The sequence below is a fragment of the Acomys russatus genome, chromosome 25, assembly GCF_903995435.1.
Source record: "Acomys russatus chromosome 25, mAcoRus1.1, whole genome shotgun sequence".
Taxonomy (NCBI): Eukaryota; Metazoa; Chordata; class Mammalia; order Rodentia; family Muridae; genus Acomys; species Acomys russatus.
In genome coordinates this window covers 11,513,421-11,574,368 of record NC_067161.1, presented here as the reverse complement: position 1 = coordinate 11,574,368, position 60,948 = coordinate 11,513,421, and the positions used below count along the sequence as shown (strand labels likewise).

The 60,948-nt window shown below is 49.5% G+C and overlaps 1 protein-coding gene across 1 annotated transcript; it reads right to left on the bottom strand.

Moving 5' to 3' along the window:
• Positions 1-472: 472 nt before the first annotated feature.
• Positions 473-50,838, bottom strand: LOC127207848 (phospholipid-transporting ATPase ABCA3). Its single transcript, XM_051167221.1, has 31 exons — positions 50,759-50,838; positions 47,870-47,965; positions 47,512-47,776; positions 46,254-46,381; positions 44,507-44,672; positions 39,685-39,944; positions 37,852-37,968; positions 37,499-37,619; positions 36,444-36,617; positions 31,446-31,627; positions 28,480-28,623; positions 27,927-28,056; positions 26,976-27,130; positions 26,572-26,727; positions 26,169-26,379; positions 24,906-25,056; positions 16,227-16,325; positions 13,353-13,539; positions 11,949-12,252; positions 10,966-11,239; positions 9,324-9,528; positions 8,758-8,977; positions 8,418-8,576; positions 6,598-6,770; positions 6,238-6,366; positions 5,918-6,112; positions 3,191-3,378; positions 2,624-2,794; positions 2,220-2,410; positions 2,048-2,121; positions 473-1,606 (listed from the first exon to the last, which is right to left on the bottom strand). The coding sequence occupies exons 2-31, from the start codon at positions 47,921-47,923 to the stop codon at positions 1,475-1,477; spliced, it is 5,115 nt and encodes a 1,704-aa protein (XP_051023178.1). The 5' UTR covers positions 47,924-47,965; positions 50,759-50,838; the 3' UTR covers positions 473-1,474.
• Between the last annotated feature and the right edge of the window lie 10,110 nt (positions 50,839-60,948).

The window sequence follows — 60,948 nt, the reverse complement described above, 5'->3', positions numbered from 1 at the left end:
AATTTTGGTTTTTTTGGTTTTTTTTTTTTTTGAGGCAGGGTTTGTGTGTGTAAAATGTGGAAATGTTGATGCAGTGCTTTAGAAAACCGTAAGAAGCAATAGCTCATAAACATGGCACTCGTGTTGAAGAAATTTTGGAAATTTGTGCCTGTGGGCCATGTTGGAAGCAGAGGCATCTTGCACCAGCTTGTACTGTTGTCTTGGGTGTACAGGGGACCCACTTCTCATTTGCCTTTGGGTATTGTGATGGCTGATGATTACCAATGTGATGGGACTTGGACTCACCACAGGAACAAATGCTTGGGCATGTGAAGGAGTCTCTAGACTGTGCTGGGGTGAGCAGAGTGATATCACCTGTGATGTACCTTTCTCTTCCAGCCCCACTGCCTGCCCACTCCTTGGCAGACCGAGCTGCTAGAAATGTGGGTGGTGACATTCCATGGCCTAGGGTCCTGGACTGAAAAGAAGGAAGCAAAGTGACAGCACTGGCACTCCTGCCTCCAGATGCGGTCTAGCTGACCGTGCCATACTCCCAGAACCGTGAGCTCTTTTGACACATATTTTACCACAAGGAAAGTAACTAATGCATGACTCATCCTTAACCTCATAGCAGTGGATCCTTCAAGCTTCCTCTCTGTTATGAAAAGCTAAGTCCCGCTTGCGTGAAACTTGGTATGAGAGCCATGTTTGGATCTGGGATTGTGGGGTAGTGATCTAGTCCCAAGACCCCTCCTCATATCCTATGTATGACTCAAAGACTCATCGTGTCCCCTTAAGCCTTTATTTTCTATAGAGTCACAATATGCTTAAGTGTAGCCTCAGGAGACGGCACCGCTCAGCCCTGTGGTGGTCCCCGACTGTCCCACGGCCACTTACTAAGAAGGCACAGAGCGGGGACAGAGGACTGTGCTTCAGGTCTGGCCGCATCTCTCTTGTGCTGCAGGTGCTCTGTGGGACGGCAGCTGGCTCACGAGCGGCTCAGCTTGGTGCAGCGCCCATCCCTGACGAAGGAAGTAGGCCTCAGCACCTAGTCACAGCCGATACCTTCCCTTCATGGAGTTATTTGCAATTTTTCCTGTTTATTCAGGGCAGCCTGGAAGTCCTTGGCTGCTGCTCAACCCTGCTGGCTTTCTTCTTCCTCTCTAGGGGGACTTAATGTCATATGTAAACAAGGACAGGTCCCTGGGGGCTCTCTGGGTAAGCACTGGGAAGAAGTTCAACCCCCCAGGTAAGCTGCAGTGCCACATGGGACAGTTCTCCATGCAACGACCACAGCCTGTCTGTGTGCACTGTGGAGATCTGCATGCGGATTCCTGCCTGCAGCACTGACAGACACGCTCGGTCCATTTTGTGCATATCACCTTGGTTCTTGTTTCATGTCCATCATAGAAAAGAGTGATTAAAAATTAAAGAAAAGAGAAACTGGGAGGGAGGATGGACGGCTGGGCACCGACTCCCCTTCCACGCCTGCTCCTCATCGCCCGTCCTCAGTGGCAGGGGGCTGCAGGTGGGCGAAGCTCAGAAAGACTTGCTCCAGCGAGATCTGGCTCACAGAGTAATCATCCACTCCATACTTCTCCTTGGCCTTCTCCAAGATACCGAAAACCTTTTTGAAACAGAAAAGCTATTGGTAAGAGAGGCCAGGACTCAGTGAGTGAGGCCTCTGCAGCCCCCTCTGCCACTGCTCACTGTTGTCCTAGGGCGCCGGGAGAAGCCACTCCAGAGAGCTCAGCCGTGCCCCCGGGGAGAGGACGCTGGCTGTACAGGGGCAGCAAGGCGGAAGGCGAGGCTTTGCTTTCACCTCGAAGCATGACCTTGAGCAAACCGTGTCCCATCTCTGAACCAGCTTCCTTTCTCCAAACATTCCTCTTCTTCCACCTCCAGTATTTTACATATAAAAACTCAAACCCAGCTGATATTAGGGTGGGTGGCAGAGGGGAGTTAGAATGTCATTCTAGCCTGAAAAGAACCCGGCATCACTACAGAAGGAGTCCCAGACGGTCCTCAGTCTCTATCAGCACCCTGTGGGATTCTGGGGCCTGCTCACCTTGGCCCAGCTGAGGTCACAGCCAGGGAGATGGTAATGGACCATGTCCTGGTGCTCGTCCTCTAGGATGCTGCCTGCACAGAAGAGACCACAATCTCGCATGGGTCAGGCAGAGGGGGAAGCCCCGGGGTCTGGGCAGCAGCGAACAGGCCCCAGCCAGCGCCATACACACCTGGGAAGGTCAGGTCCACAAACGCCTTGAACTCCTCCAGGACTTCTTGCTTCCCTTCACTTCGGACCTTGGCCTGCAGGGAGTAGCCGCTGCCAAACTTGCTCTTGAGGTGTTGCGGGCTGCCCAGGCACTTGAACTGGCCCTGTACCATGATGGCCAGCCGGGTACATAAGGCTTCACACTCCTCCATGCTGGGGAAAAGGAGACCGCCTCAGACAGCGCCGGAGGAGGCTTGTGCTGACAGATGCTCCAGATTGCCCGTGCTGAGTGGAGCCACGCGCACAGCCTCCTGGGAGTGTCCTGGCGGACTCCGTATTGGGTGCCGCCATACCTTCTGCTCACCGGGTCCCACCCCAGCCACCCATTCTGGCTGTTCCACCGGCCCACAGATGCCCAAGCTCTACCTGTGGGAGGTGATGACAATGGCCTTGCCAGACTCACGGGCCCGGGCTACAGTGTCCCACAGCAGGCGCCGGGCCACGGGGTCCATGCCAGTGGACGGTTCATCCAGAAAGATGACTGCAGGCTCTCCAATGAGGGCGATGCCCGTGCTCAGCTTGCGCTTGTTCCCACCACTGGGGCAGGGTGGGGGGTGGGGGGAGGGGAGTGACAGGTGGGAGGCAAGAGTGGTAATTAGCATGAGTACCCTAGTTCCCAGCCAAGGCTACACCCAGTGACTCTAGAGCACCCCAGGTTGAGAGAAAGGAGGTGAGTAATACTGGAAAGCCCACTGCATAGGGCTGGAGGCCCTGGAGGGAGCTGTGCCCAGGGGTCCTTGACATGGCCAGTCAGCTTGCCGCAGCAGGAAATGTCAGGAAAGTCCCCTCATATGGTAATGTCTGAGTCCTGCTATCAAGTCCAGTCTGATTCTGGAGCCACTGACCTTGAGCCCTATGATAAGGAGACCCTAAACTATTTTGAGAATGCCCAGGGCTGGTCTCACAGGAACAGAGGGTGAGCACAGGTCGCACCTGTAAGTCTTGACTAGCTTGTTGGCATGTGGTTCCAGGAGCAGACCACGCAGAGTATTTTCCACACAGGCATTGATGAGGCGCTCTGGGATGCCTCGGAGCCGTGCATACATGACCAGCATCTCCCTGCCAGTCATGTGATCCAGCAGTGCATCAAACTGGGGGCAGTAGCCCATCCGCTGCCGTACCTAGGTTAGAATAGGGTACGAGAGGGAATGGGTTAGAAAGGTCATCTCCTCTCAGAGGACCACAATGACTCTCTGGCCATTATGTCTGCCTCTATGCCTGTCCCCAGTCTGTGTCCCAAAGTGTCTTTCCAGGGTTGTCTAAAGAGTAATTAGGCCCTGATGGCTGACCACAGCTGAGGCTCTCTGAGAAGCACCCAAGGAGGGAATAGGGAGGACTGGCTGTCTTAGGGAGGCTCCCAAAGGGACTAGATGGGGCTGGAGAGATGGCTCAGCGGTTAAGAGCACTATCTGCTCTTCCAAGAGGTCCCACGTTCAACTCTCAGCAATCACATGGTGGCTCACAACCATCTATACTGAGATCTGATGCCCTCTTCTGGCCTGCAGGTGTACATGCAGATAGAGCACTCATATACATAAAATAAGTCTTTAAAAACAAACAAACAAACAAACAAACAAAGAAACAAACAAACAAAAAAAAACCAGAACCCCAAACAGAACGGTTTCATTAGGTGTGGTGGCACAGACCTTTAATCCCAGCACTCAGGAGGCAGAGGCAGGCAAGGATCTATCTGAGTTCCAGGGTAGCCTGGTCTACAAAACAAATTCCAGGACAGCTAGGGACGTTACATAGAGAAACCCTGTCTCACAAAAACTAAAGGGGGGTGGGTAGGGAGAGGGAGGGAGGGAGAAAGAGAGAGAGGGAGAGGGATGGGGGTAAGGAGAAAATGGTTTTATTATTACACAAGTGGCCACCACATAAAACTTTATAGCTTCCATGTGGCCGCACACTCCCTCATTCATCAGGCATATAACAAACAATGTGCTGGGGTCTTTCTTCTCCTAATACGAGGCATTCATCCGCCATACTCTTCAAGCACCCAGATGCAAGCCTGGATGCACCAGAGCAGCCTTTCCTGGCTCTGGTAGGAACTGGGTGTCATTTGCCCTCCACCATCTGCTGGCTGCGGCACGTGTGCCTAGGTTCTAAAGCCTCCAGAGAGTCTCCTCCCTGGAGATCTGGGGTCTGCTTTGAATTGAATGGAACAATTCTTAGCCTTTGGCTTAGCTCCCCGTTAAATGTTCAGCACCACCTCTCACCCTTCCCTTCTTTTTCAGACCAGATGTGGATCACTGCAAGATCACTAGTACACACATTTCTTTTTCTTTCTTTCTTTCTTTCTCCCCCCCCCCCCCCCCCCCCCCCAATACAGGATTTCTCTGTGTAGTCTTGGCTGGTCTGGACTCTCTCTGTAGAGCAGGCTAGCCTTGAACTCTGCCTCCCAAGACCTGGGATTAAAAGTTTGTGCCACCATGCCTGGCCTGGTACACACATTTCTAATCATTTTTAATTTTTTTTTGGCTTTTTGAGATGGTCTCCTACATAGCTCTGGCTGGCCTGGAACTCACCTGCCTCTGCCTCCCGAGTGCTAAGATTAAAGGTGTGCACTACCATGTCTAGCCATTTTTAATCCTTAAATATATTAAGTTATTTTTATTTTTGGTTTTTCAAAATAGAGTTTCTCTGTGTAGCCTTGGCTGTCTTGGACTCAATTTGTAGACCAGGCTGGCCTCCAACTCGCAGCTATCTACCTGTCTCTGCCTCCCAAGTGCTGGTATTAAAGGCATGCGCTACCACGCCCGACAAGTTATTTTTATAATCTTGCCCAGATAACTGAAAAATCCTAAACCTGAGTTTGGGGCTGGAAAGATAGCTCAGTGGTTGAGAGCATTTGTTGGCTTTAGAGAGGACTGGATTTGGTTCTTGCACCCACATGGTGGTTCACAGTCATTTGTAACACCAGGGGGTCCAACACCGTCTTCTGACCTCATGGGGCCAGGGACAGAATATACATACAGATAAGCAAAGACACTCATACACATAAGTAAATCTAGAAGTCTGAGCTTGTTCATTACTTGAATGCTTTGTCTGAAAATTCTGGTCAAGGTGTTTGCCCAGCTGCTTACTCTGCTCACACAGCGGAACCCATGAGCCCAGCAGGAGCCCTTCCTCCAGAGGACTTCCTGGCATCCTGGTATCTCGGATGCCACAGTCCAGCACTCCCTGCCACCAGCTCTGGAGAGGAGTCCAGTGCCAGGCTTATATTCATTCCCTGTCCTCCGTCAGCTCTGCTTGGCACACAGGGGCCTCCTATACGTTCCCCATGAACTAGCTAGGGACACGTGGGCTGTACCTGGTCCACCCTTCCCGTGGTTTCGGCCCAATGCATGAGAAGCTGTGGATGGGCTCTGGGCCTTCCTTTCCTCCTTTTATCCTTCTAGGCCTTCAAATCCATATTTATGTGTCCAAGACACAGAATGGCACTGGGTGGATAAAGACCGCTGAGTTTTGTTTCTTTGGCCAGCATTTCTTTTTTTTTTCTTTTCTACCACCTGCTTAAGCCTGGTCCTGTCACTGCCTTGTCCTGATGTCCACAACTGTTGCTGTGTCTCCTGTGAGCCAGAGACAAGTCTGTCTGGCCTTCAGGGTAGCCCTGGTCTCGCCTGCTCCAGAGCAGCAGGGCACCTCTGTGGCACTCACCTTCCCGATCTCAGAGCTGATGCTATAACCACCGAGAAAGGCGTCCCCTGAGGTGACGGTCTCCTCTCCAGTCAGCATTTTGAACGTTGTGGTTTTTCCAGCTCCGTTGAAACCCAACAGGCCGAAGCACTCCCCTTTCTGGACTGTAAGGGAGATCCTGTCCACAGCAAGGAGGGGTGCTCGCTGGTCATATACCTGTAAGACGCCGGCCAGAAAGCCCCAGGTAAGGAGGCCTGAGGACAATCCAGGAACTCTGGCCTCTAGGAGCTTCTGGGGCTCCAGGGCCAGCGGGTGGCAGTGGAGGGCGGAGCTGGTGTTACCTTGGAAAGCTCACTGATGATCAGTGGGGTGTCAAGCATGGAGTCCAAGCTGGGGACCAGGACTCGGCTCCTCTCATCGGCAACATCCTGGTCCTCAGGAAGCACTGACGTCCGGTTCTGCAGTTCTGCCTGAGTAGTTAAGGTAAAGACTGCACGTGTGAGTTCCGGCCCCATGGAAGGAGGGGCAGGAGCCAACGTCGCATAGGACTTCTCAGCCTTCCTGTCCCTCACAAGAGGCAGGTGGCCTTAGGGGCGAGCTCAGTATCTAGGTACACGAGCTTCGAGGCTGGGCTTGTGGGGACACCATGTCGGATGTGGGGAGCACCCTCCAGTGGTCCTGAGTTTCCAGGAGCCACTCACCAGAGTCCATCTCCTCCGGAAGGCACAGATGAAGGTCCTCAGTCTCCACAGCAGGTTGGTCTCGATGAGGAAGAGCAGGGTGAGGTAGATGCACCCTGAGGCAGCCATGGAGGTCACAAACTTGCCAACACCTGGGCTGCTCCAGGCATAGAAGTTCTCCTGGTACTGGATGTCTGTGTGGGGCAAGGAGCAAGGCTGGGCACTGGCTGAGTGCCCTCTCCCTTCCCAGACCTTAGTGCTGCCTTTAGCTACCTAGATCACACTAATGCCTACACCCTCCACCAGGGGCCTATGCTCCAATTCTTTAAGGCATGCCTTGTGCTTGTCAATATCAAAGGAGAGTCTAGGTACTTTCCAGCTCTGGAAGAATCTCCCCATGTAAGGTGGCCCTTGCACACCTGTGGCAAGGTACTGATCACAAATTGTAACTTTGCTAGTCACACTGCCTTGAGTTGAGAATGTGGAAAGAGGTGAAGGTGCCCAAATCATGTCCCCTCTTCCAGGCGTTTAAGTTTAGAGAAGGGACAAGCACCCATAAGCTCTTTGCTAGGGCGATGTTCAACAATGTAGTGGAGAGACCACACTTCTGCCTGAGGGCATGCGGCCTCTGCTGACTTGACAGCTGAAGTGTAAAGGCTCCAGGTATAAGAAGCCCCCACCACCAACTAGGTCTAACCCTTAATCCGTGAATGTGACTTTGTGAAGAAATGAGACACACTGGGCGTGGTGGTGCACACCTGTAATCCCAGCACTCAGGAGGCAGAGGCAGGTGATCTCTGTGAGTTCAAGGCCAGCCTGGTCTACAAAGCAAGCTCAGGACAGCCAGGGCTACACAGAAGCCCTATCTTGAAAAACCAAAAGAGAAACAGAAAGAGAGAGAGGGAGGGAGGGAAGGGGGGGGAGAGAGACATTTGAAGAGGCCACTAGTTAATGACCTAAGGAGAGTAGTCTATTCTAGAAGCTGCAGGGTACCAGGACAGGTGGGAAAGTCAGATGCCCAGATGCAGGCCCAGAACATCTGCGCCAAGCAGGAGTAAGGGGCAGATGTGGGACTTTTAGGTCATGTGGACAAGGGTCTGATGACTCAGAACATGGAGCCCTGTTATGGAGCTGAAATGCAATCCCTGTTGTGAGGTATTAGGAAGGTGGGCATCTGGGGCAGGAGAGAAGGCACAGCAGTTAAGAGCACTGGTTTCTCTTTTAGAGAAAGATTCAATTCCAGGTTCAATTCCCAGGGCCCACATAGTGGCTCACAACCAACTGTAACTGCAGTTTCAGGGGCTCTGATCTTCTTTTCTGGCCGCTGGGCACCAAGCATGAAAGTGGTACAGGGTTTCTCTGTGTCGCCTTGGCTGTCCTGGACTCGCTTTGTAGACCAGGCTGGCCTCGAACTCACAGCGATCCACCTGCCTCTGGCTCCCAAGAACTGGGATTAAAGGTGTGTGTGTGTTTTTTTTAGGCTAAGTTTTTTTTTTTTTAAGGTAGAAATTTAATCCAACTGTGGTATTCAAAGGTGGGGCCCCTGAAAGGCTGTTGGCACTGAATACACTCTGCAGGGCACAGGCTCCTAACTGAGCCCTGACGTTATGTGAGGCTAGAGGACATAAGAGTCAACTCATCTCAAGTCACTTTGGGATTCTATGACAGGAGGCCCGCGGCCTGTAGCTGCCCTTTGCGCGCGTTGGTCTACAACTTAATCAGCCTCTGGTACTGTGTTACACAGAACAGAGAAGGCATTACTATGAGGCCCTTGGTGGGGAAAGGGGGCAGTTCAGCCTGTAGAGCCTGAGATCCGAGGAAGGCCCCATCTGGGCACTCACTGTACTTCTTGCAGTAGCGGGCGGCAATCCCTGAGGAAGTGCAGTACCGCCGAGCCTCGTAGTTCTCATAGAAGCTGCTGACCGCCCTGCCCAGGCAGTGGTTTGGCAGCACCAAGAACACGTGGTCCAAGGTTCTGGAGAGTTCTTCTAACTTCACAGCTGTGGTGACGTATAGACAGACCAGTTAGTGCTGGCAGACACGATACGCTGGATACAGATCCAGGCAGGGAAGGTCAGGTCCGGCCCCTGGGAGAATGCTGCGGACACCCTCCCACCACTGTGACTGGCTGAACAGGGGCTTCCTGGGACAACATGGTTAGGGTGGTGGTCAGTGACCCACCTGGGATGCGCATGATGGTGACCATGATGAAGGTGGCGATGCCCGACAGGATGTTGAATATGGTCAGCCTGGTGTAAGCCGTGGACGCAGCCAAGAAGAAGAAGCTCATGAGGTACATGAGAGGGATGATGGCCCAGCTGTACAGCATGAGGAGCAGCAGCAAGTCAGCCATGTGGCCATCCGTCGTGAAGGCCTGCACATCGAAGGCTTGGAATACCACCTGCGGTGGCGGCAGAGACGAGACAGGTCAGTGCGCAGGCTGTCAGAGGAAGGGGGTGTCAGGGGCATTCAGGAGTCCTTAGGCTCTGACTGGCCATGCCAGACCTAATGGCTGTCACCCTGGGGCCTCTCTGAGGAGTTGTCTGGCTATTGGAGCTAGAACCAGGACAGCTAGCCCAGTACTTGCCTTTCAAAGGGCAGGGAAGAAACCACCTGGCCTTTCCAACCGTGCTTCTGCATCAGGACCAAATCGCCTGCTACCTGGTCTGCCCTGCTGGTTGCAGTTTTGCAAGGTGACCCCAGGTGCTCCCTGGCTCTGCTGAGGAGGAGAGAGGTCCAGCACTCACCAGAAGTAGTAGACTGGGGACGAGGAAGGAGATGAGGTCCCACAGCAGAGCGGAAAGCCAGAAGGTAGCCACGTGGACACCGCTCACGAACTGAATGTGCTTGGCCTGGACGGCCCTCTCTCTGACAGCCAGGATGGAGAAGGTGCTGGCCAGAAACGCCATGGCGATGAGCAGATTGAGGGCAATGTCAAATCCCTTCCGGCCCCTGGGGAGGGCAGAGCACAGTGCGTCTGGGTAGTGGGAAAGATTGAGCCCTTGGTCACGACCACCCACATCCATGGTCAGTGGCCAAACCACTTAAGGGGGATAAGTGGGTACGGCTCCTCCTGGTGTCCTCCCTTAGGCTGCTTCTGTCCCTGTGTACCTCTGACTGTCATGGTGTCCTCTGGGAACTTCTGCCCTGCTCTGATCACCTCTAGTCACTGTTCTGTCCCTGGACCTCTGTGGTAGATAAACCCCCTTCCCATGGCATCTTGTGCTCCATGGCTGGTTGACAGCAACACCTTCTGGAGACAGGCACTGGAGGCTTTATTTACTCCAGGGCTTAACAGTCTTCAGATCATCCTAATAAATGGTATTGGCATAAAGGGTAGTATCAAGCTAGGTGTGGTGGCACACACTTTTGATCCCAACATGGGAGAGGTAGAAGCAGTGGACCTCTGAGTTCCAGGCCAGCCCGGTCTACGGACAGCCAAAAGTACATAGTAAGACCCTATCTCAAAAACCAAACTGATAAACAACCAAACCAAACCAAACCAAAAAACTAAAAGGTATTTGACAAGGAAAAGAAAGGGAAGGAGGGAGAAGCAAAGGCGGAACAGGGCCTGGAAATGCCGTGCTGAAAGGTCACGTGCCCTACAATTTTGTTTCTATGAACCAACCACAACAGGAAGCCCTACAAAGACAGAGCGGATGAACAGTTTCGAGGCCTGAGCTTCAGGAGGATGAGAGTGACTGCTAGAAGGTACAGAGCTGTTTTGAGGACCCTGAGGTGAAGGGGCCACGTCCAGCTACACAACAAGCACCTGACTGTATGCTGTATGCTGCACATGACATTTTCACAAATGACTGGTATGTTAGGTCGGCACCCTGCCTGGATGACTGTCCTTGTGGTGTCTGTGCCCCTTAGCCTGATCACTGGGCCTTCCAGCCTGAAGTCTACCGGATGTGATTGTCTTTCTCAAACTCAAAGCACAGACCTGCCCTACTGCTGAGGACCTTGCTCGGAAGAGAAGGCGAAGATGCCCACCAGGCCCTGGGACGGGCGTTAGGAACGGCCAGTGTGAGAGGCCGAGGGGCTGAGTGGTCAGTGTGAGAGGCCGAGGGGCTGAGTGGCCAGTGTGAGAGGCCGGGGGGCTGAGTGGTCAGTGTGAGAGGCCGAGGGGCTGAGTGGTCAGTGTGAGAGGCCGAGGGGCTGAGTGGCCAGTGTGAGAGGCCGGGGGGCTGAGTGGTCAGTGTGAGAGGCTGAGGGGCTGAGTGGTCAGTGTGAGAGGCTGAGGGGCTGGAGCGACCTTGACCAGAAAGCAGCAGCATCTGAGGGTGGACTCAGCACTCTGCCGTCTACAAAGCCTTAATTCCGGCACTGCGCCGACAGCCGGGCTGGCGAGGGACACCTGAACGGGTGTGGGGGCTGCACACGTACTCATTGAACTGGTCCTTGGCAACCTGCAGAGTGTTCCGGGGCTGGGGATAGTTGGAGATTTCAATGGAGGCCCGGGGACCACACAGCAGCTTGAACAGAAGATTGTCCACGAGGGCCAGGGCAGTGGCTGGGGAGTGGTACGCCTGGTTGTTGAACAAGGCAGTGACCTCTGTCCGTTCTCCTCTATCTTTGAAGGAAGTCGCTACCAGGCACCGCTCATTAAAGCCACCCCCTTCCACTGAGGCCCTGAAAACCAGGAACTCCTCTAGGTCACCTGTGGAGTAAGGCAGTGTCAGTGTACCAGGTGGGACAAACGCCACCATCCCAACGACTCCCATCAGGGACTCAGTACAGGCACAGCTGAGACCCTGGGCTCCTGCGGCCTCTGCTGGGCCAGCAGTGCCCACCATGGGGCTGACAGCTTCCCAACTGCTGGCAGAAGCACCCATTTACCAAGGAGGAACTCTGCCATTTTGTCATCAATCTGTCCACAGGAACTCAGGTCACAACATGGGAGGGAGCAACAAAAGGAGAAAACCTGCCAGTATACTGCATTTAACCAGATCAGGGCAGTTCTAAGCTGGGGGCAACATTGCTCTATGGCTACTAGAGACTCAAGGCTGTTTTAAATTTCAAGGTGTTGGAATGAGAGCACCGTATCACATGAAGACACTCAGCAGCCATGAACAAAGGCAAGGCACACAAAGACCACTGGACTTCTGCATTCCGCAGATACACGGTCTGAGGAATGGGTGTGTCCAAGCCCCAACAGGGTGCCTGCGTCTCTGACTCAGTACCGTGACCTTTGGCCTAAGGGACATCTGGTGATATCTGAGGGCACATTTAATTGTCATGACATGAACTTGGCCGTGCCAGGGATGCGAAATGTGACACGAAAGCAAAGGAAAGTTAACAGGATGACCCACCCGAGACAGACTGACACTGTTCGCACCTCTGGACCCCACCCCCCAGCTACTCCTTACCTAGCACTTCGCGGGGCTCCTGCCTCTCAGCCTGCAGCATGTCTCTGAGATGCTCAGACAACTGCTGCCCCAGCTGGGAGGAGTCTGGGACGGAGAAGGGCACAACTGTTCTACCATATTCGCTCAGGCTCAGCTTCAGGAGAGGGTCGTCAAAGATGTCTGAGGTGTACTTGATAGCCAGGAGGGCCAGGGTGATGCAGGTCAGGGGGACCAGGACCTGAGCGGCCACCATCTTCCATTCCCGCCAGCTGTACGCAGCCTTCTTCAGGAACATGGCCCAGAACTGCTGGCAGTGGAGTGCAAGCTGAGGTAGAGGTGAGCAGAGGACAAGGGCTGTACACGTGCTGACCCAAGCAGCAGCAACTGAGACTGCGGCTGACATCCTCCCAGGCAGCCACACCAAGAACAATTTGTGGTGATGTGGGGCCATGGTCGGAGCTCAAAAACTGGGAGGGCACATGCGCCTGCAGGGCCCTACATGGGTTTGCGATGTCCCACTGTGGTCACAGATACTTTTCTTAAAGAGTATTAAGGCTCTGACTGGGACTCTCTGCCTTTCTTCTGCCCTTTGCTGGAAGAATCACCATATAGAAGGCTCTGGCCTGGTTTATACATAAGCAGACGGACCACGCCCCTCACCTGCCGCCCTGGACTCTACTGCACTACATCTCTCATTCTTGACCTCTTCAGAGCAGAGGGTCTCAGGACCTTGGGAGCAAGCACCCAGGCTCAGGCTCTACACATGCTGGCTATAAATTTGGGTCAGACTGTGGTATTCTGGCTATAAGACAGCAGCAGGCTCCTCCCCGCTGCCCTCTTACCTTGTTAGGTGGCTATCAAGGCAGGGTAGCACAGAGTTTGGCATAGGGCAGGCTCCCCAACAAGGCCATTTCATTGTCAAAAGCAAACACAGCTGGGCGTGGTGGTCCACGCCTTTAATCCCAGCACTCGGGAGGCAGAGGCAGGTGGATCGCTACGAGTTTGAGGCCAGCCTGGTCTACAAAGTGAGTCCAGGATGGCCAAGGCTACACAGAGAAACCCTGTCTCGGAAAAAAAAAAAAAAAAAAAAGCAAACACAGTTTTCTGTGAGCGCTTAAGACATCAACATCAAGACATTTTAGCTGGATGTGGCAGAGCACACCTATAATCCCAGCACTTGAGAACAGAGCCATGATGGGCACTACAAGTTTGAGGCCAGCCTGGCCTACATACTGAGTTCTAGGCCAACCTGGACAACAGAGTGAGCTCTTTTCTCAAAAAAACATCAAATAAAGAAAGCCATGCGAATGTTTCCTCTCCCTGCTGACCTGCTCAGCACCAACCCTCTGTCTTCTGCTGAGACCCCTCCGTGTGGACAACAACCCTCCCGAGCAGCCCTTGTGTGGGCCCGCCTGAGGTGCTCACCCCTGTGTTGAGTTTGACCACAGCTTCGTCTTCCTCTATGAGGACTCCAATGCCATTGGTTGGGTCCATCACCCCACATAGGTTGCTGTCCAGAGCCCAGTCGCTCGCCCGCCTCTCGTGCTGGTACTGTAGAGCAGGAAGCTGGATGGCTTGAATGTCCATGCTGGTGTCCACCAGCTTCCCAACCCTGCACCAGAACACAGCCACCCGCCAGATCTCAGCACGTGGGTAGGGGGTGAAGCCACTGGCCCCCCCAAGACACAGACAGGACTTTCAAAAGAGGCCCTGAAGCAGAAGCAGATCTGCCTACCTGTCTGTAGCTGGCGTTTGCTACTTTGTGGGTTCTTTCCTCCTCCCTCTCCACCCCTTTTCTTCCACCCTTGTAACCCCCTAACACTAGGTAAGAAGAAAAAAGGATAGAGGGGCAAGGAAAGAGATCCCTGAGTAAAGTCGGGGTCTGAAAGGGGGTGACATCACCCTGCTGACTGGGGGAATCCAGCTTCTTGGGGGCGAGTTTGATCTTCACCATCAAGATATCTTATTTTTCTTCTTGTTTCTTTTTTGTACACCACTACTTAGCAAACTGCTACCACCAACGACCAACAACCAACCAACAACCTCCACTGCCTCCCCGGCCCTAGCCTCTGAAAAGTCTCCAACATTCCAGACTTCACACAATTGCAGAAACCATCTGCAGCTGGCAAAGCAATGACTGCTAAAGCGCGAGGCAAATCACAGTCAGCTGCTGTGAAGCAGCCCCATGTTCCCATATCTGGGATTAAAATGTAAACATGTTCTCATTTCTCATGCCTGGCCTTTTAAAAAGTGTGTGTGTGCGTGTGTGTGTGTGTGTGTGTGTGTGTGTGTGTGTGTGTTGCCATATATATGTAGAAGTCAGAAGGACAGCTTTGGGGAGTCGCCTCTGTACGTGGGCCTCAGGGACCAAACTCAGGTTGATGGGTTGTGCTGTGCGCCATTGTCGGGCCTAGGCCCATATTATTTTTAGGGTCAAACCAGATTCAAATCAGAGACACCAAGTGTCACCATCACACTCATATTTTATTTAAATTAACAACAGGCCATTTGAGCACCTGCATGTGCTGCTGCCTTTATTGCTGGCTGAGGACCCTTGGCAGTCTGACAGAAACTCAGAATTACTCAAAAATCCCTGTTAGGCAGTGGCCTGGAGCTGAGGTAAAATGGCAAGGCCAGAGGCGGGGTGGGGCCATGTGCTAGATGTAATGGGGAGACCAAATGGGCTGGGGCTACACAGGCACCTAGTCCCAGAAAATGGAGACAGAGGTCCTACAGCTTCTGAGAACAGTCTGGAAGTGAGCCCTCAGTTACAGTCGACAGCAGGTTGGCATGTGGCTATTTTTTAAAAATATTTATTTATTTATGTATACAGTGCTCTCTATCTGCATGTACACCAGAAGAGGGCATCAAATTGTATTATAGATGGTTGTGAGCCACCATGTGGTTGCTGGGAATTGAACTCAGGATCTTTGGAAGAACAGACAGTGCTCTTAACCTCTGAGCTATCTCTCCAGCCCAGCCTGTGGCTTTTTTATTCAACCAAGACTGCACCAAATGTTGGCATAAGGTTATTGTGTAATTCAAATGCTGATTTCTGTTAAATAACACCCCATATCTGGTTACAAGCCTTGTTCTGAGAATTTCCTGTGTAAATGTTGTATAAACTCTGCTCCCTAATTGTCTGCCTGTATGTCAATAAAACAGTTTATAGCCAGTTGATGAGCAGGGGAGAGAATAGGGCTGGACTTCCTGCCAGCCAGGGGAGGAGGAGTCAGGGGAGGAAGCAGGGGATTCAGCTACCTGCTGAGGTGCAGGAGAGATGGAGAAGATTCAGCTGGAGCAAGGAAAGAAGTAAAAAGAAAAAAAAACACAACTGGGGGGGGGCGTTGGCAAAGATGGAGTCAGGATGACATAGAGGGTTAAGAACAGGCTTAAACTGCTCAAGATTGTGTTGTAAAACTTTTTTTTCCCTCCGAGACAGGGTCTCTCTATGTAGTCTTGGCTGTCCTGGGCTCACTTTGTAGACCAGGCTGGCCTTGAACTCACAAAGATCCACCAGCCTTTGCCTCCTGAGGGCTGGGATCAAAGGTGTGTGCCACCACGTCCAGCATGTTGTAAAACTTTACTAACAAATATGAGTCTCAATTATTAAGTGATAGCTGGGCTAAGAGAGAAACTAAAAGAAACAAACACAGTTTTATAAAAAATAACCTTAACAGCCATAAGCCACTCTGATTTGCTCTGTGTTGGACACAGGTCAGCAAACAACTTTTCCTTCCTTCCTTCCCTCCCTCCCACCCTCCCTCCCTCTCTCCCTCTCTCCCTCCCTCCCTCCCTCCTTCCCTCCCCTGCTCCTGGCTGTTCTATTTCAAGGTGCACAAATGTCTTCTGTGCCCAGTTCTACCCACTGGTCTCCCTGCAGTAATGCTGGCCTTTCCTGTTGGTCCGTACAGCAGCAGAGACAGATGCCTTTGAACACATGGCACAAGGTTTTATAGCTTATGGTCCATTGTTATGCTGCGTCTGCTGCTCTAAGGATCTGAGAGCTGATCTTCCCACTTACAGTGTAGAGGCACAAACCCTGTGGGGGTAGGCCACACCTTGCTGACCTGTGCGTGGAGTGGTTGTCTCATGAAGGATCATGGGTAGCCCAGACACTTTCCCCACAGAAGCTGTGATTTCCTGATTATGCAGGTGTCTGTAAAAGTCACATCTGAACTCTGGCTTGGAGCCCCCGGCCTGCTCTGCCCACACCTGCAGGCTCTGACAGTGCTTCATATGATTAACAAAATCATCCCCCGTAACAGTCCGGGACAGACAAAGCCCACACCTACTGACCGAAGGAAGACTTCCTCCATGGTGGTGACGGAGGCTCCAAAGCTGGCAATGCCCAGTTCCTTCTGCTTCTTTTCCAGTTTGGTGAACAGACTTTCAAACCTGAAAGGAGAGCCAGACCCTTTCTAAATAATTTGTTTCTAAACAACTGCCTCTGTATACAGGGAGGCAAGACAGGGTGGAACAATTTCTTGCAACCATTTTTTCTTCTTTAAGAATGAATTTTTAAAAAAAAAAAAAAAAGAATGAATTAAAAGTTAGGCATGCGATCCGGGCGTGGCGGCGCAAGCCTTTAATCCCAGCACTCGGGAGGCAGAGGCAGGTGGATTGCTGTGAGTTCGAGGCCAGCCTGGTCTACAAAGTGAGTCCAGGATGGCCAAGGCTACACAGAGAAACCCTGTCTCAAAAAACAAACAAACAAAAAAAAGTTAGGCATGCTACAAAACCAAACAACCCAGTTGCGAAATGGGGCTTGGAACTTAACAGAGAATTCTCAGCAGAGGAATATCAAATGGCCAAGAAACACTTAAAGAAATGCTCGTCCTCATTAGTCATCAGAGAAATGCAAATCAAAACGACACTGAGATTCCATCTTACACCCATCAGAATGGCTAAGATCAAAAACTCAAATGACACCACGTGTTGGCGAGGATGTGGAGAGAGAGGAACACTCCTTCATTGCTGGTGGGAATGCAAACTAGTACAACCACTTTGGAAAGCTATCTGGCGCTTTCTCAGAAAAATGGGAATAGGGCTTCCTCAAGACCCAGCTATCCCACTCCTTGGAATATACCCAGAAAATGCCCTATCACACAACAGGGACATACGCTCCACCATGTTCATAGCTGCTTTATACATAATAGCCAGAACATGGAAACAGTCTAAGTGTCCCTCAGTAGAAGAATGGACTAAGAAACTGTAGTACATTTACACGATGGAATACTACTCAGCTATTAAAAACAAGGAATTCCTGAAATTTGTGGACAAATAGATTGATCTAGAAATTATTATAATGAGTGAGCTCACCCAGAAGCAAAAAGAGACAAATGGTATATACTCACTTATATCAAAACACTAGTCCAAGGGATACATACCAAGAAAAACTTTACTTACCAAGAAAGTGGGTCAGAGGAGAGGACATCCTATTGAGACTTTAGGCGAGAGTAACATGGAAGAATAAGGAAATAGTAGGACCCACAGGGTCCTGGAAACCTACAAGAAGAACTTTATGACAGGCAGATCTGGGTCCTGGGGTCCTCCTCAAACTAAGGCACCAGCCAAGGAGAATATAGACATTAAACTTCGAACCCCAGGGCTGGAGAGATGGCTCAGAGGTCAAGAGCACTGACTGCTCTTCCAAAGGCCGTGAGTTCAATTCCCAGCAACCACATGTTGGCTTATAACCATCTATAATGAAATCTGTAAACATAAAAAAAAAAAAAACAAAAAAAAAACTTCGAACCCCTACCAAGACCTAGCCGACGATCATGATATTCTCCACCGTTGAGTGGAGAGTGAGATCTGACTCTCACACGAACTCTGGTGCTCCTTTTCTGACCACGTCCCCTGGATGGGGAGGCCTGGCGGCACTCAGAGGAAGGATAGCAAGTTACCAAGAAGAGACTCGATATTCTAAGAGCATATATAGGGGGAGGAGGTCTCCCTCAATCAGAGAGAAGGGGGGAAGTGGGAGGGAGGGAAGAATGGGAGGAAACAGGGGAAGGGCTAACAATCGAGATGTAATACGAATAAAATAATAAAATGGAAAAAAAAAAAGTTAGGCGTGCTAGAGCATGCCTTTAATCCCAGCACTCAGGAGACAGAGGTGGGAGAATCTCTGTGAGTTCGAGGCCAGCCTGGTCTACAAAGCAGTTCCAGGACAGCCAGGGATACACAGAGAAACCCTGTCTTGAAACCCACCCCCCTCCAAAAGAATTAAAAACATATTTGGTGATCAAACCTGAGACTTTGCTTGTGTTTTACTAGTGAGCTATAACTACATTTATATCCCAAGCTCTTATTTCTCCTTAAAAAGTTTTAAGTTCAAGCTGGGTGTGCTCGCACGCCTTTAATCCCAGCACTTGGAGGCAAGGCAGGCGGATCGCCGTGAGTTCGAGGCTAGCCTGGTCTACAAAGTGAGTCCAGGATGGCCAAGGCTGCACAGAGAAACCCTGTCTCAAAAAACCAAGGAAAAAAAAGTTTTAAGTTCATAGAAAATGTAAAGGAGGGGATAGGGTTTGCTGTGTCATTCTACTCCTACTTATTTTCCCTCTCTGAGCACTTGGACTTTGACTCCGAGACCAGAAAAGAAACAAGTAACCTGAAAAACAAACATCCGTCTAACTATTAATTGGTTGTAAGGCAGGGGAACACTTTGAGAATAAAAATGTAAGAAATCACAATAGAACTGACGTGATGCACAAAACATAAAATCTATATGAAGAGCAATATCACAAAGTCACACGCACACGTGAATCACATAACCACATGGAAGTTGCAATGAAACGGTTGATATGATGGTTCTGGGACCAAAACCTTGCTAGTTATACATATATGTACATCTAAAAGTGACCCATAACAGAGCAAAAGACGCTACCCAGAGGCGGCGCCCTCAAGCCAGCAGATGTGAGGCCATTCTCCCCACGGCTGGCAGGATGGAGAAAGATGACCAGGTGGTGGTAGCTCACTCAGGAGGCAGAGGCAGGTGGATCTCTGAATTCAAGGCCAGCCTGGTCTACAGAGTGAGTTCCAGGTCAGCCAGAGCTACACAGAAAAATCCTGTCCCCCAAAAAACCAAATAAATAAATAAACGCTAAAAAACAAACAACAACAACAACAAACAACTTAGCTCAAAGCAAGCAACCATGAAGAAGGTACACACTCTGAGCTGCATGTGGTAGTGCACACTTTTGACCCTAGCACTTGGAGGCGGAGGCAGGCAGACCTCTGAGTTTGAGACCAGCCTGGTCTACAGAGCGAGTTCCAGGTCAGCCAGAGCCATGTAATGATACCCCATCTCAACCTCCTGCCCCTCTAAAGGTGTATGCTCTCTTATCCTGATGATGGAGAAGTAAAGCAAGCTTCCTCTTCCAGAAAGAGATCTGGCAATGGCTGCACTGCTATTAGGGATCTGTCCACACACCATCACTAATGACAGAGACGGGGGCTTCCTGAAAGGAAATTATTGCCGGGCAGTGGTGAAGCACGGCTTTAATCTCAGCACTCGGGAAGCAGAGGCAGGTGGATCCCTGTGAGTTGGAGGCCAGCCTGGTCTACGAAGCGAGTCAAAGCCAGCCAAGGCTACACAAGAGAAACCCTGTCTTGAAAACAAAAAAAACAACAGCCACAAGAACAAAAAAGCAAAGTATTAACACAGCTTTTGGGAAAAAATGTGAAATGAGTGCATAATAATGCAAGGTTGGTTGGTTTGTTGTTGTTGTTTTGAGACAGGTTTCTCTGTGAAGTCCTGGCTGTCCTGGACTTGCTTCGTAGACCAGGCTGTCCTCGAACTCACAGAGACCCACATGCCCCTGCCTCCCGAGTGCTGGGATTAAAGGTGTGCGCCACCACTACACTACCCAACTAGTACTGGAGTTTTAGAACTGTGGGGTCCCCAAGGCATGGAACATCGTATTACTATAAAGCTGCATTACTTGGCTGGAGATGGCTCAGAAGAGCAGTTATTGTTTTTACAGAGGACCCGGGTTCAGTTCCCAGAACCCTCTTCTGGCCTTTGTGGGCACTGCAGACATGTAATGGTAAAAGAGACCTACAGGCAAATCACCCATATGCATGAAATAAAAAATAAATGAAATAAGCCCACAGTATGTGGTCTTGGGCGGTGTAGCCTAGTGGTGGGGTGGTGGTCTAGCATGCGTGAGGCCCTGCTTTTGAGTCTCTGTGTTACACAAACAAAAAACACCATTAGAAACCTCTTCAAAACTTTACATAATCAGGCTGGAGAGATGGCTCAGCAGTTAAGAACACCGCCTGCTCTTTCAGAGGTCCTGAGTTCAATTCCCAGCAACCACATGGTGGCTCACAGCCATCTATACTGTGACAATAAATAAAGTAAATACATCTTTTTTTTAAAACTTTACATAATCCTATTTGATGTGTTAGCTACTCTTTTTTTTTTGATTTTTGAGACAGAGGCCAGCCTGGTCTACAAAGCAAGTCCAGGACAGCTACACAGAGAAACCCTGTCTTGAAAAACCAAAAATTAAAAAAAGCAAGAAAAGAAAACTCTTTCATAGGATCAGGCTTGCAAGCAAGCCTGTAAGGCACTTTCTTGATTACTGATTGATGTGAGAGTGCCCCGCCATTGTGGGTGGGGTCACCCCAGCTGGTGGTCTCAGGGTCTCTAAGAAAGCAGGCAGAGCAAGCCAGTAAGCAGTAAGCCATAGCTTCTGCTTCAGCTCCTGCCTCCAAGGTCCTGGCCTGACTCCTTCAGTGCTGTGGAGGTGTGAGCCGAGTAAACCCTTCCCTCCCTATTTCACCAAGCAATAGTAACCCTAAATGACACAGACACTGGTGCACAGATTGTGGGGTATTTCTGAGAGATAACCTGACCATGTGCATTTGAGAGGACTGTGGAAGGACTTTGGAACTTTGGGGTAGAAAAGTCATGAAGTGTTCTGTGGGAGGTAGAAAGGTAAGTGTTGAGAGAAATATGGGTAACGGAGGCTTGCCTTGTGAAGTTCCTGGGGGATGTCAGAGTCACTCTATCGGGGCTGCTGCGTATTTTGAGTTATGAAGCTATGGTTCTGGTTACTGGGGATAAAGAGTCAGCTATGATTAACAAGGTACCAGAACCACTAACATGAAATCTTTGCTTCGCTGGCATACTCAACGTTGGCTAGCTGGAGCTGGGAAATCAGCTGTGATTAAGAAGAGACCAGTGGGCTGGGCGTGGTGGCGCACACCTTTAATCCCAGCACTCAGGAGGCAGAGACAGGCGGATCGCTGTGAGTTCAAGGCCAGCCTGGTCTACAAAGCGAGTCCAGGACAGCCAAGGCTACACAGAGAAACCCTGTCTCAAAAAATTAAGGAGGAGGAGGAGGAGACCAGCATCACTGAGGTGAAGTCTTCTGGGAAGTGTTTCCTCAGAGTCAGCACACAGAAGCCACGGTACAGGGGTAGCCTAGGTTGTACTACACGCTCACAGCCAAACTTGGCCATGTGTAAAAGCCTTCCAGGTGGCACTAGTACAGAAGGCACAAACGGGTCACAAGGAGCAGCTGAGGCTTGGCACTGGGTTACAGCAGGGCTGGAATTCTCAGAGAACCCAGGAGTTGCAGCAGAGGCCGTGGCAATTTGGAGATGCCAGGACCATGGGACAACCACGAAGGGCAGCAGCAGACACGGAGTGGGCCAGCCTGAGCCTGGAGACAATCTGTATGTGTTGTTGAGGGCAGAGCCAGAGACGTGGCCTCCTGACGGTCCCAGACACTGGAGATGTCTTAGTCACGGCTGGAGGTTGTTTCCGCTTTGCTTTGCACTGAGCCCTGGCCTTTCCCTCTTGAAATAAAGTATTTAACTTATTTTGTATATTACAGGGGCCCACAGTTGAAAGACTTGAAGTTTTAGAAGAGATTTTGGACTTTTTTTGTTTTTTGTTTTTTTTTTGAGACAGATTTTCTCTATGTAGCCTTCGCTGTCCTGCATCTCTATGTAGCCTTCGCTGTCCTGCATCTCTCTTCTCTTGGCAGAGCAGGCCGGCCTTGTTCTCTGAGTGATCTCCCTGACTGTACCTCCCGACGCTGGGATCAAAGGTGTGCACCACCGCCCATCGACTTTAGATTTTTTTCTTTTTCTTTTTTAAGACAAGGTTTCTTTGTGTATTCTTGGCTGTTCTGGATTGGCTTCGTAGACCAGGCTGACCTCAAACTCAGATCTGCCTGCCTCTGCCTCTCGAGTGCTGGGATTACAGGTGTACGCCACTGTGCCTGGCTGAGACTTTAGGGTTTTTTTGGTTTTGTTCTTTGTTTTTTTGAAACAGGGTTTCTCTGAGTAGCCTTGGCTGTCCTGGACTCACTTTGTAGATCAGGCTGGCCTCGAACTCACAGGTATCCACCTGCCTCTGCATCCCTAGTGCTGGGATAAAAGGCGTGTGCCACCATGCCCAGTGAGACTTTAGATTTTTAAAGAGACTAAATTTTTATTTATTTATTCTTTTTGTTTGTTTGTGTTTGGAGACAGAGTTTCTCTATGTGTATCTTGCTCTGTAGATCATTGGCCTCAAACTCACAAAGATCTGCTTACCTCTGCCTCTCAAGTTCTGGGACTAAAGAAGTGCACCACCACTGCACAGCTGAGACTGAAATTTTGAAATATTGTAAATTTTAAAGACTGTGGGACTTTTTTTTTTTTTTTTTTTTGGTTTTTCAAGACAGAATTTCTCTGTGCTGTCCTGGATTTCCTTTGTAGACCAGGGCAGGCCTTGAACTCACAGCGATCTACCTGCCTCTGCCTCCGGAGTGCTGGGATTAAAGGCGTGCACCACCACACCTGGCGACTGTGGGACTTTTTAAGTTTGTAAGATGTTTTATATTGTTGAATTAAAAGAAATTAAAAAAAGAAAAAAGAAACATGACCCATCCTGGGTTTTGACACCAAATGAATGAAAAAAAGAAATAAAAAAGGAAAAGGAACATGACTGGTTCAGGGTTTCAGCACCAGATGAATGAAGGAAAAAATAAATAAAAGGAAAAGAACATGACTGCTCCTAGGTATGTTTACTGTAGCTATGTGGGAGAGCATAGCTATGTGGGAGACATCTGGGAGTGTCCAGAGTGGACATGACCAGACCGAGCTGGGCCATGTGAGGGGACAGTGACCAAGTGCAGCAGCCAGGAGGCCCAAAGGTTCAGAGAGAGCGGGCGACCAAAACCAAAACGGCTGGATTATATGAGGAAGAGCAGCCCAGCCTCCTGGGATGGAGAGATCAGAGTGGGGTATGCCAGCCAGGAGGGCCCTGTTAACAGGTGGGGACTGAGGGATGCTGGGAGAACCTCAGCCATTTGTCCCAGGTTTGAAACATAACAACTGTCTATATAAATGTGTAATCTTAGGGATGAACAAGAAAGGAGAGGTTATGGGTTAACAGTGACATGTCTGTGTGTGTCAAGATGACAAGGGGTCAATTGTTTATGACGTAAGTTTTATGTCAACCTGACTTGAGCTATAGTCATCTGAGAGGAGGGAACTTCAATTGGGAAAACGCCTCCATAAAGTCAAGCTGCAGCCAAGCCTGCAGGGAATTTTCTTATACAGCGTTTGATCTGGGATGGCTGTTGTTGGGCTGTCCTGGGTTCTGTAAGGAAGGAGGCTGAGTAAACCAGTGTGCAGCAGCCCTCCACAGCCTCCACGTCAGATCCTGGCTTCTCTAGGTTCATGCCCTATTTGAGTTCCTGTCCTGATGTCCTTCAGTGAACATGTGCAAGCCAGCTAAAGCCTTTCCTCTTCACCTTGTTTTGGTTACGGTGTTTGGTCACAGCAACGGCAACCTTGAGACACATGACTGAATGTACTGCAGGTTTTCATTTCACTCATCTGTTCATGCACGTGAGATGGCCAGAGGAGAACAAGTGCAGGAGATGGCTCTCTACCACACAGGGCCTGGGCGTCACACTCAGGTCATCAGGCTCGGCAACAAGTGCCGAAGTGGCCTGGAAGGACAGCTAGTGCTCTTAGCCATCTCTCCATCCCCTCAATAGCCTACACTTCAATATAAGCTTCAGGCAGGGGAGATGGCTCAGCAGCTAAAAGCATGAAGTGCTCTTGCGGAGGACCAAAGTCAGTCCTAACGCCCACGTCAGGTGGCTCACAACCGCCCAGAGCTCCAGCTGTAGGGGACTCTGACACCTTTGGCCTCTACCTGCACTCAAGTGCACATACCCCTCCCCACACATAATTTTTTAAAAATATTTTATTTAATTTTAATTTATGGCCGTTCATGTGGGAGTGTCAGATCTTGGAGTTACAGACATTTGTGAGCTGCCATGTGGGTGCTGGGAATTGAACCCAGGTCCTTTTGGAAGAGCAGGCAGTGCTCTTAGCCACTGAGCCATCTCTCCAGCCCCCACACACAATTTAAAAACATATCAACACTACTGCAGTTTCCAAGTAGTGTTTCTACTTCTTGTGCCGCCTGGTGTAGGTAGCTGAGTCATGGGAATGAGGGAACTGACTGTCTCAGGTTCTGAGATGGAGAAGTTCTGAGCACTCACGGTTTGTCTGCAAACGCATGGCAGCTCCGGAAATAATTGTTTATGCACCGCTACATATTTTCTTATTGACTTATTTTTGGAGGGAGGTTGAGACTGGGTTTCACACAGCCTAGGTTGGCTTTGAGGATGACCTTGAAATGATCCTCCTGCCTCTTGTCACCCAAGTACTAGGATGACAGGTAAGCATCACTGTTTGGCGATAGGCTTTATACACTCAAGCAGGTGTTAGAAGGGAGTCCTGTGTGGGTATGGATGCAGACCTGCCTGATGTCTGTCTGTCTTCCTCAGGCACAGGCAATGCCTCTCTGCAGGATTAGCAGTAAGTAGTATCAGCCCAGAAGATGCTTCAGGTCTGACCCCCGCATCCCTGGTCCAACGGATGAGATGCCCAGTCGTCATACCAGCCATGGGGCCTTCCTGGGTCTGGACCTGTGCACTCAAGGACACGTACCTGTGTGTGCTTTCCTTGGGAAGGATAAAGGACAGCTCCGCCCCAGCATGGCTCTCCAGCATGGCATTGGGGACATGGTGGCGTACTATCTGAGAGATGCTCTCAGGATTGCAGTGTGGCTCTTTCACCAGTGTCATGTGGTAGCCAGCTCCTGGAACACGGGGACCGAGTGTGAGGACCTTTGGTGGTCCCACTTCTGCTGCCACGCCACATCTCTGTGGCTCCCATCAGGCAGGATCATGGGAAAGCACTTGTACAGCTGCATACAACTGGGCCAGAACAGATGCTCCTCACGGCAGTGCAGGGTGTCATCTCCCACAACCTATTGGGGGAAAGTTCTGGGGAGGCTGGGTCACTGGATGTAGCCAGGTACAGCTACAGGAAGCCAAAGCCCTCCTGAGGATAAAACCACTCCCAGAGTATGTGAGTATGCCTGTACTGTAGGATTCATGCCGATCCCTGCTACAAGGAAGAGGCACAGCGGGAGGGAGCTGTGGGACTGCACTGCACACCCTGAACTCCCATTTGGCTTCTTATCCAATAATGCGTTGGTGGAAATGGCCCTTTCTTGTTCCCTCAGAGACAAGGCTGTTGGACCCAGGACAACCAAGGGCTCAGCTAACTGGGTAGACAGGCAAGAAGTAGCAAGCAAAACTCCTGAGGCCCTATTAGGGATGAACAGACGACACTCTCTTTTGGTAAAGGAACCCTGGCATCTTCACTAGGCACACAGCCACTTAGATGGGGGCCCCTTTCCTAGCCTGCTCTGGCTATACTGGGGATCTCTAGGGCACAGGAGAGGTAAGGTGTGAACCATGGGGCATTTTGTGAGGGAGGAGCACTCTGGTCTGAGGGTATGAGACAGGCATATAATGTTAGGTCAGGATGTGACAACACGAGGCCAGGCACTCCATACAGCAAGGTGGTTGAGTCCTGGCTTATAACGCCACCTGCTGGGCTGGGTTGTGCAGTGAATAGTGCTCTTAGTGAGAGCTACAAGTAGAAAAGCACCAGAGACCTCTTCTCACAGGACTCCTGTCTACCCCAGATTCCTGCTCTGGGCAGCCCTGTTGTGTGTTAACAAGAGCACGCCACTCAAGATACTCTGCTTTGCCATCCCCACACACCTCTGTGTGGGATAAGAGAAGAGGAAGGTTAAAGCAGGCCTTGCCCAGCTACTGTCTGGACCCTTCACAGATGGTAGAAGCACTGGCCCTGTCATGAAACTGAGGTTGTCCTGGACCCCTCCTTCACACTCCTCACCGTATTTCTGCTTGAGAAACAGTGACGACCCACAGCACTGCAGCTCCCCCTTGGCCATGATGGCGATGCGGTCTCCCAGCAAGTCAGCTTCATCCATGAAGTGGGTGGTCAGCAGGATGGTGCGGTCACTCTTCTGCTGCTGAAGAAGGTCCCAGACGGCCCTCCTGGATACCGCATCCATGCCTGAGGTCGGCTCATCCAACATCAACACCTGGAGGGTGGGCAGAGGTGAATGAAGCCTTGTGACAATGACAGAGCCACACATCCTAGCCCCAGGCTGGCTGAGCTGGGTGGCCTTCTGCAGCTCCAGGTGGGGGTTTGATAAGCTGTCGTCATCACCCCTGGGTCTGTCCTTGTGTGGGAGCCTGGCTTGGCCGCATGCAGAGACCACCCGGCCTGATACCTTAGAGCCGGCTATGAGGGCGATGCCGATGGACAGCTTGCGCTTCATTCCCCCACTCAGGAACTTGGACTTCGAGTCCCGCTTGTCCTCCAGGCTGAGGATGTGCAGCATCTGCTTGACCTCCTCAGGACACTTCTGCAGAGACAGGCCCTTAAGCTGAAAGACAGGGGATGAGAGGCTGTAAGGCAGGTGGTGCTGACAGGAACGAAACCATCCCAGCAAGCTCTCTAGCTCAAGAGACGTCTTCCTGTGCTATCGCTGGACACTGCTTGTCCCTCCACGATCACCCTTGCTTTTATGGCATAGCTCCTCAGAACAGACTGCTGTGAGGCTCAGGGCACACAGGGGCAGCTGCAAGGAGGGAACAGTCACCATCCATGTGTCCCTGTCACCCACAGACGTACCTGTGCATAGAAGTAAAGATGTTCTGCAACTGTCAGGTTGTCAAACAGGACGTCGTGCTGGGGACACAGGCCCAAACTCTTCCGGATTTGAACCATGTCTTGGGAAATTTCGTACCCGTGAATATATGCATGTCCACTGGTAGGGGGAAAGAGACCTGCAGCCAAACCAAGGACCCCAAATCCACCATGAACACCTTGTTCACTTGTGCAAGGTACAGTGTCCTCCCTGACTCCCTTCATGTGCCCCCTCATTTTACTAAGGCTTCTATCAGAGTACCTGGACCCCCTCACTCTCCCATGTGAGGTTCTGTCCAGCAGGGCAGAGGCAGCCAGACGACGGGGGCCCGGCTCTGTGACAAGGCACACACCACTTTGCCATAAAGAAAAAACTCATTCTCATTTTCTCTCACACGAGTGTGTGTAGGTCCTGGACCCATTATTGTCAAACGCTCCGCTCTCAACACCAAGGTGTGTGCTACTCACAAGCACCTTAGTGTTTCAGGAAGACGGGAATAGCTTCAGACGGGTGGAACACACTAGGGATGAAAAGTCCCCTCCTTCCTTCCTCTTGTCCCTTGTCCCCGTGGGTACTGGGACTGAACCTAGGGCTCAGTGAATGCCAGACAACCACTCCACCACTGATTCGTGTCCCTAGCCCAGCACAGGGGGATCGGAGTCAATCAACATGGGTGGATCTGTTCCTCCGTGGCTAGAGAATTAGTCTTATTTGTTTTTGCTGAACTCGCCAGGTTTGGGGCATTCACAGGCAGAGGCTGAGAGTAGGGTGGGAACTGCTTAAAGGCTCCTTGTATGTTCCCCTGGGCCACAGGGTTAAAACGTTACAGGGAAAGACTGAAAGCCATGTGAGAAAACAAAGCTGAGGCTGACGTAAACCATCCCAAGGGAAGGGCCCGCCAGGCACAGACGGACAGACGCGGTGTCCCCTCTCACCTGTTAGCATGGACATCGTCGTGGTCTTCCCAGCACCGTTGTGACCCAGTAGGACTGTTATCTGTCCTTCGTACAGGTTCAGGTTCAGGTCTCTGATGCCCGTCTTGTCCTTATTACCCACTTGGAACACCTGCAGGTAAGGCAAAGGGCTGCTGTGACTTCCTGGGGCCCTAAGGCCTTCCTTTTCCTTTGAAACATGACCCTAATATCTCAGGACACTAAACAAGGTACTGCGAATCAACACACAGAACAGAACTGTGGGGCAGAGGCTACATCCCTCTGTTAGTCCCTACATGCCCTTCCTGTTGTCACTGTGCATCCACTGTACATGGACTGAGAAGCTCGTGACAGGTGGCGACAGGTGCACAATGCCACAACACAATGCCAGCCAGCACGGGGTCAGATGCGGAGGGAAGGTGTGCCCTGCAGAGTGGCTTAGGAACAGCTACAAGAAGGGGACCCTATCCTCCTCCGACAGATGCTCAGGACAGCTGGAGGGGGGCAGGCCTGGAGAGAGCGCCTGCAGCTGACCAGTCTGCCCTCAAGGCCTCACCTTGGACAGATGCTTGATCTTGATTCCCGCAACCAGGTCCTCCGGCTCTGCTTCAAAGTACTCGGTTCTGAGAGCTTTTTCTGGGTTACTGTCTTCTTCCTCTTTCCCTACGACAGTTCTTGGACTCCCACACCAGTAGGAGGGCTGGGATGGAGGCACATGGGTGCCACAGTCATTAGTATCAGTCCATTTCATTTGTGATCAACAAAGTAATTACCACTGACACACTAAACGTGCTTAACGGCACAACCTGAGTCTTAACCACCACAGGGCATATGGTTAAGGAGACAATACCATCTCAGACTGAATTCCAGCCTATTTCCTGATTTGGCTATACCTGGGAGGGCTCTAACTCTTGCCTTCCTAGCCTGGCAAATGGGCACAAGAGTGGACTGTTGTGAAATTCAGATTAAACAGAGAGAAAAGGGAACTTGTCAATTGTATGAAGAGATATTATTGAACACTCCAGTCCAGAGTACTGTCAGGCCCCAAGGGGAAAGGAGCTGTGTCTCAGGCCTCTCTCTGCTCACCATGTGACAGGCTCCCTGTGGACAGGGGCACTGGAGAGGAAGGTAAGGATGTGTTAGTTCTGTTCCCAGTGCACAGAGGCACACATTGCACTGTTATCCCTGGACACACAACTCACATTTAAAGTGACTTTGAAGTCAGAATGGATTTCACATAATAAAAGGCAGTAGTTTAATGGTGGCATGTCCCTCCGCAGCTATAGACAATAGTATTGTCTGTCTCTATAAGTGTCAACTTGCATTTGATGAAACACAACAGCTGACACTTGACAAATACTTGCTGAATCAAAAATAAATAAATGACAAAAGAAGCGGAGCTAGTTATCAATCAGAAACTGCTAGTGTGTGACGGTGAAACGTTACATGGGGATTCTACATAGTCATGACAAAGTTCACTCATAAAAAAAGCTATATATTTAAGTAAACCTACATTTCTAAAATAATGGATTTATAAACATGGCTAGATAAAAATCTAAAAAGACTGTATAAATAGACACATAGGTTCATATACTTGTTAGAATTAAAAAAAAAACTTTCCAGTCTGGTTATAATGTATTTTTATTTTGTTTGTTTGTTTGTTTATTTGAGGAAGGGTTTCTTTGTGTAGTGCTGGCTGTCCTGGAACTCAGTCTGTAGACCAGGCTGGCCTCGAATTCTGAGATCCTCTTGTCTCTGCTTCCCAAGTGCTGGGACTAAAGGTATGCACCACCATGGCCCAGCCATATGGCTGACTTTTCTTTTGTAAAAAGGTTTGGTTATTTATTTATGTCTTTCTGTTTGTTTGTTTTGGTTTTTTGTTTTTGTTTTTCGAGACAGGGTGTCTCTGCATGGCCTTGGATATCCTGGACTTACTCTGTAGACCAGGCTGGCCTCAATTCGCCTGCCTCTGTCTCCCAAGTGCTATATTTATCTATTTATTATTTATACAATATTCTGCCTGCACATATGCCTAGATCCCAGATGACAGCACCAGATCTCATTATAGATGGTTTTGAGTCACCATGTGGTTTCTGAGAATTGAACTCAGGACCTTTAGAAGAATAGCCAGTGCTCTTAACCCCTGAGCCATCTCTCCAGCCTCATATGACCCACTTTTATTTTTATTTTTATTTTTATTATTATTATTATTATTATTATTATTTTTTTTTTTTTTTTTTTTTTTTTTTTGGTTTTTCAAGACAGGGTTTCTCTGTGTAGCCTTGGCTGTCCTGGACTCGCTTTGTAGACAGGGCTGGCCTCAAACTCACAGTGATCTGCCTGCCTCTGCCTCCCGAGTGCTGGGATTAAAGGCGTGCGCCACCACCACCCGGCTATGGCCCACTTTTATCAAGCCAATTGTCTGCAGGGGCCAGGTAGGGAGGACACTGAAAGGCTAGCACCGTCAAGTTGACAGCATCTGGAATCACGTGGGAGACAAGCGGCTGGGCATGTCTCTGAGGGAGCGTCTAGCCTGGGGGCTGGGGAGGGAAGACCCACATTACATATAGACTGTATCATCTATCTCATGACTAAGAAAAGGGGAAAGGAGCCGAGCACCAGTGCCCAGGATATTTGCTTCCTGGACTGCGACCCTGTGCAACATCTTGTTTCTGTTGCCATGCCTTCCCTGCTGTAAGAGAACCTCTCCCCGCAAACTGTAAGCCAGAACGAAGCCTTCTGCCTTACGATGCTTTGTTAGTTGTTTTGTCAATGAGAAAAGTATTAACAGTGCCACAGCCAGGTGTTAACAGTGTCCTTTTCTGGCAGTGGGAAGCGCTATCTATTTTTGAAAAGTGTGCCCACCCACAATAAAGCTTCAGTGTTTTGTAGGCAGAAAACCCAGTAAGAGACTTGTTTTTATGCTGGGGATATAGCTCAGTATTAGAGTGCTCGCTTCGTACATGGAAGGCCCTGGGCTTTTAAGCCTCTGGATTGTGATTATTTGGTGTTTTGAGACAGGGGTTCTATGGGTAGCTCTGGAACTCACTCTGTAGACCAATCTGTCCTCAAATTCACAGAGATCTGCCAGCCTCTGCTTCCCAAGTACTGGGATTAAAAGTATGTGTCCCAGCCAGGCGTGGTGGCGCACACCTTTAATCCCAGCACTCGGGAGGCAGAGGCAGGTGGATCTCTGTAAGTTCAAGACCAGCATTGTCTACAAAGTGAGTCCAGGACAGCCAAGGCTACACAGAGAAACCCTGTCGCGATAAACCAAAAAAAAAAAAAAAAAAAAAAAAAAAAAAAGTGTCCCTTGTCTCGGACCCTGGAGATAAGGCAGGTCTTCATCTCTTTGAACAAATCTTAAGGGCCCTCAGGACACATGCACAGGTCAGAGTTTTCTATCCCAGGCCTATGCAGGTGTCATGCTCTGGGACTCAAAGGGGTCCCAAGTGAGTGCTGGGGACACCACTGTCCCCCAAAGAAGTGGCCTGCTTGAAGAACAGGGGCATCGGCACTCACCATAAGGAAGAAGTACCAGGGCTGGGGCACGCCAAACTGGCCTGGGAAGACAGCCTCCACATACCAGGTCACCAGGCCATAGAGTACCGAGTCCAGCAGCAGCATCCCCAGCACTTGTCCAAAGCAGAAATCGTCATCCACGTTGACAGGGTTCATGAGGTCATGCCACTGGATGCCAGTGCCTGGAGGACCCATAGGAAAGGAGTCCTGAACTATATAGGCTGGATGGGAGGGGCGAGACCCTGCAGCCATTGACGGCACACGTACTCATGCGTGCATGCGTATTTTCCCTGCGCTGTCACTGTGAAGTCAGTATGAGTTTCTTCCTGAGCTTTGTAACAAATCTGGTAACTTTTTTTTTTTTTTTTTTTAAGATTTTTATTATGTATACAGTGCTCTGTCTACATGCCAGAAGAGGGCAGCAGATCACATTATAGATGGTTGTGAGCCACCATGTGATTGCTGGGAATTGAACTCAGGACCTCTAGAAGAGCACTCAGTGCTCTTAACCTCGGAGCCATCTTCTCCAGACCCAAATCTGGTAACTTTTAAGTCTTTTTTTTTTTTTTTTAAACAGAGTCTCCTGTATTCCAGGCTGACTTCAGACTTACTATGTAGCTTAGAACTTCTCATCCTTTTGTCTCCACTTCCCAGTGCTGGTATTATAACTGTGTACCGCCGTCACCCTCAGCTAACACCGCTGCCTTAGGGACTGAACCCTAGGTAAACATGACCAACTGAGCTACATCCCACCCCGTCCCCAGTCAACTGTCTTCAAGTCTTGAAGACAACAGTAAGTTAAAAGAACCAGTAAATTGCAGAACTTTCTTGTAAAGTGGAGCTGGAAAGATGGCTCAGAGGTTGAGAGCCATGGCATTTCTTCCTGAGGACCTGAGTTTGATGCCTGGTGGCTAACAACGCCCTGTCACTCCAGTTCCGGGGATCCAGCTCCCTCTTTTGGCCCATGTGGCGCACAGACATGAATGCAGGCATCACACACACAAACATACACACATCATACACACATCTTTAAAAGTTTATGAACTGACTAGATGGGTTTGCGTTTCACTTGTTACATGCATACAGACTCATGTATATATGCATATGTATATATACACGTGCACAACTGCACACACATAATATTTGGTGTCAGGTCAATGTAACCAGCGAAACTGGGAGAACTCAAAACTAATGTGAAGCTCTATAAAGCTCATGATACATCAGTGTCGCAGGCCACGCAGGCATGGACCTAAGTGTCTCACAGCTGCTGCTGGGATGGACATGTCTGCTCTACAGCCTTGGTGAACACTTATGCTCAAAACAGCTAGAGGTTGTCTGTTTTGTGGCAGCGCATGCTTTAAATCCCAGCACGCGGAAGGCAGAGGCAGGCGGATCTTTGAGAGTTCAAGACCAGCCTGGTCTACAAAGCAAGTTCAGGACAGCCAGGGCTAAAACAGAGAAACCCTGCCTTGACAAGCCAAATAAATAAATAGATAAATAAATAAATAAATAAATCTAAAACAGAGAAACCCTGCCTTGACAAGCCAAATAAATAAATAGATAAATAAATAAATAAATCTAAAACAGAGAAACCCTGCCTCGACAAGCCAAACAAACAAACAAACAAAAGAACAGAAAAGAAAAGCTCCTACGGCCAGGTGGTAGTGGTGTACACCTTTAATCCCAGCACTTGGGAGGCAGAGGCAGGGGCATCTTTGTGAGTCGAGCCCAGTCTGGTCTACGGAGTGAGTTCCAGAACAGCTAAGGCTGCACAGAGAAACCCTGTCTTGAAAAACAAAACAAAAAGTCACTATGTAACTTAAAAAAAAAAAAAAAAAAAAAAAAGGTGTCATACAATGAAGTTCCTCTTTGGAAATGCCCTTTCAGATTTTAATACTAAAAAAATAAACAACCACTGATTTTTATTATTTTAAATCATGTGTGGCTAGGCATGCATGTCTGCATGTTACTGTGAGTTCAGATGCCTGAGGAGGCCCGGGTGTCAGCTCCCTGGAGCTGGAGCTGCCTGACATGGATGCTTGGAACCAAGCTTGAGCTCTGAAAGAACAGCAGGTGCTCCTGAGTATGGAACCGTGTCTCTCCAGCCCGGAAAAAGCTTCTTAAAAAGTGTTGGAGAATCAGAGGAAGGACAGCAAGTAGCCAAGAAGAGACTTGATACCCTATGAGAATATATAGGGGGACGTAATCCCCCTCAGGAACAGTCATAGGGGAGGGGAATAATGGGAAAATGGGGGGGGGGGAGGAATGGGAGGATACAAGGGATGGGATAAACATTGAGATGTAACAAGAATAAATTAATAAAAAAAAAAAAAAGTGTTGGAGAAAAAAAAAACATAAAAAAAAAAAAGTGTTGGAGGCAGCTGGGTGTGGTAGCGCATGCCTTTAATCCCAGCACTCGGGAGGCAGAGGCAGGCAGATCGCTGTGAGTTCAAGGTCAGCCTGGTCTACACAGCTAGTCCAGGACAGCCAAGGCTACACAGAGAAGCCCTGTCTCGAAAAACAACAAAACAAAGTGCTGGAGGCCTTGGAAGTTTCTGCTAGTTTACACAGTCTACACTCTATCAGCAGGCTACTAATGCTAGAAACACAAACGGCACATCCTGACCTCTTGATCTTCCTGCCCCCACCTCCTCGGTGCTGGGATTAGACATAATTGTATTACCACATCTGGTTTTATGCAGTGCTACAGAACACACCCAGACCTTCATTAATGTTAGCTGTTTTGCTGTGGTTGTTTGTTTGTTGTTTTTAAAAGCAAGACAGGGTTTCTTTCTAGCGCAGGTGTGGAACTAACTCACCATGTGGTCCAGGGTGGCCTCAAACTCACGACAATCCTGCTTCAAGTTCCTTAGTGCTACGATTACATTGCTCAGTGGCATGGCCTTTAGTTGTCTGCTAGAAATTTAGTTTCCAGGGAAACAGTGTGGGAGACAGCCCTCACGACGGACAAAGCTGTAATGAGAAGGGTCCTGCAGGAATGGTGCTCCTCTCTCTCCATCTCCTGCTCTGTATGGTGCCATCTTGGAAGCAGACACCAGGCTCTTGCCAGGTATCACATTTCGAGACTTGCCAGCTTCCAGGACTGTGAGAAATAAATTCCTGTTCTTCATAAATTACCAAGTCTCAGGTATTTTGTGATAGCAATACAAACCGACAAAGACATGTGACCAGAAGGATAAGAACGTTTGGCCTAAGAGAGCATCTGGGCAGGGAGGAGCCAAGGCTATCTTATCTTAAGTGATCCCAGGTGAGTCCTTAGAAAGGCGGCTTATCAGCTGCGCAGTAACACACAGCTACTCACCTATCCTCACCCCTCCTGGGATCAGGAAAAGTGGGGCCAGGTCCCAGGCTATGGTCCTCTCTCCAGGGTTCTCTGTGTGAGGGGTTCGATCTACCCAGAAGTCACATGGGGCCTTGCCATAAGAGGAGTCTACTGATCTTCAGAGGCTCGGAGCCCCTGAGATCCGAGTTTCCATGATGGGCTTTACAAAAGTAGAAGGACACAAGTCAAAGCCAGGCGCAGCAAGTGTTTTATTTGTCCTCCGTGATGTTTCAAGTCAGGACATTTCACAAAAATCCGGAAAAGATTTCCCTGAGCTTTGACTGGGTTCCCTCTCAGGATCCCTGCCTCCATCAGCAAGTGCTGCAGGGGGTACTAGGGAGCAGGGCCTGCTAACCACTCACCGAAAGCTGACTCAAAGACCTCAAAATTCCCTGGCTTTGAGGTCTCTTGTGCAACAATTCTGAAAGTGTCAAGAATAAAAAGAGCTGACAAGATGATTTGGGGGCAAAGGCCCTTTCTGCCAATTCTGATGACTTGAGTTCTATTCCTGGACTCACGTGGTGGAAGGAACTCATACTGTGAAAGGACAGAAGGACTCCAGTAAGTTCTATGACCATCACACACACTCTGTGGCACATGTATGCTCCTGTGTACAAAAACTCATTCACAATAAAAATGTAGCCAGGCAGTGGTGAGGTGCACCTTTAATCTAAGCACTCTGGAGGCAGAGGCGGCTGGGAGTTTGAGGCCAGCCTAGTCTACAGAGTGAGTTCTGGGACAGCCAAGGCTACAAAGAGAACCCTGTCTTGAAAAACAACAAGCCGGGCATGATGGTGCACGCCTTTAATCCCAGCACTGAGGGAACCAGAGGCAGCAGATCTCTGTGAGTTTGAGGACAGCATAGTGTACAAAGCAAAAGTAGGACATTCAGGAGTAACCCTGTCTGGAAAGAACCAGAGAGAGAGACAGAGAGAGACAGACAGACAGACAGGGAACAGCAAAACAAACAAAAATGTAATTTAAAGAAAGTTTTTAAAGAGGATGGTAAGATGGCTTAAGAGCATTTGCTGTTCTCCCCAAAGGACTAGTGTTGAATTCCCAGCAGCCACATCAGGTGGTTCACAATCCCTTGTAACTTTAGCTCTGGGGGATCTGATAATCTTTTTCTTGATTCTGTGACACCTTCACTCACATGTGCACAACACACACACACACACACACACACACACACATGAAAATAAAAATGCAGCCGGGCAGTGGTGGCACATGCCTTTTAATCCCAGCACTCGGGAGGCAGAGGCAGGCAGATCTCTGTGAGTTCGAGGCCAGCCTGGTCTACACAGTGAGTCCAGGACAGCCAAGGCTACACAGAGAAACCCTGTCTTGAAAAACAAAAAACAGAAGTAGGAAGAGACTCAAAAACCAATTGGTAGAAGCCGCTGGACCGAGCAGATGGGGGTCCACCATCTCTCGGCATTTTAGCTCTTACTTGTACGTGGTTCCTAGTGCCCTTATCTGAGCTTCTTTCCCATCAGCCTCACACTCAGTGCTTGTTGCTGATGAAGGCCTAGCCCAGTTGGGCGTTCCAATCAGCTGGCTTTCCACCTGAGGTGAGTGTCACTGCTGTGAACCCTTTCGGCAAGCCGTACCCAAAGCTGTAAATCAGCAAATGGTGACATGAGGACAAGGCTTACCTTTGGCTTCGAATTTTCCTATGAGCTGTGCTCCCATTGCCATGGCGACATTAGACAGGAGACAGGACAGGAGCTTTTGACTCAGTGTCATCCAGTTGTACCGAGGAGCCACGAAGAAGTAGGGAGTGTAGGTGAAGAAGTACAGGAAGCCCCCCACGGCGGCCGCCATGTTGGCTGTGGGGAGAAGGAGCACAGGGCTGCTGCTGTCAACTCACTGGGAGACTTGCAGGAGGGACAGTTGTCCGACAGGGCCCCGCCCCACCCAAACCCCAGCACCGGCGGGCTGCAGCTTCTTTTGGCATTGTTGGGCCCCTCTTGCAGGTCTTCTGCCCACCTGAAGCAGTCCGATACAGAAACGTGTATACATCCAACAGCCTGGTGACAGCCGTGTCGCAGAGTAGCAACTAAACTACTACTGCAAGTATGTTTTCAAAGCAGTAAGATTACTTAATAATCACAGGGTGCTATGGACTTCCTTGAGACACCAAATTTTAGGGAAAATTTAAAAGCATTTAGTTATTACTAAGAGACATTTAGTTTGTATTTGTAGATTCCAAGCCACCAGAGATCCAAAAACTACTGGATGCTCTCTCTCTGTCTGACAGAAGGTAGCATGGGAGAAGACAGCCAAAAGCGACAAGCTGAACACAAAGTCAAAGAGCAGAAACAGCCTGGAATGTGCTAGCCATCATGGGGGGCTGGGGGGAGCTCAGGCTTTTGTTTCTAGTAGCCTCAGCAGTGCACAGTGTGCGCACTCGCCTTCTGCCGATCCCCCTTTGCTCTCAAGCATGCCACCCCTCCTCCTCAGCCTGCAGCAGGTGCTCTGCCCCCATTCACTGTCCAGCTTCCTCCTGGGGTTCCAAGAGGCTCTGTCACAGGTGTCAATGTTGCTGACCTGCTGACCCTCGACCTTTCGGGGGTTCTCTCTTCCGACAATGCAGCCTCTGGGTCATCAAAATATAGACCCTTTGACCCCTTAACTGCTCAGATCCCCTTTGCGTCCCTCGACTTGGATCACCCCAGTCCGCTGGCCGAAGGGGAACAACAGGACTCACCTTTGCTGAAGAAGGTGCTGACCATGAAGCTGAAGGAAATGGAGGCGATTGCAAAACACAGCAGGAAGGCCAGCACCAGGGAGGGGTCGCTGCTTGACAGCACTGCTACGCCCTTCTTCACCTGCAGGGTAGGCCGGCCCAAGTGGCAAGGGGAGGCAGAAATGGACCAGGGGGGGCCTAAAGGTCCAGGTCACAGGAACACTGCTGGACGGGAAGGGTTCCCTGCCTCAGCCAATGGGAAGCCCTAGTATGTCTTCTCCAGCAGTGGAGAGACTTGCCCTGAGGTCAGTGGCCTGAGTGTTGGGGCCTCTGTGCCCTCTTCTTTCCAGAGCCCTCATGGAAGCCACACTTACTTTGACACAGAACAGCAGAGTCATGAAGGAGACCACGATGAGGAAGAACAGGAAGAACATGAGGAACCAAGCACTCCAGTGTAGCCAGCTGCTGAGCCCCATCATGCGCATGTACTCCTGCGAATGGCAGAAGGCATCACCCAGCCAGGCCACTATCCCATCGTCTGCACACTGGTAGCTTTTCCTCACAGCCCCATGTGTGCCAGTCCGCTCACACAAATACAGTGCCATATATAAAGCACAAGGGTAGACCGGGACTCCTGTGCTGTAGGGCACACACAGGATCATCCAGCACACATGAGGGGAAGGAGAAAGCTGTGCCCTGTCACACTAGCTCTTGTCCTGTGGCTCTCAGCCCTGTAGTGTAAGAATCTAGCTTTTTCCTATCTTTTATCAGTGTCACATGCTCCCTGTCTGGGAGGCTATCCCCAATAAGTCAATTCAGTATTAATAGCCCTTTCTTCCTAAGTCATGATGGGCTGACCCCTCCCCCAGCCCACTATGCAGCAGGGCCTGGCTTTGCTCTGCTTCATGAGGGCTACCTTCCCACTGGGCCCACTAAGCTCTGTCATGCCAGCAAACGCCTTTCTCTGCTTGTGCCTCATTCAGGCCTGACACAGGTACCCAATAGATGTTAAGCTGGTGAATCCTCTGAGTCCTTCAGGGATGCCCTGCATGCTGCAGAGCAGATCCACATTCCCGCAGTGTGCTCCCAAGTCCTCCCTTTCCTTGAGCCGAGTCCCAGAAGGCACAGGTGTGGCAGCTGGCTGTGGCAGCAGCCAGAGTTACCCAGCCTGGCTCCTCCCCGCCTGTTGGCAGAAAAGACTCTGCAGGCCACACTGACCACACTGATGGCAGCCTCTTGGGCTGTGACCAGTTTGTGGCTGGGGACATGCGTTAAGAGACCTGGGCATCCAATCACCTGCCTTCCCACTTCGAAAGGGAAGCCCAAAATCCTTTTAGGGAAGGGTACTTCCTGTCTTTAGAGGAACAGGGTAAGATGGTGCATGGCAACTCTGGCCATGCCTTCCTTTCTTACCTGCTTATCAGGACAGGAAGTACCCTGAGGAAACCCAGCTCCTCACTGACCAATGCTGCCTATGGGTTCTAGGACTCCACAGCTGGACTGCCAGAGTCTGAGTACAATAAAAAGTCAGCTCTTGGCTGGCAGTGTGGCTCAATGGTAGAGCCCTTGCATTCCTGAGACCTTGAGTTCCATTTTCATCACTGAAATCAAACAAAACCTCCCAAACCAGAAGGATCTTGGAGGAGCCAGGGGAGGGGGAAAACATAATCAAAATATATTATATGAAAAATATTAAAGAAAAAAACCAAAACAAAAGTTAGAAATATAATGTAAAACAAAAACAAAAACAAAGAACAAGCAACGACAACAAAACAAGTCAGGAGTGGGGTGGTGCACACCTTTAATCCCCGCACTCAGGAGGCAGAGACAGGCAGATCTCTGAGTTCAAGGCCAGCCTGATCTACGGAGTGAGTTCCTGGACAGCCAGGACTACACAGAGAAACCCTGTCTTAAAAAACCAAAAACTAAAACAAAGAAAAAACCCCCAAACAATCAAAACGAAATTCCTGGAGTGCTGCCTGGAGAGCAGGTAGAAGGCCTGGCCGCCGTCAGACCCTCAGCAGAGCAGCCTGCCCACACTGCAGCCTGGATCCTACCGTTCCAGCATTGCAGGAAGGAGCCCTGGCTGATGGCAGCAGCCTTGAGTCAGGCCAGTTCATTTGAGGGAGTCCGAGGACCCAGCATGTGGCTGTGCCATTCTCGAGCTGACTTGCTGACATACTGCAAAGCCATGCACAGAGGGTTACCTTTAGTTTTCTCTCCTTCTCCTGCACCACAGCCCGGATGATGGTGAGGGAGGTGTAGATGAAGCTCAGGATGAGCAGCAGCGGAAGCTGGTACTGGATGGCAATGAGGAATGGGTCTGAGATGTATGGCGGGAACGGGAACCTCTTGGTGATCACCGTGAGCTTCTGGAACAGCTGCTGTGCAGAGGCGTTGGCATGGTAACGCATGATGGCTTTGTCTACAGCATGCTGCACTGCCAGGAAGCCTTCACGGATGTACCCTGAGTTCAGAAACAAGAGGACGGCTGTGTCATGGTGCTGCTCACTAGAGAAGGGTGTGCTCTGAACAGACAGGGCTTCCCTGGGTGCACAGATGTAGGGCCAGAGGAGGCAAAGGGTAACTTCACCTCACTCTATGGACCACTAACAGCATCTGACACTATTCAGTGGCCCCAGAGAAGAGAGAGCGTGCCTCCTATTACCAGGTGACACTTCTTCATACTTAACCCACACAAGATCATAATCACATTCATATTTTAAAAACAGCTCGATATAGGACTAGGGAGATAGTTCGGTGGGTCCGAGCACTTGCTACATAAGCACGAGAACCTGGCTTTGAAGCCACAGCACCCTCATAAAGGCTTCCTATGCATGTCTGTAAAGCCCAGCATTCCAGGGTGGCACCAGGCAGATCCTGAGAGCTTATTGGCTAGCCAGCTGAGCCAAAATGGTGAGCTACAGGTCCAGTAAGAGACGCTGTGTCAAAGGTGCCAAATGATAACACTGGCCTACCCATGAGCACGGTTGTACACACACACACTATACACATGCACACACTAAACACATTACATATACTACACACCACACAGGCACACACACACACCAGGATACACTACACACTATACACATGCACACACTATGGACTATACACTAAACACATTACATACACTATACCCCATACACACACACACACACACACACACACACACACACCACACTAAACACCAGATATAAACTTGGTGGGAGAGAGATTCTGTATACCACAAATTCTCTTTTTTTTTTTTCCCACAAATTCTTAAATTAGAGGCTGACTGAAAATTCTCAACAGATAAAACTTAGGCTAAATAGATACCAGGAAAGAAAACATTGCAATTGAAAACAGGAGAAATGGGTTGGAGAGATGACTCAGTGGTTAAGAGCACTGACTGCTTGTCCAGAATCCTGAGTTCAATTCCCAGCAGCCACATGGTGGCTCACAACCATCTATAATGTGATCTCATGCCCTCTTCTGGCCTGCAATGGTACAAGCAGGTAGACCACTGTATACATAATAAATAAATAAATCTTGAAAGAAAGAAAGAAAGAAAGAAAGAAAAAGGCAAACAGGAGAAACAAGGATAACTAGCAAGGTGTGAAGAACAGGAAATACTTCTTGTATTTGTTGAGAGGGCCAGGTCTTGAGTGTTGCCCCAACAGTCTAAGAGTCAAGAGGAAGAAGCTAATGGCCCAGGTGCTAACTGTGAGTCTAGGTGGGAGGTGGCTGAGGTGAGACAGAGGCTGAGATCCTTGCCCAAATGGAGCCAGAGAGGATCTGGTGAGAGGCAGCTTGAAACAGCAGGGGTTAGTCTGTGTTTTAGCAGCTCTGGTTGTTGGGAATCTGACACAGGCTTAACTGAGAGGCAGTGCCTACTGGGCTGTGCTCGGGGCAAGCTGCTCCTTTTCCAGTTTGTCCTCATCACCTATACTCCTTGGCTCACAGTCCTTCCTCCACCGTTAACACCCGCGAGGGGGTTTGGCTGGTACTTTCTTCTGCAGCCTTTGTCTACTCTTGTGTTTGTTTGTTTGTTCATTCTCTGTGACAGGCTTTCTCTGTGCAGCCTTGGTTGTGCTGGACTCGCTTTGTAGACCACGCTGGCCTTGAACTCACAGAGATCTGCCTGCCTCTGCTTCCCGAGTGCTGGGATTAAAGGCGTGCGCCACCATACCTGGTGCCTTCTACTACTTTTTTTTTTTTTTTTGGGTAAAGAACAATTTTATTCCTAGGAAAATAAGGATGACACACAACTCCACATAGCCAACATTGCAAGAGGATCAGTGATCTTTGACACTTGTTCCATTCATACATTGCATGCTTGCCTCAGCCCTCACTTCAGCTTGGACTAAGTGAAGACATGTCTAATTTTCCTGGCATGGCTCCATGCCTTTAGGCCAGACACCAGATCTGGGTGTAGAGCCAAGTATGGCACTGCTAACAGAATCTTTAGATAAAGACATCACCATCAGGAAAACCTGGGAAGAGTAATAAGGATCCTGCAATTACACTGGCAAATATCGGAGAGTAATTGAAATAATTTTGCTATCTTGAATCAGCTGACTAGCAGGCTTAACTGCCCTCTGTCTCAAACAGGCAAAGGCTCTGATGGCTAGGATGGGGCCAGCTTAGGGATCATAAACTTGACCTACTTCAGCTGCCTCCTCTGAACTTTCCAAAGGGTCTTAAATAAAAAGCTCAAAAGGAAAGGGGCCTGTAGGAGTATCAAGCACAGTGCCCTAAGGGATACAAGGGGAAGGGGGGAGGGGGGGAGAGGAGAGAGAGAGAGAGAGAGACAGACAGACAGACAGACAGACCCAAGGAGGAAGTGGGTTTAGGATTGAGAAAAGGCAGCCTGAGGTCCCAAGCTCCCAGCCTCACCACAGAGCGGGGAATGGGCATGAGAACACAGACACAGATATCCTAAGACACAAAACTGTCTAGCCACCTGGGTTCCAGCCTCTAGAAAAGAAAAAAGCAAAAAAACTAACCGCACCCCTAACACAGGCTACCAAGCGCTGCCATCCCTCTGTCTCACTCTGGCTTTATGATCATAACGTCACTGGTGTGTGACAAGGCCAGTGCAGCAGCAGTTCTCATTGGACACTTCGGAGCAGCTCATGCTGTCCTTATAGGACAGACAGAAACACTTAGGCCCAGGGAGCCACATAGCTGGCGAGGGGTTCAGCTGAACATGGGACCCCGGAAACTTTGTCTTCCAGGTCATGCCTTCTCACAACATTGCTGTTTTCTCTTCAAGTAACTGCCTGCTGCTTGCCCACATATTGTTTTCTCAGGAGACCACCGTGGGGCTCAGCAGTTTTCATCATCCTAACTTTGTGGCGACTTGACAGTCTAAGGCGGTGTCTCTCAGCCTGAGGACTGAAACTTCTTTGTGGGTCACATATCAGATACTCACATTATGACTCATAACAGCAGCAAAATTACAGTTATGAAGTAGCAACAAAATAATTTTATGGTTGGGGGGGTCACCATAACATGAGGAACTGTATTGAAGGGTTGCAGCATCAGGAAGGGCGAGGACCACTGGTCTAAAGGCATGATGCCATCACTCTGTAATCCATCACTTTTTCTCAGGGAGAATGTTTGTGATCATCAGTAAAACCATGAGAAATATTGTTGTGCTATAGGCTCTCTTGTTCTTTCAGAGTGCTCTGGGGGACATTCTTTTTTTTTTTAATTAAAAAAATATTTTTAGCCAGTGGTGGTGGTACACGCCTTTAGTCCCAGCACTCAGGAGGCGGATCACTGTGAGTTCGAGGCCAGCTGGTCTACAAAGTGAGTCCAGGACAGTCAAGGCTACACAGAGAAACCTTGTCTCAAAAAAAAAAAAAAAATCCCCCCCCCCCCCCGGGACAGGGTTTCTCTGTGTAGCCTTGGCTGTCCTGGACTCACTTTGTAGACCAGGCTGACCTTGAAGTCATAGATATCCACCTGCCTCTGCTTCTCGGGTGCTGGGATTAAAGGTATGCACCACCATGCCTGGCATTAAAAAAATAAATCTTTTTTACATGAATAGGTATTTTGCAGCATATATGTCTGCATACCACGCACATGCCTGGCCAACTGGAATGGGCATTACATATGGCTGTTAGCGGCCATGTGGGTCTTCTGGAAGAGCAGCCAGTGCTCTTAACCTGAGCCATTTCATCATCCCTGGGACATTGTCAGTGAGTCTGAGGCATGGGCATCTGGGACTAAAGTAGGATTAGAAGTGACCTGCCATGTGCTGGTGTTGTAACCTTCCCACTTACCCCAGCAGGCTTTCGTGGATTTCTAAACAACCTGGAACAGCCTTTCACAGGTTTGGACCACCATGCCTGGTTTATGACATTTTCCTTTTGTCAACTACTGCAAATGTTGGTGATAGGACTTTTTCTTTTGGGGGAAATTTTTGAATTTGTACATACTGAAATCTCTCAGTCTTGTCCTCTAAGATTTAAAATTTTTCTTAAAATAATTTTATGTGTCTGGGTGCTTTGATTGCATGTTTGTCTGTGCACCACATGAGTGCTTGCTGTCTGTAGAGTACAGAGGACACATTAGAGTTCCTGGAACCGGAGCTACAGGTATCAGACACCATGTGGGTGATGAGAATTCGCCCCAGTCCTGTGAACCATCTTTCCAGGCCCAGATTTTTCTTTCTTTCTTTCTTTTTTGAGACAGGATCTCTCAGCTGGCCTGAAACTTACTACGTAGAACAGGTTGATCTCTAATGCATAGGAATCCGCCTGCCTATGCCTCCCACTGCTGACACTCAAGGCATGTACCACCATGCTTGGCTTAAGGGATATTTTTCTATTGCTTTCAAGAAACAAGACAGGCTTGAGGAACTACAGCCCAGCAGTTGTTGCCATGGGCAACTGGTGTGATAGATGGCTGCTACTTCTCCTGAGCTCTGGGTCTACTGAGCAGCACACAGCCTCTCCCGGCCACACCTCTCCTGCTCATCCTAATTCATTTCCCACACTTAAAGACCCGTACCAAAGCCTTAGCCTTAGTATCTCTCACCCGGCTCGCCGCCATCAGGGGATGAAGGCTCCCTTGGTCCAGGGCTTGGGAAACGAGGAAAAAGAGAAGTGGTGCGCCAGCCTTCAGTCTCCTTTAGAAAAGTATTTCCCGTCTGGGTCCACATGTAATTTCTTCGTGTGCAACTGAAGCGTAGGTGGTATTTCACCTGTGGAAACAGAATTGACAGCCAAGCGTTCCGAAGGGTCCAGACTGTACGGTTCATGCCTGAGAGCCATAAGGGGGTTTCCTCACTAGAGTGGTGTTACCAGGAACTCACCATGCCCTGCCCTGAAATTACCCTATTTTGCCTCAAAGTCTCAGAGGAAGTCTTTTTATTTTTTTATTTTTTATTTTGGTTTTTCGAGACAAGGTTTCTTTGTGTAGCCTTGGCTGCCTTGGACTCCCTTTGTAGAACAGGCTAGCCTTGAACTCAGTGATCTGCCTGCCTCTGCTTCCTGAGTGCTGGGATTAAAGGCGTGCGCCACCACTACCCAGCTTTTTTTTTTTTAATGATTTACTTATTTGTGTTTTATGTGCACTGGTGTTTTGCCTGCATATATATCTGTGAGAAGGTGTTGGGTCCCCTGGAATTGGAGTTACAGACAGTTGTGAACTGCCATGTGGGTGCTGGGAATTGAACCCGGGTCTTCTGAAAGAGTCAGTGCTCTTAATACTGAGTCATCTCTCCAGTCCCAAAGGGAGTCAGTCATTCTTCCCAGAGGGGACAAACAGGGGTACTAGGGGTGCTTATGGGAAGTTTGTAGCCACTAGCCTAGCCACCTCTCTCTCTCTCTCTCTCTCTCTCTCTCTCTTTTTTTTTGGTTTTCAAGACAGGGTTTCTCTGTGTAGCCTTGGACTAGGTTTGTAGACCAGGCTGGCCTCAAAATCACAGCGATCTGCCTACCTCCGGCTCTCCAGTGCTGGGATTACAGATGTGTGCCACCACACCCAGCTTTTTCTTTTCTTTTCTTTTCTTTTCTTGAGACAGGGTTTAACTCGTGTATCTCTGCTGGCCTAGAACATGCTATTTAGAGCAGGATAGTGTGAACTCACAGGGATCCATCTCCCTCTGTCTCTCTAGTGCTGGGAGTAAAGGCATGTGCCACCATGCCCAGTAATATATTTTCGATGCCACATATGCAGGATCAATGATATGAGACAGTGGCTCAGTTTTATTAACGCCCAGAAAGCAAAGACCTTCCTTTATCTCTTTAGACACACTTAAGCCCAAAACATACGCTCTTTTCTTCCCTATCCTAGTTGGTTCTATTTAAAGAAGACCAGAGGACCTTTTGTGAAATCCAAAAGTGAAAGGGGCCTGAGGGTGGGGCGTGGTGGCGTGGCGCACACCTCTAATCCCAGCACTCAGGAGGCAGAGGCAGGTGGATCACTGTGAGTTTGAGGCCAGCCTGGTCTGCAAAGCAAGCCCATGATAGCCAAGGCTACACAGAGAAACCCTGTCTCAAAAAACCAAAAAAGAAAAAAAAGGGGGGGGCAGGGAAGGGGCCTGAAACAATTGTCTAGGGGTGGGTAGATTTAAAAAGCTTCTCTGGGTTGAGGAGTTAACATCACCAACCTCCCTTAGTGGGGACTGAATATCATACTGGTCCCAAAGGACAGTCTGGTGACTATTCTCAGGCAGGTGAGGGTTAAGGAAAAGTGTATTTGCAGGTGTAGGGGGTTCCAAGGGGACACTGAGGCTTAGCACTACGTGTGCGTGCGCGCCTGTGTGTTTTGAAAGCCTCACCGCCAGTGGCAGGGGATCCTTGCTGTGGTTGAAGGTGTGCTCAAATACGACAGCTGCCAGCACGTTGGAGGAGTGGTTGTCATATCGAATATAGTCCTCGAAGTCCCTCTCGGAGGGAAAGCCGTGCACTGTGGATGAAGCAGGAAGCCACACGTTGCTCAATCACCCCTGCCCCTTCAAAAGCCTGGCAATGCGAGGGCACTTCAGATAAAAGACAGCATACTGACAAGATCGCCGAAAGCTCTGGAAACCCTCAAAACTAGAGTGGCTTTTGTCTTGGCAGAGACTTAGGCTGCTGAGGCCAGCAGAACTGCCCAGTGGGGCTAAGCACTGGACAGCAGTTATCCTTACTGCTGCAGTCTGAATCAGGGTGGGTGGCAGGATGGCAGCGGGGCCAAGTCACAGAAAACTGTACCCGAGCAAGGCCAGGGGCCGCAGTCTATGGCAGCCATAGTGCTCTCTCCTCATCCCCACTCCTCATGCCCCAATCACGACAAGCTTTATTTTTATGTTTTTTTATTACCATTATATTTAGACAGGGTCTCTCTCTATAGTCCACAGCCCTGGCTATCTTAGAACTCATGATGTAGACCAGGTTATCCTCAAACTCACAGAGATCCACCTGCCTCTGCCTCCCAAGTGCTGAGATGACCTCTATTCCCCGCCCCCCCATGCCTCCTTTTCTATTCAGAGCTTTGCTGTAATCATTCGGTGGGGTAAAACAAGCCATGGGAAGTACGTGCCAACAGGCAAAGGGGAAAGGGACAACAGTTTCATCTTGAAAGCAAAGATGTAGAAAAGGAGGCTAGCACACACTACCTGGGCAGTCTCTCCACAGGCCTCCAGGGGCTTTATTCGGAGCGATCTCCTTGAAACCCCATCCCAGGAAGGTTATTTGTACTATGTACTCAAACTGTGCTCGGCTCTCAGAATTAAACAGCTTTCCTGGACTGAGTCCACCTGCCTGCCTCTGTTCTCACAAAGTGTGACCGTGGAGCCTGATATCACTGCCACTGCCACACATTTCTTCACTGGGCCCCTCAGCACTGGACAGAGGGAAGGCCAGGCCCTTGAGTCTCATTTTTTGTGATGAGACAAGGTGGCCCAGGGGTTAATAAACGTAACGGCCAACATGACGGGTCACTGAGTGTGGACTCAGCTTTCACTGCATCCAGCAGTCTGAATCCTATGCACAGCTAGAAGTAAGCAAGCCCCAAGAACCCTGCTAACCTCCTCTCCCCCACGGCCCGGGTCTCACCTCTCATGTTGATCACTAGTTCCCTTTTCACTGTCTCAGTGATGGTCCTGGCAGCATCGCTGTGGGAAGGGACGTAGGCGAGCTCCCAGCTATCCCCAGGTGGCGGGAAAGAAAAGAAGAGGGGCAGCTCCTGGATGGACTGGTCTGGGTAAACAGTGGCATTGGGCACATTCTCTGACTGGATTTTCAAGCGAAGCCAAATCAGGATCCCAGAAAACAGCAGGGGCAGGAAGAGTTCCAAGATGGTCACCAGAACCTTCCGCTTCTACAAGAGAAACGACCACCCTGTTGACAGCGGCATCCTTGAGGGCCCTCCCTGAGGGATTCCTGGATGACTGGTCCTTGAGCCTGAACTCACCTTCAGAGTATAGTTCTTCCAGAGCAGGAGCGCCAGCTGCCGCAGCACCGCCATCCTCCCACGGGCTCAGGGCCAGCACCAAGCAGAGGCCCAAGACTTAAAGATGGAAAACAGTGCCATGAAAACAGACACCATGGTTACCTGAGGAATCGCAGGGCCCTTTCCTCTGTATTTTCTCACCTTCCTTTCTGCCACCTTAATCCTCAAACACTCCCTCAGAGGAAGGCATGCCTTCTGATGCCCCAAACACACCCTCCTGTATGTCCAGAGAGTGCACACACTTTTGGGGCAACTGCTGTGTTTCTCCACATGCTTTATTACATCGTATTTATTTATTTTTGTATGTATCCACGTACAAATGCCATGGCATACATGCAGACAACTACTTGAGAGCATGAGGGTTTGGAGGATCAATTTGGAGTCGAAGGCCCTTCCCCGCAGGAGCTCTCTCGCCCGCCCAACAGCAAGCATTTCATGTGCTTTCCAACTGCTGCTGTGGTGCTGTGGTGTTTATTACTGGACCAATACCACTCAGATGCTGTAGTTGCTATGTACATCTGTTACGGTAATTTGGATCCGTTTGGCCTGCTACATAGCAAAATATTCTGACTTACAGAATTCCCATCCTTACTGTCTGGTTTGGGTTTTTTTGTTTTTTGTTTTTTGTTTTGTTTTTTTTTTTTTTGAGACAGGGTGTCTCTGTTTAGCCCTAGCTGTCCTGGAACTCTCTTTGTAGACCAGGCTGGTCTCGAAATCACAGCAACCTGCCTGTCTTTGCCTCCTGAGCGCTGGGCTCAAAGGCATGGGCCCTGGCTTTACTCTTAACCTATATAGAACCAGTAAAAGGAAACTCAAGGCTGGAAAGGAGACTCAGCAGGCAAAAGTGCTTGCAGCCAAACTTGAGAACCAGAGTTTGGTTCCTGGGACATCGGTAAAGGTGGAAGGAGGGAACTGACTCCTAAGCTCCACACGTGTACCATGGCATGCCCATACATACACAATAAACTAACCAACTGAAATGAAATGAAAACTCAACTTAGTGTCCTGGCTACAGGTCGTTCTTAAGACTTGTGAGGACTGTGGGGAGGAAGGGAAAAGCAGAGAGCTAGGACTGGGGCCTTCGATGGCCTTGGAGCCCAGCGGTCAGGCAGCTGTGTAAGTGACAGTAATCAGACACTAATCCTTCCTTGAATGGAAGGGCCAGTTTTTCCTCTTCCTACTACAAGTACTGGAAGCCACGTTTCACTACACACGACCAGCCCCCCTCTCTCTCACATCCCCCTTACTAGGATAGGCTCTTGCTATGTAGTCCAGGCTGCTCTTGACCTCACAGTGATCCTCTGCCTCAGCCTCCTGCCGGAATTATAGGCATCTGCCATCACCCTTAACGTAAGAAAATGCACCCTAAAGGCATCTCCCCTATATTACATATAAATGTTAACATTTAATTCTGGAACCCACAACCGGAGGGAAACATCTGCTAAGAGTTTATCAAACAAGTGATAGTGAAACCAAAACTTAGGAAGGTTGTCACTTTAGACTCCATGCTGCTTCCCGAGAGGACCAAGTTCAATCCTCAGCATCCACATCAGGAAGCTTACAACGGCCTGGAAGTCCAGGTCCAGGGAATCCAACACCTGGAGCCTCTGAGGGCACCTGCACTCAACAGTGCGAACACACAATTTAAAAAGAGAAATCTAAGCCCAGCACAGTGGCATACACCTGTAATCCCAGCACTCGGGGAGGCAGAGGCAGGTGGCTCTCTATGAGTTCGAGGCCAGCCTGGTCTACAAAGCAGGTCAAGGACAGCCAAGGCTACACAGAGAAACTCTGTCTTGAAAAACCAACAGCAACAACAACAACAACAACAAAACCTAAACATCTTGAAAACAGATGTTAAACATTAGCACTAAAAATCTTAACATCTTAAAAACATATACTAATTTATGCATTGAAGGTGGTAAAGAAATTTCACAAATTTAAAATATGGATTGTTTTTGAGACAGAGTCATGCAGTGTAGCTCAGGTTGCCCTCAAACTTGTGCTACCAGCTCCTGATTAAGGCAGGAGCCACCATACCCACTTCTAAAACATGAAAAAAAAAAAAGAAAAAAAAAAGCTATGGCAATTCAAAGTGTCACTAATTGGCAACTTGGTAAATTACCTCAAAACTTTTATAATTTTAATTTGTAAGGGCTCCAGGTAAGGTTTGTCTGTTATAGCTTGTATGAGGTGGGTATTCTACCCACAACAACAAATGTACGAATAAGTGGGTTTTTATTTTTATTTTGTTATTATAATTTATTCACATTACATCCCGATTGTTATCCCCTCCCTCTTATCTTCCAGTTCTCATCCTCCCTCCCTCTTTCACTCTCTTCCCCTCCCCTAGACCTCTGAGGGAGGCCTCCTCCCCCACCATTTGATCACAGTCTATCAGGTCTCATCAGGGTAGCCTGCATCCCCTTCCTCTGTGTGCCCCCAAAGCTGTCCCACCAAGGGGCAGTGATCAATCACAGGCACCAGAGCTCAGTCAGAAGCAGCGCCCTCTCCCACCTCCCCCCACACACAGAGCATGAGCCGTCCATCAGCTACGTCTGAACAGGGGGTCTAGGTACTCTGCGTGCACTGGCCTTGGTTGGTGCATCAGTTTATGTGGGGCCCCCTGGGAAGTATATTTTTAAAACTTCACCAAAGCCAGGCACAATGGCACACACCTTTAATACCAGCACTCAGGAGGCAGAGGCAGGTGGGTCTCTTGAGTTTGAGGCCAGCCTGGTTTACTGATCAAGTTGCAGGACAGCCAAGGCTACACAGAGAAACTCTGTCTCAAAAAAATAAAAAACAAAACCCAAACTTCACCAGGCTAGGGTAGTGATGCATGCATGCCTTTAATTTCAGCACTTGAGAGGAGACAAAAGCAGGCAGATCTCTGTGAATTTCAGGCCAGCCAGGACTACATAGTCTGAAAAAACAAAAAACAAAAAACAAAACAATAAAAAACCAACCCATAACCACCAACCACCAGCAATAAACCTCCTACCAATAAGGCCTTAAAAACAACTATACATGACTGATAAAAAGGGGCAGTGATTTAATGACATGGTAAATCCTGAGGTTATTTTTTAATGTTATTACATTTTTACTTATTTGTTCTGTGTGCGTGCTGTTTGGAGGTGCAAGTCAGAAGACCCCTTAGGGAGCCCATTCTATGTGGGTTCCGGAGGTCAAACTCAGGCCATCAGGTTTAACAGCAGTGCCGTTACCCACTGAGCCATCTCTCCCTCCCTGACCTGTGTTTATGAAAGGCTGCCATAAACAGTGCAGCTGAGAAGGGGACCAGGTGGCTCTGGTTCAAGCTGATCCAGACCGGCTGAACAAGATGAATTTTCTCCCTCCACCAGAAAGGGCTACCCAGAGGTCACAGTTCAAAGGGCTTTGCAGCTCAGGATATAACTCAGGCTGTAGCCTGCTTGCCAGGGAGGCATGCAGGATGCTCTGGGCTTAATCCCAAGCCCTGTATAAAAGGCACATGCCTGTAATCTTAGCACCCGGAGGCGGGATTGTCATGAGCTCAAGGTTATCCTCTTGCACCGCACAGCAAGTTCAAGGCCAGCCCAAGCTACATGAGAGCCCATCTCAAAAAGGAAATAAAAATAATCTTCTGGCTAATGAAGTAGATGGTTTCCTCTTTCAGCTAACGTCCAAAAATATAAGCGGTCTCTTGTTTGTCCCCATTCCCTGCGGGCCCAGAGCAGCAAAGAACACACATTCACCTCGGCAGCCTACAGAGGCAGCACCAGAAACTGACCTTAGTCGCAGGCGAGGCTGGCTGACGGTGTTCCTCCAAGTCTACAGGTGAAGTGGCCTGAAGTGGCCTGGTGACAGCAGCACTATGCAGAGGACTCCGAGGCGGAGGCAGTGGGTCCCTGGAGAAAAGCAGTAGCCCTAGGGAGCATGGACGCTGAGGTCTCGAGGGACATCTGGAGGGACCTGCGACTCACAGGCATGACTCTCTGGTACCTTCGGGTAGATGAAGGTTGCTTAGGCATGATTTCCGAAGTAACCACAGAATACCTTTCACCAAGTTAAAAGCGAAAAGAGTACAAAATGTGTTCTGAGTCTGTTTTCAGGGAACAGGTACTACAGATCAGCAGTAGAGCCATTTGTCTAACGTTCAGAAGGAGCCTGGTTCAATCCCCGCCAGCAACGCACAAAGGAGGGAACCTTAGTAAAACTGAACAGCTCTGACAACGGGGATTTACAGCAGGAATATTTTCAGTGGTGCCAGGCACATTACGTTCACGGCCTCCTGAGGTGGCTCTGGTTCCTGAGTATTAGCATCCTTGACAGATGGAGACCAAAAGGAAGTAGTAGCCAAGAAACTGCGAGTTAAGCTGTGTCAGCACTTGAACCTCAGCCTGTCTTGGCCTCTAAATCTGAGCTCTTAGCCTCTGCACGCCTCTATCTTTTATATATAGGATATATATTACATACATTATATATTTATAAGTAAAGTATGTATTTATGTTTTCTATTCTAGACACACTGAATGTGCCTTTAGCATTTTTATATATCTCTTCTAGAATGCAACATTACAGTCAGCCCCACCGGCTCTTTAGCGCCTTAATTTTCTCCCACTGTTCCCCAGTGCCCTGCGTATTGCTTTGTCCTTGACAAGCCTTATCTGAACACTTGTGCATGTTCTGTTTGAGCAAAGGCATTTAAAGGGGGGGGGGTGAGATCCTGGAATTACAAAATCTGGAACACTTCCTGGTTACGAAAGCGAGTGTGGGCAAGGGAAGGAAGTTAGAGCCAGCGCTTGAGTGGCACAGAAGAGCACTTAGAAGTGGTGAAGGCCAAGATCTGAGACTAACCTCAGGGGAGGCGACAGCTGCCAGCTACTCTAAGGCAAACACCAAGACTCATTTGGTCACTTTAGCCCTCCACCCCCTGCAAGAATCCTCTGAGAATGTCCCACTGAAGAGGGCTCAGTTTGCCCCTGAGGAAACAATCAGAAAGAGAAGGCTGCCCCTCACTCCCAAAGGCTTGTTTGCTTCCAGTTAAGAGATCAAACACTGCACAAGGCAATGAGTGTTTCAATGTTGGTATTCCATGTGGATGATCCAATGGGTATAAAGCAAGTGCTGATTTCTGAGAACTCTGTTGGCAGATTCAAAGAGTCCTGTCAATGGTCTTTCTCACAACTGCTCTTAGCTTAGGGACTAGGGTCATGCATCCCATGAGCACTGTGGTGCCTCTGCTCAGCAGCATGCTGGAAGAATCCCAACCAGTGACAGGATTGAAATCAGGGCCCCATTCGGACCAGGCGAGAACTCCACCACTTAGCTCTACCATGGTAGCTTCCCTGAGCCTTGTCATCTGATTTCTTTGCACAACATAAATGTCTGCAAGCGTGGAGCAGAAGGTGCTAAGGGGCCTTCAGAACCACAGAGTAAAGCTGCACAGGGACATGGTGTCAGGCAGAGAACCCACTGTGCCATGTGTTTGTCATGGCCCCAGCACCAGTGCACCTCCCTCCATAAAGTCACAGGCCTAAAGAAGAAAAGAACCTTGATAAAGCCATCATCAGGCTGAGATTGTTCAAAGGGACTGATGGCATGGTGCGTCACATACTATCATAGGTATGTGACACACACACACAGGAATGTGTCCTACTGGGCAGCGTGGCCACACTCAGTGCCCTTCCTTCAGCATGAGGAATCACTCTGCCCTACTTGAGATGCTCTTAGGAAAGGATCTATTACCAAACTGGAGAATTCCCAGCAGGCAGCCAGGACCAAAGGGACAGTGTGTGTGTGTGTGTGTGTGTGTGTGTGTGTGTACACTGAATGTACTTACCATTTGCTGACAGAATCTGGGGCTTCTTAGGACATACAACACAGAAAGCATTTATTCATTCAACACTTTCCAAGTGCTTCCTGTGATGGGTTTGGGACAATATGCTAAGGGTTTACTAATGGACACAATAATGTTTTCAATCCAAGGAGTTTACAGTCTGTATACGCTTGTCTCTCTTGTAATTGGCAGAAATTACTTTAAGGCAGTTTAGTCAGGGTTTCCACTGCTGTGAAGAGACACCACGATCATGGCAACTTTGTTTGTTTTTGTCTTTCAAGGCAGGGTTTCTCTGTGTAGCCCTGGGTGTCCCGGTACTAACTGTATACACCATGGTGGTCTGGAACTCACAGAGATCCACCTGCCTCTGCGGGAATTAAAGGTATGTGTCACCACTGCCTGGCTTACCACAGCCACTCTTATAAAGGGAAATATTTAACTGGGGCTGGCTTACAAGTTTAGAGCTTTGATCCGTTATCATTATGGTGGGACGCACAGCGGCATGCGAGCAGACACGGAGCCGGAGAGGGAGCCAAGAGTCTACATCTGGATCAACAAGCAGCACAAGAGAGAACGAGGCGCTGGGCCTGGCTTGAGCTTTTGCAGCCCAACCCTAATAACACACTTCCTCTCACAAGGCCATACTTGCTCCAACAAGGCCGCATGTTCAAAGCCTTTCCAATAATGCCAGTCCCTGTGAGCCTATGGGATGGGGGAGTGGAGGGCATTTTCATTCAAACCACCACAGATGGTATCACAAAATCCTGGAGTGGATATGAATTAATGTATGCATATAGGACAGCAAGTTACTCTGGAACATGGACATGAGCCTGGCAGTAGCAATGAGACAGAGATGAAAGCAGACCCCAAAGCCTTTTGTTGTTGGTGTTAATTACTACAAGACCTGTCTAGCATGTAACTCTGGCTGTCCTGGAACTCGCTCTGTAACACAGACTCCCCTCAAGATCCAGGCTAGATCCACTTGCCTCTTCAGCATTAAATCATATGCCACCATGCCCAGCAGATGCAAGGCTTTGGATACTGCCCTGAGAGAGCGCGCCAACCGGTACACTCCAGCTGCCTTCTGTGGCTTACTTCTACTTCTGCCTTTGTTCATGATCTTTTTCTGAGGCTATTTAAACAGTGTAAAATGTCAAATGCAATGGATTCTGCAGATGAAATATATACTATAAAATAAAAGAGAGAAAAAAAGGTACATTTTAGGGTATGGCCCTCATCTGTGAACCTTAGCAGTTAGAATGAACAGGACAGTACATGACTGTAAATTTTCCTGTATTCTCTAGAAATAAGAAAAAAGTTTCAGCCGGGCGTGGTGGCGCACGCCTTTAATCCCAGCACTCGGGAGGCAGAGGCAGGCGGATCGCTGTGAGTTCAAAGCCAGCCTGGTCTACAAAGTGAGTCCAGGATGGCCAAGACTACACAGAGAAACCCTGTCTTGAAAAACCAAAAAAAAAAAAAAGAAAAAAGAAAAAAAAGTTTCATGAATATTGAATACATGGACAAACTCTGGTTTTGCCAGTCATGGGCAGTAGCTGTGGCATCCTGAAGAGGCTGTCTATAGCAGCCTCCCTCTCAGGAGCTTACCCAAGCTTCTCAAGCATAAAGCTTACATGTTTCAAGATATCATTTTTTAAAATGTTATCAGGGTGTGTTTTGTTTTGTTTTTTAAAGAGATAGGGCCAGTGAGCTGGCACATTAGGTAAAGGCACTTGCTGCCAATTCCCAGGACCTGCTCAATCCTTAGGAACCTCCACATGGTGGATGGAGAGAACTGACTCTCAAACGATGTCCTTCGATCTCCCCACGCAGGCGCACACACACACAATAAAATATCAAGTATAATAGAAAGTTTAACAAGAGGGGCTAGAGAGATGGCTCAGACATTGAGAACACTGTCTGCTCTTCCAGATGTCCTGAGTTCAATTCCCAGCAATCACATGGTGGCTCACAACCATCTATAATGAGATCTAGTGCCCTCTTCTGGCAGGCAGAACATTGTATACATAAATAAATAAATCTTAAACAAACAAAAAAAGTTTAACAAGACTGACCAAAGCTCCACAGACTTTGTAGCTTTCTCGGAAGTGATGACAAGACAAGCACCTTTTGTGACACAGGCTCGCTCGCTAGCTCAGGACTTGCTGGGGAATTTGAAAAAGGGGAGGAGTGTGTTTCCTTCATGAAATTCCCAAACCTGGACCCTTAAAAAAATAAAAAAATAAAAGAATTTTTTTTTAAATTTCAAGTTTGCCAAATACAAATAGTCAAATCACTATGAATGTAACATTTATTGATTGTTTCATGGTTCTTCTTACTGTATGTAGTTTATTTTATTTAGGTGTAATAATATAAATGTATATGTAAATAACAGTGTGTGAAATAGCCTTAAAAAAAAAATAGGGGCTAGGGAGATGGTTCAGTGGTTAAGAGTGCTGACTGCTTTTGCTAAGGACCAGGTTTGGTTCCCAGCACCCATCTGGCAGTTCATAATGTTTGTACCAGTAGGTCTAGGGGGTCTGACGCCAGTCTCTGGCTTCCATGGGCACCAGGTCTATTTGTGGCACACAGACAGACAGACATTCCCACATATAAAACACAAATAAATCTTTTAAAAAATAAATAAACGCATTCATGCTGAGGAGATGTTCCTGGGTAAACTGCCTGTTGTGTAGGCAGGAAGACCTGAGTTCAGATCCCTAGCACCTATGCAAAAAGCTGGGTATGAGAATGTGTGTTCGTAACTCCAGTGCTGGGGTGGAAGCCAGTGCAGGACAGGGGCACAAAGACAGGAGACTCCTGGAGCTTGCTGGCCAGCCAGTCCAGCCAAATTAATGAGCTCCAGGTTCAGTGAAAGATCCTGTTTCAAGAAATAAGGTGGAGAGCAATAGAAGAAAGCACTGGTGTTGACATCTGGCCTACACACACACACACACACACACACACACACACAAATATAAATCTATGGACAGACTCCCTTTGAAACCCCCTCCCTAACCAGGTGTGGTGGTTCATACCTTTAACCCCAGCACTCAGGAGGCAGAGGCAGGCAGATTACTGTGAGTTTGAGGCCAGCCTGGTCTACAAAGCAAGTCTAGGACAGCCAGGACTACACAGAGAAACCCTGGCTCGAAAAGCCAAAAAAAGAAAAAAAAGAAAAAAAAGAAAGGAAGAAAAAAAGAAGCCCCCTCCCTAACAAAAACCCCACACTCAAACCTGTCCCTTCAAGGAAAAAGTGACAAGGTACAAGAACTACACCTTTCAAACAATCGTGCCAAAAAACCAGACTACCAGTGAACACACATGTGATGTGGTATATGTTTGGATCTTGGGTGTCCCCTAAAGACCTATATATTAAAGGCGGAGTCCTTAGCTCGTCACTATTAGCAGAAATTTAATAGGTGGGGCCTGGTAGGAGGTCTCACACCACTGGAACACCTTTGAGAACTCTTCTGGGACCTAACCATGCTGTTTGCAGCTTTCAGCTGCCCATGTTCCCCACCAAGGTTCCCCACCTTACTTACTATAGGCCTCAAAGCTGTCGGCCAATTGATCATGGGGGGAGAGCCCTAAAACTATGAGCCAGATAGTTGCCTCACGTTTTTGTAACAGCAATAAGAAGCTGATAAGCAGCCAGGCATGGTGGCGCACGCCTTTTAATCTCAGCACTCCAGAGGCAGGGGCACGCAGATCGCTGTGAGTTCAAGGGCAGCCTGGTCTACAAAGTGAGTCTAGAACAGCCAAGGCTACACAGAGGAATTCTATCTCGAAACGCCCCCCCCCCAAAAAAGCTAATAAAGCACCTCCACAAGAAAACACACAGAATCAACTAACCTGGCTCCATAGGGGCTTACAGAGACTGAACCGCCAACCAGAGAGCCTGCACGGGACTGACCCAGGTCCTCCACACATGTGTTACAGTTGTGCAGCTTGGTCTTCAGGTGGGACTCCTAAGGGCAGGGGACGTCTCTGACTGCTGCCTGCCTTTAGGACCTTTTCCTGCTACAGGGCTGCCTCATCTGTCTTCACTATGTGACTAGTCTCACTGCAGCTGGGTATGCCAAGGCTGGCTTACATCCACGGGAGGCCTCTCTTTCTGAAGAGAGGAGGAGGAGGATGAAGGGCGTGGTGGCAGGAAGGACTGGGAGGACAGGAGGGAGGGGGAACTTCAGTCAGAATGGCAATTAATTAGTTAATGTATTTTTAAAGGCTGATAAACACAGGCTGGGTGTGGTGGAACAGGCCTATAATCCAAGCACTTGGGAGGCAAAGGCAGAAGAATCTCCGTGAGTTTGAGGCCAGCCTGGTCTACAAAGTGAGTCTAGGATGGCCAAGGCTACACAGAGAAACCCTGTCTCGAAAAACCAAAAAAAAAAAAAAAAAAAAAGAAAAGAAAAGAAAGAAAAAATCAGCCTGAGACTGGGTAATTTGTTCTGCTGGCCCAGGTAGAGGACTGCAGTTTCTGGAACATACACTCATCATTGCCTGCTCGATCCAGAGCTTGATCCCAGGCAGTGGTGGTTTCCTTAGAAGTGGAAGCTCTTGGTGAGGACCAGCAAGGTATATTTTAGGCCAAAGATGTGTCCCCAAGGCAGGTTCTATGAGGCGAATTCCACAAAATGTGTGCTGCTGCTGCTTTCTGTCCAATCCCCGTGCTGCAGCCTTGGTCCCATTCCCTGGATAGCTAGCTAGCTGTTCTGCCTGCCTGGGCATGGGAAATGAGCTAACGAAGCCACAGGCATCCCCAGAGAGGTAACCATGGATCTCCTGTAACAAGGAAAGCAGCAAGGAGCTCAATACACTCCAGGCCTTGAACAAGTCAAGGGAAATGGGCACTGACCAAGGAGCAGGCCCGCAGGCCTTTCCCTCCACACACAGAGTGTGCCGCAGTCTGCTCTGACTATCACCCAGCCTACTGTGCTACCTGACGAAACCCCATCCTTCCTGGCCTACTTTGATGCCAGGCCCTCTGTGACGCTGTCTCTGAGAGGCAGGAGTTCTTCATCTTCAGGTGAAACAGAACCTTCTAGGGTGTTTTTGGACAGAAACTGATGCCTGAGGTCGTAGGCTCTGGTCTAGGCACAGGAACATTTCTCTGGACAACTCTAACATGCAGTCTCCGTTCAGCTCTCCTGCCTCTAATGGAAACCACTCCACTAGACACCTGTGGCATCTATTCTGGATGTGTCATGTGCCACTTACCTCATTCTTTAAAAATTTTTTTAAAAAAGAAACCCTTTATGTATTTGTGCTGTGATGGGGGGCAAGTTATGCTATGGTGTCTACATGGATGTCAAGGACAACTTGCAGTTGTTTGTTTTCTCCTTCTACTAGAGTCACTGGGATCTAACTCAACCTGTCAGGTTTGATCGTCAAACATACCTTCGCCCACCGGCCCATCTTGTCAGCCCCATTGTTATTTTAGGCCGGTTTCTTGTGAGTTAAGCAGTGCCATTCTAAGATCTCTAAGACCAGGGACCATCTAATGACTCAGAATCATGCCTGGAGCCCTGCCCATTTGAGGAGTGATGGGCATTCCTCAGAGTTCTAGAATGTAGATCCAGACGCACTAGCAAAGGAGCCTGCTGCCAGCTGCCAGAAGCAGAGCTGGAGGAGAAAAGGCTAAGGCAGGACCCAGTCAAAAGAGGTTCCATGAGCCATGCAGAGCTAGTGGCTTCCTAAAAACAACTCCAGCTACCTTGTCACACTCCCAAGGGCTGCTCTGTCCTGAAGAGGAAGATGCTATCTGTTTGCAAGGGTTCTATTCAAAACAACGTGAGTGGTGGGTGAGGGAGATTCCCGTGGCATCCATTTTAATCAACTTTTCTTCCTCCCTGCCCCCCATTTCCCATGAAGCAAGCTCCCTAAAAGGGTTTCGGTCTTTTCAAGCTTACCAAGGGCAATAACAAAACTTTCTGACCGAAATAAGGTTGCCTGGGAGACAAGGGTGGAACTCGTTTCCTTAAACCTCGCCTGGGTCTCCACGTTGGTACTACAAAACCTCAGTCACTCGTTCTGAGAGCATTTCCTGAGTGCTCCAGATGAGCAAACACCAAGTCCCTATCCACGATTCAAGAATCTTCCAGGCCTGGAAGCAAAGGGACAGACAGAAATACCCTCTAAGACAAGGCCTAGAAGGGCCACACTAGGAAAGCAGACTCTCTCATGCATGAAGCACCCCGGAACATCTACCCAACACCCAGGCTCAGAAGGCGTCCCTACCCCTCAGGGGCTGGTTAAAGTTTGGAGCACCAACACAGAGACACACCTGTCCCTGGGCACAGCAGCTGCAGGACCATAGCCTACACCGGTGGTTCCCCCTTCCCTGTCCTGTCTGCACACTGGGGGCTTCGCCAACTTCAACCCTTTGAACTCTACGCTAAAGTTCATGGAAATGAAGACGGCGGAGCTAGGAGGGATCCCATGCCGTGCCGGTACTGCCCTGGTGCGCGGGGAGCACTTGGCCCTCCTGCTACGCTGCAGCAGCCAGGGACACGCCGGAGGGCGGCGGCTGTCCGTCCACCTGCTGGGCCTGCACAATGGACCCCATAACGACCCTGGCAATCGGTGCTGGCTCAGGCGCGCCCAGGGTCACGCCCAACCTCGAGGATGCCCCAAAGCAACACCTGCTGCAACCCGCGCGGACGGTCCGGGGACCCGCAGGTCTCGGAGGCAGGCAGGGGTTCGGAATTCGGAGGCCCCAAGTTGGGGCGCTGCCCCTAGCAGAGTGGAGACACCGGCAAGGACGGGAAACCTCAGAGCCCGGAGCTAGCGCGCGAGTGATGGGTCCTAGTGACACTCACCGACCCTCAGCGCCAGGCGCAGCTCTCCCGCCGGGTCCCCTCTCTTAGACTCCCGGTTCCGCTCCAGCCTTGCAGGGGCAGCTGCGGCCGGCGCTGACAGCTGAGGCCGCCCTGAGGGGAGGAGGCGCCTGCGACACGCGCGGGTGGAAGGACGCACCAGGAAGCTCCGGCTCCTGGGGAGGGGGGGGGCGCGGGGGCGGGCGCGTCGGACCGCGCGTGCGCAGTTGGCCGCCCCTGCAGGTGCCCGGGGTTTGCTCCGGGTGGGCTCGGCCTCGCCTAAGCTTTGGATTCAGCGCCTGCGCAGTGCCTCGCACGTGCTGCCCAGCTCCGACAGGGGGCGCTCCACGACGAACGCGTGCACCAACACCCACCCCCCCCCCCCAGTTCAACATTCCGGAT

Coding starts and splice junctions, on each gene's coding strand:
- LOC127207848 (XM_051167221.1), bottom strand. CDS start 47,923: ATGGCGGTGCTGCGGCAGCTGGCGCTCCTGCTCTGGAAGAACTATACT. Junction 47,777..47,869: donor GGAAGAACTATACTCTGAAG/GTGAGTTCAGGC, acceptor TTTCTCTTGTAG/AAGCGGAAGGTTCTGGTGAC. Junction 39,945..44,506: donor CCCTGATGGCGGCGAGCCGG/GTGAGAGATACT, acceptor TTCTGAACTCAG/GGTACATCCGTGAAGGCTTC.